A 71,294-nucleotide genomic window follows, 5' to 3' on the forward strand; every position below is an offset into this window, starting at 1 on the left:
CCCTGGGGTAGGGGACTCTGAGGGAAGTGGAGGCTTTCCCCACACTGTGCCCTGGGGTAGGGGACTCTGAGGGAAGTGGAGGCTTTCCCCACACTGTGCCCTCACTCTCCTGCTCACTCATGTCCACAGTCACTTGCCGAGAGGAGAAAGGCATACGAAGAGCCAAGCAATTTCTTATAAATGGGCAAAAGAGAAAGCAGAGAAAAGTAGAAACTGGAAGTTGCCAAATTTGCTTTTAGAATTATTTATTCTTTTTTCAAATGGGCAAACCCAGCGACAGCAGAGAACAAAAGCAGGCACGCTGTTTTGAGTTAGTGGCAGTCTGAAGGTCCTATTCATCTGGGTGCAGTCTCCAGCCAGCTTTTTAGAAAATGCTTTCCAAACTTGCATACAGATCGCCTAAGGTCAAAATCAACTTCATCTAGTTTAAGAACACGAAAAAGGAAGAACATTGTTCACAAAACTGGGTCTTTTAGGGTAGGCGGCCAGTTCCAAAGAACCCCTTTTGTATTCTGTGTTCTGTCCCTAGCTCCACTTACCCCATTTTCTATAGCTCAGTAAAAGGCAAAGGTTCCAAGAGAGTAGGAAAAAACAGCTCGGAACTCTTAGGGAATGGGGCTCTGTGGAAAAGGCAGTGCCGCCCACCCTCCACCCTTACTAGAGAGACCTTCATGGGAGGAGCAGGGCCCTCGCTCTGCTCATTGGTGCAAAGGAGTTTTCAGGGAAAGCCACATTAGGATGGCCTGGCAATCCTGGGACTGCTGGGAATCCTGCTCTTCTCCCTCGGAGCAGCCAGACATCCTGTGAAACTCACCGCTGGATGCCGAGCCCTGGGTACCATATGGAAAAGGAGTCAGGGCTCTTGAGTGCCGAATCCTGAGTCTATACCCCATCTGAATGAAGTTCAAGCACTCTTCCTTGGAACATAATTCTTGTTAATCGGAGTGTGGACTTCTTAAACTTCAGATCAACTACAACTCTTCAGAAGGAACTCCTTCACAATGCTCACCATGGCCCAGGAAGCCATGTATCTAAGTACTTTAGGTTCGCCTAGGAAATGCAGTCACACTGTTGACTAAAGTGTCCTGCAGGGATCTGGGGAAGACTTCTTTTGCAGGATTGAATATAAAAAGGCAACTAAGCAATAAAACAGCAAACAGAAGTGAGGTAACTTTTTTTGGTTTGGTTGCTTGGTATGGGAGGGGAGATGGTACAGACATTACTGTTATGTGTTGTCTCAAAATCTATAAACCACACAACAGGAACAAGTGCTTTTCTGTGTTCCACAACAAAGGGACAGAATTGAAAAGAAAACCTCACCCAGAGCTGCCTGCAAGATGGCAGAAACGTCCCCTACAGGCTACTCTAAGAGTAACAGGTATTCCTTCAAAGACGCTGGCAGTGGGAGACCCTTCACTGCATCGGGCAGATACTGGAGACCCAGGCTGCGGCGCACAGCGTAGCGGGCGAGGGTTTTAAGAGTTCCTGGTGCCGAGCACAACACAGTCAGTTTTTCACACAGCTGCTGGTCTTTGGTCACTTCTCGTGGCATGATGCCATTTTTTCTTAATTCAAACTGTCCAACAGCTCTATGGAGGAGCTCAAAGCAGGAGTCTTCTTTCTCTGTTCCCAGTCCTCTCACCAGCAGAGCCACCAGGCGGGAGATGGGTGTCTGGCCTTTTAGGTTGATGACTCTGACCTCAGCGCCATAGTCAAGAAGGATGCTGACACTCTCAAGATTTCCCTTCATGGCAGCCCAGCTGAGTGGAGTATCATTGTTGTAATCCAGGGCATTGACAGAGGCCCCGCTCTCCAGCAGGGCCCGCACACACTCGGCATTGTTCTTAAAGGCTGCCCAGTGAAGCGGGGTATCTCTGTTGCCATCCAGTGCATTGGGATTTGCCCCATATTCCAACAGGACCTCCACGCAAGCCTCATCTTTCTCTGCTGCATAGTGGAGGGCTGTTCGGTTGTAGCCATCCAGGGCGTTGACCTGCAGAGAGGAAGGAACTACTTTACACTGGGCAGGTTACTGGGGAGAAGATGCTGGCAAAGAGTACTGTACTCATTTTCCCACTGCCTTTGTCATGCAGTCCTCTCAACAATACATCCATTGCTGTGACGAGAAACCATGACCAAGGAAACTCTTATAAAGGAAACATTTAATTGGGGCTGGCTTACAGTGTCAGAGGTTCAGTCTATTATGGTGGAAGAATGTCAATGTCCAATCAGACATGGTGCTGGAAGGAGCCGTGAGCTCTACATCTTGATCCAGAGGCAGCAGAAAGAGACTACTATGTTTTATACTAAACATAGTTTGAACATATGTGGAACCTCAAAGCCCACCCACACAGAGATGATCTTCCTCCGATAAGGGCACACATCCTAATAATACCATTCTCTATGGGCCAAGCATTCAAATACATGAGTCTATGGGGGCCAAAACTATTCAAACCACCACATTCCACTCCCTGGTCCCCATAAGCTGTGTTCATAATATAATGCGAAATGTATTTACTTCAATTACTGACGTCCCCATAGTCTATCGCAGTCTCCGCAATGTTTAAAAAATTAAAAGTAGGGGTTGGGGATTTAGCTCAGTGGTAGAGCTGGGTTCGGTCCCCAGCTCCAAGAAAAAGAAAAGGAAAAAAAAAAAATTAAAAGTACAAAGTTCACAGTATGCTCTGAGATTCATGCAATGAACAACTGTAATCCTCTATAATATCAAAATCAAAAAGCAGATCACATACTTCCGACATCACAGGAGATACATTACCACTCCGAAATGTCATAATGAGGAAATACGAAGCCAAAGCAAGACCAAAATCTGGCTGGGCAAACTCAAAACTCTGCATCTCCATCGTCTTTCAGCTTTGTTGACTGCAACGTAACTCTTTCTCCTGGGCTGGCCCACGCCCTGTTGGCAGCTTTCCTCAGCAGGTATCCCACAGCTCTGGTATCTGATATCTTGGGGTCTCCAAGGCAACTTCAACTTTACAGCTTCTTGTTCCAATGTCTGGAATCCACACATGGTCTTCTGGGCTCCTCCAAAGGGCTGTCATCACTTCTCCAGCTCTGTCCTCTGTACCATTCTAGGCTCAGGTTGATCCACTCCACTGCCGCTGCTGTTCTTGGTGGTCACCCCATGGTCCTGGCATCTCCAATACACTGGGGTCTTCTGCTGCAACTAGGCTTCACCAATAGCCTCTCTCAGGCTCTCTTCATGGTGCCAAGTCTCAACTCCTTTGCATGACCCCTTCAGTCCTGGGCCATCAACTGCAACTGAGGCTGCACCTTCACCAACGGCCTTCCATGGCCTCTCACAGTGCCCAGCCTCAGCTGCTCTTCGTGACTCTTTCATGCCCTCAAAACCAGTACCACCTGGGTGACTCTCACACATCACCAAGTCCAGCTGCAGCATGAGGTGCAACCTTGGCCATCTCTGGAACACAGCTCCTTTGTGCTCTCACATAGCACTTCCTAGGTTTCACCTCAGTGATGTTGGTCTCTTTTAATCACAGCTAATTTCTTACTTCCAGTTAGCCAACATCAGATGTCCCAGTAGTCCCTTCTACTCTTGACTGTAAAGCTAGAACCACATGGCCGAAGCTGCCAAGTTCTGTTGCTTTGCCGGGAGGCTGGAACACGACCCCCTTTTTCTATTATGTTATCACCAGGCTTTCTCTTTTTCAACTCCTTCAGCTCGGCTGTCCTGGAACTCGCTCTGTAGATTGACCTTGAACTCAGAGACCTGCCAGCCTCTGTCTCCTGAGTGCTGGGATTAGAGGCGTGCAGCATTGCACCTAAACCTAAGCTTGTCTGTGAGTCCTTCCACAGGACGGAAGCTTAGCTGCACCTAAACCTAAGCCTGTCTGTGAGTCCTTCCACAGGATGGAAGCTTAGCTAGGTGGGGTCTTGGCTCAAGGTCACCACTCCCTTAATCCCATTTAATATCTTTAACCTATTAATCTCCTTGGATGGATTTAGCTCCATTGCACTCTGGTGTCCTTTTAATCCTCTAACTATGCATTTTCTATTTTTCCTTTCTAAACTTGCTACCTGTCATCGAAATGTTCCTCAAAGGACTGAGCCGCGTGCTTTCATGTGAGATTAGGCTGCTTTGCGATTTCACTTGCTAATTCGATTAATTTACATAAATTTCTTCATTTTACTGTCAAGCAGATTCTTATGGACAAGGGCAAAAAGCAGCCACATTCTTCACCAAATTATTTCAAGAAAGATTTCTGGACAACATATTAAAATTCTTCTCCTCTGAAATCTCTTGAGCCAGGCTCTCATAGTTCAAATCGCCCTCAGTACAACGGTTTTCCTTGTTCTTACTAGTGGCTCATTGAGCTACAATTACGGTGTTCATCTGCCTCTCTGTTCCACAGTACCAAAATCCACATCCTTCCAAACAAAAGCACGGTCAGGCCTATCCCAGCAGTACCCCAGTGCCTGGTACCAGCTGCTGTGTTAGTGTGGGTTCCCACTGCTGTGAAGAGACACCATGAGCAGTGAAGCTCTGATAAAGGACAATATTTAATTGGGCTTGTAATTGCAGAGGTTTAGTCCACTATCACGGCGCATGAAAGCATCACAGCGTGCAGGCAGACACGGTGCTGGGGAAGGAGCGGACAGCTCCACATCCGGACCCCAGGCAGCAGAAGGAGACAGCTGTGTTTTATACTAAGCTTGAACATATGAGACCTCAAAGCCCTCCTACACAGAGACATATTTCCTCCAACAAGGCCACACCTCTGAATAATGTCACTCCCCATGGGCCAAGCATTCAAACACAAGGGTCTATGGGGGCCATCCCTATCAAAGCCACATCATACAATGCAATAAACCAAATCAAACCACTTAATGGGGTTAACCGCTTTATGTTTTACTCCTCACCTTCTCTGCTCACTGGCATTAATCACTCGGTGTAACCAGGTTTTTCACTTCAGGATCACTTAAATTACAAACAGGCCAATCACAATATTACAGACTGGCTTTTTCTGTAGCTAGTTTGTTTAATCACAAACTTATAGACAGAACACCATGGCTGTATGGAGATGCTATGGTGGGCCTGGATTGTTTGACGTACTGTCCAGTGCGTTTGGGACTTCACACTGGCTTGATGGCTTGTCATCTCAGCATATGCCACCTTCAGGGCTGCTCACCTACAAAGCTGTGGCATTAACTTGTCATGTATTTACTTAGCAGCATCTGCAAGCCAGCAATCTAAACACTTTCAACCTTATTACACACCCTTTTCATAGATGGGGAGGCTGAGGCAAAGGGAGGGTTTAAGGAATCCATTCAAGGTCACACAACTGCAAGCACTGTGTCAGAATTGGAATCCATGAAATCTGGTTCCAAAGTCCTTTTGGGGATGAGGGATGGTCAGCCTCAGATGAAATCTTGTTATATAGTCAAGCTGGTGTCCGCCTTGCAGCCCGCCTGACTCAGCCCTCCCAGTGCTAGGATTACAGGGAATCCTTAACCACCACCTGGTTCAGAAGCTAGTCTTTTAATCATTGTGCGGCTTCATGCCAATACCAAGAGTCTACTTTGAAAAATTAATTTTAGATTTTTATCTTAATACATTACAAAGACAGTAAGACCAAGTTATGCTAAAATAGCTAGCGGGGAAATAAAAGCACAAGTGCTCAGGTCTTGAGGATGGACAATAGTCCACAGACTCTCCCATGTCTAAGGCTGTCTTGCAGGGCTTGACATCACCCAGAGTTGAGAGGCCTCTGTCCTTAGGTAACAGGAGAGTCAGCAGGAGAGGACACAGTGGGAACACAACCAGCCCAGGAGGTAACAGAGACAGGAAGAAACAAACTCCTTCTTGGAGCCATGAACAACTTAAGTGAAGGGAAACAAGACAGGCAAAGGGCTAAGATCCTTCGAGTCGTCTTGGAGTCACACAATTCATGGTTACACCTTGCTTTAGGAACACAATGCTAATGCCACCATGAATTACGAAGTGAGCTGGAAGGTGTAGAGAGAGAGTCTAAGGAAAGGGTCAGGTGCTTACAGCTCGTGAGTGCAGAGGCATTGAAAGGTCACCCACCTCTGCTCCCTTCTCCAGGAGCAACTCCACGCAGTCAGCGTCGGACACCATGCAGGCGCAGTGCAGGGGCTTCAGGGTGCCATGCGTGCAGTTCACGTCTGCTCCCTGTGGGAAGGAATTCAGAAGACACAGAACTGACTGACTGGAGAAGGGACCCCCAAGCCTGATCACACCTGAACCACAAGCACCTATTACTCTAGTAATGAGGCCAATGCTTAACCCGAAGGAATACGGAAGGAGAAGAAAAGGAAGTTAGTTCCCCAGAGCAGTGGCTGGAGAGCTGGCTCAGTGGTTAGGAGCACTTGTTCTTGTGAAGGACCCAGGTTCGATTCCTAGCACCACTTCCTTGGTACCAGGCATGCACACGGTGCACAGTTCCCCAGATTAAGCTATTAAGTCTCTCTACAACACGGCCTACCAAAATGGCTACCTGGACACCTCTGAGGACATGACCTTAAATGAACCAACTACCCACTGTCTATGGTCACCGTGCTCTGAGCATCATAAAAATGAGTTTGTCAGACAGAGGCCAGAAGGAACCATCAGGCTCTTTTTGCAACTCAACAAATGACCCTCCTCGACGTAAGGCCGTCTTATTGTTCTGTTTGCAGAATCTTCCAGGCAGCCGTCGCAGCACTGCTTAGTCTGATAAGGAAGATTCATTCAAACTGAAGCCCAGTGGCTCAGCAGCGGTGCTGGAATCAGAGGTGCTGGAATCAGAACGCGGTGCACGAGTTCCCACTGCTGAGTCTTCTGAGGCCTCTCTGCTGGGAAGGAGCTGTCCACACACCCTCGGATGGCAAGGGTGCGGCTCTGAGGCACTGACAGAGAAGATCCTCCAGTTGTTTTAAACCATGAATTGCAGAGTAAGTGTGTGGTTACATTTTCTAAAACCTGATTGGGTTACTTCTCTTCAAAGGGGGAAGGGCCTCAAAACTTTCTAGGCTGCCTGTCATGGGACAGAACTAGAAAGAGCTGTGTTCAGAGAACGGAGAATGTGTTTCCTTTCTTTCTTTTTTTTTTTTTTTTAAAGAATTGTTTTAAGTCATGTGCATGTGTGCCTGTGTAAGCTTCTGCATGGCTTCCCATCCTTTGGCGCTCCCGTTACAGCCACTGTGAGCTGCCCACTCTGGGCTCACACTCAAATCGCTGAGCCACCGCTTCAGTCTCTGTCTGTAAGTGCCATACACGTCATGGTACAGGGTCTTTTGTGGAACTACAACCTATTGGTAGCTGTTATAATGAAGCGGGGAAGTGAAATCTCCCCATGCCACGTAACCACCATAACCCAGGTCTGAAGGAAACCTCCAAGGATTTAAAAGCTGACCCCAGCCCCACCCTCACCCCTTTGCTTGCCTCCTGCTACCTCTAGTAAAATGTGAAGAAGACCCTGAGCTGCACAGCACCACATCCCGGCAGATTTTACAAAACCAAACCAAACCCTGGGAGAAGAGTTGTCTAGAACATATTTTATGAATGAATAGTCAGTGAAAGGGAGGAAGCAGGTGAGGTGTACTTAGGGAGAACATGTTTTAATAACCAGGCTAAAACCACCGATGAGCACAGGGTATGTGCTAAACCGAGGGGGTCAGCAGCAGCAGCCCACTCACCCCTCTGATGAGGTCCTCTACGTTGTCATGTGGGAAGGAGCGGATGGCAGCGATTGTTCGAATCAGGCGTTCGGAGAGCGAGTATTTGCTCTGAATGCTCTGCATAATGTACCACATACTGGAGCTCATCAAGGCTCAGGGCATGCTCACATGCTCCAAACTGCCTGGAACAAATTAGACAGACAGCATCACTGTGCTCCCCTCTCCTTACGGCTAGGAATCTTTCTTTGAGGGCTCCCCAAGATAAAAAGATTCCAAGGACATCGGTGATTAATCGGTGCCACCTCCTGGGAGAATAAGGCAGTAGATTCAACTGCTAGGGTGTTAAGTAAACCCGGACACCCTGATCCTTGGGTCCCACTCTCTACTCTCTGATTCGACTAGGACAAGATCCCCCTAAAGGGTCTGGTTCTAAGATCCTCCTGGAGCACTGCCTGGCCTCCAAGGCTAGCAAGGCGTAAGAGCTCCTGAAGGCTAAAGAGAACAGGCCACTCTTCTCCTGCTCTGAATTCTTGCTTTTTATTACGGGCAGCGCCTTTAGGTTCTTAACATCCCTGTCTTACAATATACTTTTTTGCACATGTCATGGTTTCTGTCCTCTCTGCTCAGGAAAGACAACCACTGCATCCCACATGGTACAGATAGTTAACAAATACTGGTTGCCTGACGGACAGTGAGGAACTGTGAGGAACGGGAGGCAAAGCCCATCTTGATGATAAGGCATCAGTGAAATATTTTCAATCATTCAAAAGAGAAAAAACAAAACAAGAAAAAAGGTAGCATTTAAGGGGGAAAGTACATCCACTCTGGAATCAACATAAATCTTTAAAACTTCAAGCCAACAAAAAAATGCTTTCAGTTATGGGTAACAAGGAGATTTAAAATAAAGACATTTTAATAATTGGCTAGTGCATGAGAAATATGGTCATGCAGATGTGTTGAAACTATTATGGCAGAGAATTAATTTTAGGATGGGAGGCGAAAGGAAATAATTCAACATGCTTAGATTCAACTACGATAAAAGATTTAACTACGGAAGAGACGCGTTAAATGACACATTTTAAAATGACAGCTAACAAGTTGCTGTATTCTTATGAAAAAAAAAGAGAGAGGGATAAACCGGGAAAGGGGATAACATTTGAAATGTAAATTAAAAAAAAACAGAAAAAAAAAGCACCTATCAAAAGCTGGAGAGAAAGCACAGTAAACAGCTCTAACTCTCTGGAGTATCTGCTTAGGAATTGATGGGTTAGGTAAGTTGCTGTCAAGGTGTAACTCAGAAGCAAAAGCTCTTTTTTTTTCCTCCAGAGCTGAGAATAGAACCCAGGGCCTTGCGCTTGCTAGGCAAGCACTCTACCACTGAGCTAAATCCCCAACCCCGCAAAAGCTCTTACTTTTAGAACCTTTTTTTTTTTTTTTTTGTAATTACATATTCGGCTACTAAGAAGCACAAATCTGAGAAGTATTTTTTTTTTTTTTTTGGTTCTTTTTTTCGGAGCTGGGGACCGAACCCAGGGCCTTGCGAACCCAGGGCCTTGCGCTTCCTAGGTAAGCGCTCTACCACTGAGCTAAATCCCCAGCCCCGAGAAGTATTTTTGATAATTTGTAATACATATTTGCTTTTGTGATGGGGTACCCCTTTATTCATTCGATAATGCAGTATAAACTCTAGCAGGTTTTTTTTTTTTTTTTCCCAGAGCTGGGGACCGAACCCAGGGCCTTGCGCTTCCTAGGCAAGCGCTCTACCACTGAGCTAAATCCCCAACTCCTTCTAGGCAGTTTCTTTTTGCTAACCAGTCGCCATTTACAGCTGTCTGAAAGGTAAACGAGGCTGTGGGTATGGAGTGGCGGCTTAGAATTTGGCAAATCCTTTTTTTTTTCTTAAACTTTGTAACAAAGGGGACAAAAAAGCATGGGGAGGTGGGGTGGGCACAAAGGTATAGTCTGGGTTTTAGCAATGGTGTTGGACAGAGGGGACAAAACCCAGGTTATCTAAAGCGGAAGGTTTGGCCTAATGTGGTTACGTTTTTGTACATTAAGCAGATGACACTAACCCTTGCACTCATTTTACGGGTGTCCCTGGAGTCCAGGCTGAGAACTCTAAACTACCCTGAAGCTCCAGGTGAAACTGTGTGCCTTCAGCGAGCGCAGCATCTGCTGTCAGGATGGATCAAGATAATCTACCTCCCCGTGGCCCCGTGGCCCCGTGGCCCCGCGGCCAGCAACCCTGCAGTCTGACCCAGGTGAGTCCTTTCCTCAGCTCTGACTCATCTGCCCCATGCCCTGCTTTTTTCCCCTTTGGAATGTACAGAAAGCTTTTTTTTTTTCTTCTTTTTTTAAGCAATGCACAAAGGCACTCAATAGACCCTGCTCTGGGCCGGCCCAGGCCTCGCCCCCACCGAGACCCTTGGCCTAGTCCGAGGCTCCCAACGGGGCGACGCGGACAGCTGGTGGCTTGCAGCTGCCGAGTCCGGACGAACGGAGAGGGGCGGGGACTAGGGCAGTAAATGTCAGGACAATGGCGTCCCTTGCCGCAGGGACCCCCGGACGCTCATAGCAATCTGGGCGAGTCCCGGGAGCCTCAGCCTGCACCCTGGGGCGCCGACCAGCTCCCGCCCCCACCACTAGCAAAGACCCGGCAGTGGCCCGGTCGGGAGGCACGCAGCTCAGGCGGGCGGCTAAGGGGCGTTAACAGGCTGTGGAGCGCCGGCTGCGGTGCCTGGCTTCACACTGTCCCGCACCCACGGCCGCACTCACCGAACCGCGGGGCAGATCGGTCCGGGAAGCCGCTGTCAAGGCGTGACCCGGAAGCAGAAGCGGCCCGCAGCAGCCTCGGGTTTACAGCGCAAGACGGCCGAGTGCGTGGGCGCCTGAGCGCTGGCCAATGTGAGCACGCCGAGTGCGCCTGCGCAGATTCTGGACGGCGAAGGTTCTTCAACTTTATTAAATCGTCCGCTTTCCCTTTGGATCGCTGCCTCGCCCCTAACCTCTGGCCTCGCGTTCTGGTCCAATGGTGAAGGAAAATCCCGAATTTCAAGCCCATTCTTTAAGTCTGTGTCTGTGTGGACCATGACTTCCCACTAGTCTGCTTCCCAGAGTCTGTATCTGTAAACAGTCCTGACACCTCATCCCCTACAGTCTTCTGCTTAGCTCCATCCACTTCGAAGTAGTCACATAACTGACTGAGCAAGTGGCTGGTGACTGTCTCTCTTGATCTGATGAAGCCCAGCTTATTTGAACCTCTGCTCTCTCTGAGATTCACCCGCTACATAACAAAAGCAGGTCTGCCCCTGTACACAGTAGAGGGTCAAAGGATCTAGCAAGACGACATACTATTTAACCTGGAGGGTGGCAGCCATGTCTTCGGAGGTTCTGGGCCCCGTTAGCTCTGGTTCAATGACCCAGCACAGAAGGAAGAGTTGAGATTCCTGTATTTCGCTCAGTTTCTCCAAGCATCAAGTTTTTTTGAACGTTAGCTGTAATAATACTTAAATATCCTATTTCTAGAAATTTTGATTTTAAGTGCAAAACAAAGTCTTGCTTCCAAAATACATTCTCAGTTGCCCAAATTCAAACAGCTACATAGTTGTCGTGATGGTACTGTACTGCAAATTGGAACCTGGGAGCACCTCATTATAAAATGGCAAAGCCTACAGTATCTGTTCTATTCTTTCTTCCTCTGGTGCCTCCTTCCTGAAGACAGATAAAGACAACAATGATTCTCAATTTAAAATTTTAATATTACTTTTGTTATAAAAGTATTCAAACGTACAGAACAATTAGAATAGCAACATGAAATCTTTATACCTATTCATAAAACGTTGACTTTTTTGTCACATTTAAGATCCATTATTGCTTTTAAAATCCATTTTTAAGGGGTTGGGGATTTAGCTCAGTGGTAGAGCGCTTGCCTAGGAAGCGCAAGGCCCTGGGTTTGGTCCCCAGCCCCGAAAAAAAGAACCAAAAAAAAAAAAAAAATCCAGTTTTAATTTTAGCTTGTTCTTGACTTTCTTCTTTTTTCAGACAAACTATTCAAAAAATGTCTATAATTCCTGCTGCCCTGGGGAATTTTTTTTTCTGAGAAGACAATTATTTAGGTTATGAGAAAAAAAATCAGTATTTTATAAATGTATGAGTGATTTTGCTTTGCCAGTGGCGATAAAATAGACTATACCCGTCCAGATTGTTCTGAGGTGTCTTGGAGACTTTGCATTAGATTTGCCGGGACATTTGCTGAGCATTTACTTCCTGGGGTCTCAGCTTTTCAGGGGACAGAGATGAAGTGTGCTTCCTTTTCCTTAAGGATTGGAAGAAAAGGATGGTCATGTCAACAAGGCTTTTACGGATAAAGTCCATGTTGAAGAATAGCTCTACCCAAAATGAAACCAGGAGCACATAGGAGGGAGACCTGTGAAGAGCTTCAAAGGGGAAACTTGTGCTGTTTGACTCCCGCCTGACCTTACAGTCGAATATTTCTTTCTTCTCAAGCAAACCAGGTTCTATGGCACCGGAGAGTTTGAAAGGTGTTCCCTGATGTTGTGAGGTCATCGTTTCTGCCTGTAAGTGGGAGAGGGCTGCAGCTCCACAGAGTGCACATATCACCATTCCCTCGGACCAAATGTGGCCCATGTGACAGACAGACAACATGGAGTTGCCTCCCGCCTGAAGAGCAGTCTAGAAGCATGCGGGGAACCAGAAGGCTGAAGTTAGGGACAGACAAAGGGAGCCTAAAATCTACAGTTTGTTGTAGAACAGCACTTCCAGGTCTCTCTAAGAGAAATGCTCTGGTAATGGGGACTCTCCAAAGAATAGTTAAAGACCTCAGGGGGGAGGGGAGGGATCAGCTTTTCCCATCTGTTGACCTTCCAAACAGCGGCATCCTGGATGCCTGCCTCCTCCTGCTTTTACATAAGCAGATGGAATGGCAGCAGGCTAATGGGGAGGAGAGCTTTGGTGCCATGGGTGAGGGAGATGGCGTAATCCACGAGAAAGCGCAAGACTGGTAGCCACCAGCAGTAGGCTCCACTGAGGGGAGAGCAGTCTTGGGCTGATTAATACCTTAGCGTGAAGATTTGAGGATATGACTGACATTCCCATAAGACTTTTAGGTCTTTCCATGCTACATTAATTCCAATTCTGCCCTTAAGAAGGGCCCAGTCGATGGTGTTAACTGGAAACCCAGTGTTTCTATTTTCAGAGCTGGGCATAAACTTGAGCTGGAAACTTGATAATGCTGTTATGGTTGTACCCACTGCTGCTAGCGGTGACCAGCACAGATTATTAGTACCCAGACCATGTAGAGGCCACGGGAGTGATCCAGAGTACAGATCTGATGTCTCGCCCTTCAAGCCACGTGTGTAAATCCTTTTTGGGAGTGAAACAAACCGTCCATCTTCTCGTCTTCAACTATTTGCCTGGTTTTATGCGGATCCTCTGGAGGGACAGGAAGCTGGAATTCTGCGTTGCAAGCTTCTAAGTGACAGCAGAATGCTTTTCACAGCAGCTTTCTGGGCTCTGGCCAAACTCGTCAAAAAACACCCCTGCCTCAGACCGCCCTCTACAGGATCACATGTCTGAGGCTGATGGCAGTTTTCCCCATGTCCTTCCTAGAGACAGGCGACTTAAGTACAAGGAGGGACTTTTTCCAAGAGATACTCTTAAACATGAGAGAGAGAAGGGATGGGGCAACACTAACAGGATAGAGTGAGAAATTAGGATCCACATGCCACCTGCTGTCTAGCCAGTTGGGGAAATTACTTTCCCCCAATAACACATCAGCATGGTTTACCTTTCTCTCAACCTCTTTAATGTTTAGAGTTGTCACTTAATGTAAATTTTTTTTGAGACAGGGTTTCTCTGTGTAGCCCTGACTGACCTGGAACTCATTTTGTAGGCCAGACCAGCCTTGAACTCACAGAGATCCTTCCGCCTTTGCCTCCTGAGTGCTAATATAATTCTTTTTATTTAGACATAACACAACGTCACATAAGCACAGTAGGAACCAACATTCCAATTCTGAGCAAGTTGCATTCTGGATCTTAGCTTCAGTTTACTGACCCATACAATGGGATCAGAGAACACCTAATCCAAGGATTAGGGCCACAAAATTTAGGCCATATTTGTGAAGAGAAGTTTTATGTGCTATATAAAGCGGTTATCTAGTTTATACGGGAATTGTCTGAGAGGGGGAAACTCGACTGAGAAAACGCCTCCAGAAAGTCAGGCTGTAGCAAGCCTGTAGGACATTTTCTTAATTAGAGATTGAGACATAGCACCACCCACCTCTAGGCTGGTGGTCCTGGGAGATGTAAGAAAGCAAACCCCAACATCTCTCCCCACCAAATGAAACTTCCAGTGCTGGGAATGGATTCATCTTACTGAGTTGTTGTTCAAAGGGACTGTCTTAGTCAGGGTTTCTATTCCTGCACAAACATCACGACCAAGAAGCAAGTTGGGGAGGAAAGGGTTTATTCAGCTCACACTTCCACATTGCTGTTCACTGCCAAAGGAAGTCAGGACAGGAACTCACACAGGTCAGGAACCTGGAGGCAGGAGCTGACGCAGAGGCCATGGAGGGAGGCTGCTTACTGGATTGCTTCCCCTGCCTTGCTCAGGGATGGTACCACCCACCAGGGGCCCTCCCCCTTGATCACTAGTTGAGAAAATGCCTTACAGCTGGAGCTCATGGAGGCATTTCCTCAAGGGAGGCTCCTTTCTCTGTGATAACTCCAGCTTGTGTCAAGTTGGCACAAAAAAAAAAAAAAAAAAAACAAAAAAAAAAAACAGCCAGTACAGGGGCTCCATGGAAACCCCAGACAACCCGGCCTATAGCCAAACCTATCGGTCCTTCTCTACAAACTGACCGCAACCCTGTATTGCTGAAGACACATAACAGAAGTCCAGCTGCTGCTCACCCAGAGGCTTCACCCTGCTGACTAGTGTTCATGGTTCTGGAAGGTCCTCTGCACACCAGCAAAGGAGAACAGTAAACACCAACCCGGCTACAAACCCTTTCACCTACAACGGTGGATGCAGGGAGTGGTTCTGATGTTAAGGTTCTGTTCCCTAATTGGTTCTTGATCAATCAATAAAGATGCCAGGGGCGAATTGTTGGGTGGAAGGAACAAGGTGGGACTTCCGGGTCCTGGAAGGCAGGCAGGCTAAGAGATGCAGGGGGGGGGGGGGGGGGAAAGGAAGATTTTTCTCCATGCTTTGGAGGGAGAAAAGGGACCAGTCGTGTGAGATCTTGGGCGGAGAGGCCATAGGCTGCTTCCCCAGACAGGAGATTAGAAACACAACTAAGCAGAGGGCAGTTTTGAGTTGCTGAACAAGGAGAAGGTAACTCAAGTTGAGGGCAGATTTAGGATGCTGAACTAAGAGTATTGGGAAGGGCATGCTAGCCAGGGGAGATTAGAAGTGCCCAGCAACTGAGCCAATAAGGCAGGTTGAAAATAAGCTAGTGTGTGTGTGGGTATGTGTATGAGTGTGTGTGTGTGTGTGTGTGTGTGTGTGCGCGCGCGCGCACATGCGCGTGTGTGTTCCACAGATCTGCGGGAACCTGGGCGGGGCTTGTAGCCAGGTCCACCCTGAGCTTAAACAAGGGTAGCAAAAGCTTCACCCTACACTACAGGTAAGACATGTTGGTGCGACAATAACACAAATGTTGTGGAAACGGCCAACAAATATCTGGTTGGATTTAAGGGCCACTCCATGAGATGGAACCTATGCCCTATACCACCCCGATGGCCAAGAGCCTGAGGCTAGACATACCATGGACCTGAGAAAAACCTAATATATTGTTCCGCTAACGGAATGTTCTGCCACACATATATCAGTGTCTCGGCCATCATCAAAGAAGCTTCCTCCGATGGTAGGACAAATGTAGAGACTCACAACTGGACAATACGCCGCCGAGAAAGAGACCTTGGACCACTCAGTCCTAAATGGGATGTTTCCACTAAATCCCTCCCCTTCAGGGCTCAGGGAACTCTGCGGAAAAGAAGGCAGAAAGATTGTAAGAGTCAAGGGGGATGGAAGACATCAGGGAACAGAGGGCGTCTAGACACAGGATGATCGAGGCAATGCGATCTCAGTGGCCATGGAAGCATGAACTGAGCCTGCGCAGGGCAGTGACTGTGGCAGCATGAACTGAGCCTGCGCAGAGCTAAGTCAGTTGGGATTCCAGTGTTGGCAGGGGAAGTAGACACCAGTCACCACCCCTAACCTAGAAGCTATCTCGGGATATGATAACCACTTGGGAATGATAAATTAGTTTTCTGTAACAGAATCTCATTGGGTACAAATAACACTAAGGGCAAGCCCCGTGTCCCGCAGTAGACAACCAATACAAAATGAACGCAATGTACCTTGGGAAGGTTTTGTCAGAGTGCTCTGTCTCGGCTTTTTTTAACCTTACAGATCTTTTGCTTATATATTACGGTTTCCAGGGGTTGAGAATTTAGCTCAGTGGTAGAGCGCTTGCCTAGCAAGCGCAAGGCCCTGGGTTCGGTCCCCAGCTCCGAAAAAAAAAAAAAGAAAATCGCCAAGAGGTTGTAATTGGTCTACATGGATCTATTATGGTTTCCAATATATAGTATGGGTTTTTATGGGTTTTCAGTGTGTCTGAATATGCGTGTGTGTGTGTGTGTGTGTGTGTGTGTGTGTGTGTGTGTGCGCACGCGTGCGTGTATGTGTGCATCTCGGCCTCTCTATGTATTTCTTATGTTTTTTCTTGGGCTCTTTTTTTTTTTCTGTTGTTTTTGTCCTATTCAGGTTTGTTCTTTGTAATCATATTTTTTATTGTTATTATTCATTATTACATATTTCAGTTTGTTCTCTGAGACAGTTGGGTGGTTGACAGGATCTGGGAGAAGTTGGGAGAGGGGAAACTAAAATACATTGTATGAAAAAAATCTATTCTCCAGGAATAAAAGTAAACACGAGCTTACAATATGGCCACGTGGGAAGACAAAACAAAAGCGGGCTAAGCTGGCCATCAGGTGCAGTAAGCAGCACCCTCCACGGCCCTGCGGCAGGTCCGGCTTCCTGTCAGGCTTGGCTTCCCTCACAGGATATTTAAGGGAAGCAAACCTTCCGCAGGTAGCTAGTGGCTACAAGGTCCATTAGCAATAGCAACCGCAACTAAGACATCAGGAATAGGTCAAACGCCAGGTAATCTGAACTACGGAGAAATGACCTCCCAAAGGCAGGGGTAGGAGACAGTCTTCTCTGAACTGAGAAAGAAAGAGGCTCAGGGATCAAATCAGGGAAAAACGGAAAAGGAGATTTGGGAACAAGAATCAAGAGAAAGTTGGAAGGAGACAGGATGCGAGCTCAGGCTGAATTGCTCAACTGAGCAGAGCAGTATTGGCGTGAAGTTGGAGTGGCTCCCAAGACGCCTCAGGGTTGAACAAGGGCGCCTTTCAGAAATCGCCTGAGGCAAACACCCCCTCGACATTCAAATGCTTCAGCTTTTTGCTTTCCTTTTCATTTTCTCCAGGGCTCAGGAAAATTGATGAATTATTTTTTAAATGAAAACTGTCTTCATTTTGTCCTATAGAATCCCAATATTTCCCACTACCAGAAATAACTTAAGAACGCTTGGATCTTCATAGAGAAAGGATGCTTGAGGGATATTGAAAAAAATTACAGTAATAACTTAATTAACACTAATGCTAATATTGAAATAACAAAATATGCCACATTTTCCCAAGAACATAAGCACTGCAGTTTAATCATCTGGCAAAGTGGGTGAACTCTTGCAGGAAAAGTTTGCTTGTTTGGTTGGTTTGGGTTTTTTTGTTTGTTTGTTTTGTTTTGTTTTTCTTGCCTGTGGAAGAGAAAACAAGAGACTTGAAATGCCCACTTGCTGGTATGGTTGACTGCTTTACACCAGTGGTTCCTAATCTTCTAGCCCTTTATGTTGTGGTGACCTACCACAGTAAAATTACTTCATTGCTACGTCGTAGCTTGTAATTTTGCTACTGTTACAAATCATGATCTGTGTTCTCTGCTGGTCTTGGGTGACCCCCGTGGGGTCAAACCCCACAGATTGAGAACATCTGGTCGAGACTAACATGGAATGTCTTAGTAAAGAGACGGGATTGCCTGAAGCAGTTCTAGGAGCCTGAAAAGTAAATTAGGATCCATCTCAGAATTTTCTGCTCCAGCGCGGCCTTTGCCTCTTCTGATAGGTATAAGGCTCCCCCTGGAGGACAAAGAGAGCATTTGTTTTTTGTTCAGGCTCCTTCCCCAAAGTTCAGTAATTAATACATTCCTTGATTTTATTTTTATAGATTCATTCATTTAACCTCCCAACTTGTCTTTTTAAAAAAGATTTATTTATTTATTTAATATAAGCACACTGTAGCTGTCTTCAGACACACCCGACCCCATTACAGATGGTTTGTGAGCCACCAGGTAGGTGGTTGCTGGGATTTGAACTCAGGACCTCTGGAAGAGCAGTCGGTGCTCAACCTCTGAGCCATCTCTCCAGCCCTCAGCCCTTTCAGCATGTATTTATTAAATGCTATTACTATGTCTGTTAACTGTGAGAGGTACTTATGATTCTGCCAAGAACAGGATAAACATAGCCCCGACTCCAGGGAGATTACAATTCCACGTGAGAAACAAGTATTACAAAACCATCTGACTACCCGAAGAGTCACAATAGTGATGCACACCATACAGAAAAGGTACAGTGTGTACGTCTTCCCAAAATGTGTATGCTGAAGTCTTAGCCCTTAGCCCTTAGTGTAGGGAGATGAGCTTCTGGAAGGCGATTGCTTGTGAATGTGGCGAATGCCCTTATAAAAGAGACCCCAGGGAGATCCATTCTCCTTCTGTGAGGAAGGATGAAAGTAAAAGAATGGTGATCTATGAGAGACGGGCTCCCACCTCACATGTATCAGCATCTTGATCGTGACCTTCAAATGTCCATTACTGTGATAAATGAGCTTTGACTATTTATAAATAATTCATCAGGTTATATTTTGTTACATTGCATACTAAAATGAAACAAAGTTGAAGAAGAATAGGACTATTCAACAAGGACATCATTCAAGGCGGAAGGCCGAGTGTAAATGTAACTTTTATCCACCAGATGTAATTGTGTAAATGTAACTTTTATCCACCAGATGTAATTGTCGTCTCAGAGGCTCACTGCAGAATAAGTTCACCCTTTCTAGTTCTTTCTGGAGTCTGAATGTATGGTTCAATTCTGCTGTTCTGAGTCAAAGTTCTCTCCAAGTTGACTGGTTCTAACTGTCTGTTCTCAGCTTCTCGATGAATTGCCCTGCTTGGAAAAACTGCCTCTGAATTCTGCAAACTTAACTTCACTGACTACACGAACTGAATGAACTGAACCCAACTGCATTTAACTGAACTGCATCGAACCGCACTGAACTGAACTCAACTGAACTCCGCTGCATTGCCTGAACTGCACTGAGGGACACTCACTGAACCACCCTCCCCTCCTAACTCACTCTGTGTTGCTCTTAACTGGTCTCCCTTTCCTGTCTGTTCTCATGAAGCTGGGCATTTCCCATCTCTGACTCATTCTGTCAAATCTTTCTCTGATTTGCCACTTTATCTGTCACTCAATTAGTCATCACTTTCAAACATGGCTACTTCCTTAACAAACTTTACCTTCATTTGGGGGGTGGGGATCAAGGGTGAGAACTAAGGGTGTGTCTGGATTCCAGCCAGAGGGATTAAGGGTGTGTATTCCAGCCGGAGCACACAGATCTCAGTCTTTGGATATACCACCTTTAAAGAGTAGCCATGTTGCTGGATTAAAATTCTTCTCCACTCATGAAACAGTTCCCTGAGTGCAGATCTGGAAGATGGGTGGGAAAACTGATTAAAGGTGAGGACAAGGTTCAAGAACTGATGCTGAAGCTCGTAGAGCACCAGAGAGCACAAAGGCTTTGAGAGGCAAAAGGCATAGCAAGTTAGAAGACAGAGAGGCCAGAATGGATAGTAGATGACTTGAAAGGAGGCCAAAAACATCGGGGAGGGGCTGGGGATTTAGCTCAGTGGTAGAGCGCTTACCTAGGAAGCGCAAGGCCCTGGGTTCGGGCCCCAGCTCCGAAAAAAAGAACCCCCCCCCCCAAAAAAAAACATCGGGGAGACTCCAGACCATGTGGAGGCTTGGGGGACACGTTAGAGTTTCCAAACTCTGCAAAGAATAGGAGTCCACTACAGGGTTTTAGGCAAATGAATCACCATACAAAAGTTTTTAATGGAAACCCTGGTTTCCTGAGGAAGAATCATTTGCATGTATAGCAGAGCAAGGATCAAAGGGATGAGAACAGTAGTGTAAGTTGATGTCATTACGCAGGTGAAGGCAGACAAGATCAAACGAGGCCTGTCATTGGACGAGAAGGAAGGAGGGGGCGGGAACAAAGTCCGAGAAGCAGGAGAGAAGGAGTTGGACAGGGGAGAGGAGAGGAGCTGGGAGAACATGGCGGCAGATGTTAAGAGTTCCTGTGCATAGATACAGGTTGTTATGACTGTTATGAAAGTCAGGAGATAGGCGGTCTCTGTATGAAAATGGCGTGGCATCGACCCTCCTTGGGAACTAGATGTGTAGAGAGATTGCTGCAGGGCTCAGAGAGTAGTCGTGGGCAGTGTGAGATGGGATGGAGCTTAGGTGGTGAGCCACTTTGCTGACTGAGATGAAAATATCCCACAGATGCCGTGTGGCCCTATGTATGGTGCCGGTACTATCGCGGGATAAAAGAAATCCTTTTTTATTTTTTTCCGCAACACAGTAGCCTAAGTAATCCAGACAATAATGATGGGACTGGAGGTGGCTGCTGCAGAAATGTGGGGGAATTCGATATATTTTAATGCCAGAATTAGTAGGGGTTGGTAGTGATCGTAAGCAATGTGGCTCCTTCTCCTCCCAGGCCCTTGTGTGTTCATGCATAGACCAAGGAGCCACTTACAAAGCTACGGCAGGAGGAAGATGAGTTGAGACCAGCACTATGGGTTGAGACAAATCTGTTTCAAGGTGGATTCATCAACCTCTTATTGAAGCTCCTACTATGTGCGGAGCACACTGCTTGGCACTAGACACTGACGGTGAACAAGTGAAGGCAGTCTAGGGTTCTTATCATCTAGACACCGGCCTCCTAGAGGCTGTGATGCCATTAACGTGTTATTTAATGAAATGGAGCTGCACAGGAATGAACCCTGTTCAGCCGACACCTGGGAAAGGTCTTGGCATCATGCGGGGGAGCCCAGTGAAGACTTTTCAGGAGCGATAATCAGTAAGCAAAGTTTTGAAAGATTACAGGAGTCCATTTTAAAAGGTGGGAGCTTTTTCTTCTCCCTTGGGAAAAATCAAAATAAATTAAGAGCTAAATAGACCTCTGTTGGGTGCGTGGGTGTGTGTGAAACAGGGTGTCTCTGGCTGTCAAGGAACTCACTGAGACCTGCCTGCCTCTGCTTCCCAAATGCTGGCACTAAAGGCGTACACCACCATGCTTTGCTGAGTGCTCTCATTTTAATGAAGCAATTAAAACACTGTGTAGTGAGAAGGCTAGGCTGACTCTATGACAGGGTTCAAATGGGCAGTTCAGGAGACTAGGCCTAAAAACTGGGCAAGCCCAGGTAAGCCCAGGCAAGTCAGTTACAGACCCCCGCCCAAAAAAAAAAAAAAAAACCAAACAAACACACAAACAAAAACAAACAAACCCAGGCTTCAGGCAGCCAGTCAGAAACTGCCCAGACATCAGAAGCTGCCCCACCACCTGGCCTGAAGCAAGGGCAATGGGTCAGCAACAGTTTCCAGCCTCCCCCAGCAACAGTTTCCAGCCTCCCCCAGCAACAGTTTCCAGCCCCCATCCCCCAGTAATGGTTCTGGAATGTCCTGAGAGATGAAGCACCGACCCCAGAATTCCCCTAATGTGCTTTAAATTGGGCCTGTGAGCTCACTAGACTGTCTCCATCTTGGAATGAGAGACCCCAGCATGCTGGGCTTCTGCAGAATAAAACACTTTTCGATTTTTCATTTTGTTTGGGGTATCATTCTTCAGCAAATAATGAACCCTTACAATACTATACATGACTTTTTAAAATCTTTGTAAAAGTAACCAAAATGGTTCAAAATGGAACTTGAAAACTTTTGATCCCAACCCCATTTCAAAGCGAAGGAAAGGAAAACCTCAACGTTTCCAACTAAATATAAATGTTACATTGCCACACAAGATAATAAAGGTGCAGAGAAACTGCAGAGAGGTGGGGACCCTAAATGTTAGGGAATAAAATCAAAGCACAAAATGTGATCATTGTTTTGGGGATACAAAGATAGATTAACGTTAGGAAATTCATTAATAGAATCAAGTATTGTATATAGAAAGAAAAGTCTTGATATATTTTCTCCACGGATGCTGGAGAAGCATCTGAAAACTCCGAAACAAGTTCCTACTGAAATAATGCTCCAAAGAAGAATACAAGCATATATTCACAACGTCACAGTTCGTCTCGTTCACATGCATACTGCTGTAATCATATGAAAACACTGGAGGCTCTTCTAATGTCTAAGGGAAGACAAAGACGCCAATCAACTGCACAACAGTTAACATACTTTCAGAGGTACTTGCCAAAGTATTTATGTACTTAGTAACTTTTGTAGACAAGGTCTTGCTGTCTACTGCCAGGTGGCCTGGAACAGCTGGCCTCAAACTTGTAACAGGCCACTTGATTCTAGAATTACAGAGGAGCACCACCAGAGGAGCACCGCGGGAGGAGTACCACCGGAGGAGCACCACTGGAGGAGCACCACCACACTTTACTTGCCAATGTATTTTTACAAAAGAAACCATTAGGCTTGTAAGAACTTTATTAGCTAGAAAAGGACAAGAAACCAATGAAAAAGTAATGTAGAAGACAAGATGGGCCAGTAAGGAGGTAGCCATGAAAGCCATAAATGGGGTCAATGGGCTTCTTGTACAATGAGAACCTAGTCAGAAGACGATGTGGACGTGACCATCAAAAGACAGCTTTCAAAAGAAGCTGCGATGACAAAAATCCCTAGATGTGGTGTTAAAAGGAAACGTGTAAAATCTGTGAGACATATTTCTAATATTCTCTCAAGATATAAATGTGGATATAAATAAATGAAGAATGTAATGGTAGTAAAAATTAATTCTAGATCCAATAAGGTTTCTAGCAAGTGTGTTTGATTTTTGTCTTGACTTTTAGTTACACAAATTAATTCTTAAGTTTACGATAAAAAAAAAAATCCAAACCAAAACCAACCTAATAACCTAAAACAAAACAAAACCCAAGAGTATCCTGGAAAGCACCAGAATGAAAAGCAATGAGGAGGTCCCTGTCTTTTTTTTTTTTTTTTTTTTTTTTGGAGCTGAGGACCGAACCTAGGGCCTTGCTCTACCACTGAGCTAAATCCCAAACCCCAAGGAGGGGCCGGTCTTACCCAATATTTAAACTATATGAAGACTATATGAAACTATATTAAATGGGTATACAGTTATGTCATATGAAAAAAGTGCACTGACAGAGTAAAAGAAAAGGTTTAGATATCAGTTTAAAATATGCACAGATTCACTATGTAATAACAATATAAAACAGAAAACTTTTAAAATAAATTATTTTGGGATGTCTGAGTGCTATCTTTGTGCATGTGTGTGTGTGCGTGTGTGTGTGTGTGTGTGTGTGTGTGTGTGTGTGTGTGTGTGTACAAACACCAGGCTGATAGAACAAAGACCCATGATCCACATGAGACAAGAAGGAAATATGTTCAACATGAATTGGAGAACCGGTGCTGGTCTGATACCAGGCAGTTTATTATAAGCACATTTAAGTACAGTAGAATTTAGAAAAAAACGTTTCCTGGTGCACAACCTCCTGTGCACAAGGAGGAACGATTACACAGAAACTCTTCTCAGAGGACATGTCACTTCCTCCATAAAGATGAGTTCTAGAGATAGGCTGCGTGTGTCATCTTAAGGGCCCAGGGAAGGATCTGGTGTGGGCTCTGTCGTGCAGATAGCATAGAGGTCATCTGGGCTATTAACCACCTCTGGTCCTGGTTGTGGGAGCTTGGGGGAGCCCCTGGTCACACAGATAATGCAAAGGTCACCTAGACTATTAGTCATCACCGGTCCTGCTTGTGGGAGCTTGGTATGCCTGGCCCTGCAGATAGCACAGATCACCAGGTTATTAGCCACCTCCATTCCCAAACCTCTGGGTAGAAAAATAGATTATACATTTTTTTTTTTAAATTTACAGACAACTCTGTGAGTTTAACATTCCCGGTCTCCCTAGTGCTATCTGTGTGCCTTTGTCCTCCCAATAACTATTTGGGGTGGGGGAGGTAAAGTAGAACCCATAGTTACAACATATCCTAGAATAAACCCTGTCTAAGTCAGTTAGACAGTGTAGCAAGAATGGAAACCCTCCAGGTCCCAGAGAAAAATGTGGGTAGAACTCCCTAATTGATCCGCAGGGGTAGTGGGCAAACCATATCCATGACCCTAAATCCAAAATCAACAGAAGGCTGCTATGACATAATTTAAAATTTCCATGACCAGAGTATTTTTAGAAAGGTTAAAGGGAAAATGATCCATTGAACACCATGGGAAAAAGGAAACTCCTGGAACTCCTGGAAACAAAGAGACACAAATATAATTGACAAAGTAGCCTAAGACACAAATGATTTTAAAAGTCAACTATTTAGACCTTTAAACTGGTCTAAAAATTCATGCATTTTTATTGAGACAGGGTGTGTGTGTGTGTGTGTCTGTGTCTAGCTTTGACTATCCTGGAGCTCACTCTACAAACCAGGCTGGTCTCAAACTCAGAGATCCACTTGCCTCTGCCTTCTGAGTGCTGGGATTAGAGGTGTGTGCCACCCCTGCCCAGCCATGCTATCTGACTTTAAAACATGAAAACACACTCAATTCATTCAAAGCAAAAAGTGAAATTATATTACTTTGACTTGTAGTTTCTTTTGGTGTTGCCAAAACTGTGGGCATACACTCATGTAGCCAGTGCTTGATACTTTGTGGGTTCTTCTTTTCCACACCCTTTCCTGCTCTTTCAATCCTCTAACACTAGATAAGAGAGAGAGAGAGAGAGAGAGAGAGAGAGAGAGAGAGAGAGAGAGAGAGAGAGAAGGATGGAGAGGAAATTGGGCAATGCTATCCTTAGACTACATTGACTATGAGCATTGACTTCTTTAGCTAAGTCTGATCTTCACCTTCAGGTTATCTAATTTCTTCTTTCTTTTTTGTGCACGACTTCTTAATGACCCACAACCAACAGTAACCCACTAAGAACCAGTAACTCACTTCACTCTTAGGGGGCCCTAGCATTTACCTACCTTCTGGAAAATCCTAGAATTCCAAGTCACACACAGAAACAAACTATCGGCAACTGGCAAAATCACGCCCCTGCTGGAGCACGAGGCAAACCACAGTCAGCTGCTGTGGACAATCTGAAGCAGCCCCGTATTCCACCTCAGGGATTAAAACAAAAAACATTCTTATCTGTGTTTTTTTTTTTTTAAAGAAACCGAAATGTCAAGATTGTCAAGACACACTTACAACAACATTACTGGTGGAAGTAACAAGGGATGCGGCTTCTAAGTCAGGGGTTTGGGTACTATTTCACAAAATTACAAGTGAATGGATTAATTCTTTAACCCAGAAACTGCATATTCCGGAGGTCTCTACTGAAAGTCAAGTCTATGCTGAAAATATACCTGCGCAAATTTGAAAAATGTGTGCATGCAGGTGGTTCCTTGTGGCATTTCTTAATGGCAAGGAACATAAACACCTCAAATATCTATTAATCTGGGAGGAGCTGAGTAGTGTGAAATATACTGGAATATGCTGGAATATACTGGAATATACTGGAGTACTATGAAGCTCCAGACACAATGAGGATGTTTTTATGCTGCTAAGAGGATGACTTCCAGACTAGGGCGTGTGACTCCGAGTGCACGAGGGAGTATATATGGAAGCTATTTTTGTATAAACGAAGCACTTGAAAGGCTATTCCAGAAACTAACATGTGAGATATTGGGGATGGAGGAGGAGAGGGGTGGGGGAGGAGAGAGGAATGGGGGAAGGGCTACCGATGAAGAATGAGGAATGCAAGGGAGATACCTCTGAGCATGTATTGCAATGTATTTTTGACTCTACAATCATTTTATATATTCTGGAAGCAAATTAAAGAGTACTCTGAAACTAGAAATCAATGAGATAAATTTACCTAAATGTATATGAAATTGGTAACATAGCCAAACAGATTTATTTCAAGTGGCTTTTGAACCTAACACTTTGCCTTTAGTTGTTGGGAGCACAAAGGTCCTTCTTGCCTTCACAGATAAAGACCAGGAATGTTCGACTCAAAGCATTGTCTCTTCACGTATAACTTGTTTTTCCACTCAGAAGGCTGGCAAATGGAGGTGGCTAATAACCTGGTGATCTGTGCTATCTGCAGGGCCAGGCATACCAAGCTCCCACAAGCAGGACCGGTTATGACTAATAGTCTAGGTGACCTTTGCATTATCTGTGTGACCAGGGGCTCCCCCAAGCTCCCACAACCAGGACCAGAGGTGGTTAATAGCCCAGATGACCTCTATGCTATCTGCACGACAGAGCCCACACCAGATCCTTCCCTGGGCCCTTAAGATGACACACGCAGCCTATCTCTAGAACTCATCTTTATGGAGGAAGTGACATGTCCTCTGAGAAGAGTTTCTGTGTAATTGTCCCTCTTTTGTGCATAGGGGATTGCGCACCAGGAAACTTTTTTTTCCTCCAAATTCTACTGTACTTAAACGTGTTTACAATAAACTGCCTGGTATCAGGCTCTAGAAGTTTGAGCCAACACTGGCTACCTAGTGATGTTAAACCAGATTCCCCTCTTACCTGATGTACAGGAATGATTCTGATGCTTTGATTTAATTGGGAATATGCGAGCAGGGAGTACTGCTACTGAAGGTCCTTGACTCATCAATAAAGATGCCAGCAGCCAATGGCTTGGGAGGAAAGAAAGAGGCAGGACTTCCAGGTTCCCGCTGGAACAGACTCAGAGCTACAGAGGAGATCTTCCAAAATGTAGGCGGAAGAGGAAAGCAGCTCACCGAAGGGCAGCGGGAAAAGCATCTTGGGCTTGCAATTGTTCTTGGGCAAGACCAATGGGCTTCACAGAAGGTAACTGGGCGACTAAGCTGAGGGCAGATTTAGAGGTGTTGAGCTAGGAGTAAAGGGAAGGGTGTGTTAGCTGTGCAAGGCATAGAAGAGCCCAGCCACAGAGCCAATTAGGCAGGCTAAAAATGAGCTAAGGTGCCTGTGGCTTTCATCTGCAGTTCTGAGATAGCTCCTAGGTAGGTGGGCCTACCACTCTCTGGGAGCTCAAAGTGGAGTAGCAAAAACTACTGCTGCAGCCTCGGGTCAGAGATCCCCAACATTTCTTTTGTGGAAAGTGTTAGAAGAATGAAATAAGCTACAAAACCTCTGAAGCTGTATTTTGTTACTTTGTTACCAGAACTAAGATTAGTACTGCGAAGCCTGTTTAGAGTTTCACAGAAGAAAGCGAGAAAGTTTAATGTGAGCTGTGCTACAACCAAATGAACAACCAAATCAATGTAAAGGTCAGATGTTTAAACCGAGTCTTCAAGTTTCCAGGGCCCCAAAGATGCCATTTTAAAAAGAATAAAATTTTAACGTTTTATAGGAAAAATTGAGAGTAATTTACAAATCACAGAAAACAAAATCAGAGGACAGGCAGTGGTGGTGCACACCTTTAATCTCGGCACTCAGTAGGCAGAGGCAGGCAGATCTTTGAGTTAGAGGCCAGCCTGGTCTACAGAGCTAGTTCCAGGACAGCCCTGGCTACACAGAAAAATCCTGTCTGAAAAAAAACCCAACCAACCAACCAACCAACCAACCAACCAACCAACCAACCAAACTAACAAACAACTCAGAGAACCTAAAGACAGACAATTAAAAATGAAGGCATTAGAACAAAAGTGACCTTTGTAACTTTCAGAATCATGGTGGGCTGAAAAAGTATTTAAAGAAACTGTAACTAAAAATTCCACAAATTTGAAGTTCAGTTAAATGCAGGTAGGAACAAAACAAAACAAAATGAATCTCATCAAAGCACGTAATAATCAAACCAAAGAAAAAAATTATAAGCAGCCAGATAAGGACATTATTACATGGCCCAGAGCAGCCACTGACCAGCTGGGCCTGTGGGTCAAATCTCTATTGGCTGTCATTTCTGTTAATGAGGCTTTATTGAGACATGGCCACACATATCTATTTATGTATTTGCTAGACTGTGACATAATGGTCAAGCTGAGCAGTTGCCACAAAGACCATGTGGTTTGCAAAGCCTAAAGAATACACCTTAGTGCTTTGTGTAGAAAAGTTTGTCCCTCTTGATATAGAAGAATGTTTCAGAATCCATACAAGGCAAAGGCAAAGGCCAGTCCAGAAGTTCCTTTGTTTTTCCTAGCAAACAGTATCTTTCTTCCCTTCTTCTTCTTCTTCTTCTTCTTCTTCTTCTTCTTCTTCTTCTTCTTCTTCTTCTTCTTCTTCTTCTTCTTCTTCTTCGATTTATTCATTTATTATATATAAGTACACTGTAGCTATCTTCAGATACACCAGAAGAGGGCGTCGGATCTCTTTACAGATGGTTGTGAGCCACCATGTGGTTGCTGGGAATTGAACTCAGGACCTCTGGAAGAGTAGTCGGGTGCCCTTAACCGCTGAGCCATCTCTCCAGCCCTCTTCTTTTCTTCTTGTTTTGTTTGCTTGTCTGGTCGGTTGGTTGGTTTTGTTCTTTTGAGACAGGGTTTCTCTGTGTAACCCTGGCTGTCCTGGAACTTGCCCTAAAGGCCAGGCTGGCCTTGAACTCAAAGATCCCCCTGCCTTGACCTCTGGGGTGCTGGAATTAAAGGCATGCGCCACTACTACCCTTCACAAATGATAATCTTTCAAGGAAAGTGACATACTTTGAAAGATGGGAGGAGGCCTGTCGGAGTCCTTTAGGCAAAGAAAATTTATGGAGTGTAGAAATTTGAATCAGCATAAAGGGAGAAAGGTGATACATTTTGATGAAGTACAAAAATATTTTTACTTTTTAATCTCCTGAAAAGATAATAACTATTTAAAATAGAAATAAGCTGGGTGTGGTGGCACACGCCTGTAGTCCCAGCACTTGAGAGACAGAGGCAGGTGGATCTCTGAGTTTGAGGCCATCCTGGTCTATAGAGTGAGTTCTAGGACAGCCAGGGCTACATAGTGAGACTTAATTGGAATTTTAGAGCACACAAATGAAATGCATATGATAACAACATCGCAAAGGTTATAGGAAGCACTAAAAGCACACTGTCACTGTCATGGGGTTCTTACGCGGTGGGGAAGTGAGAGAGAGCTATAGGGCGAGGTGTGAACTGTGCAGCTGTAGCGTCCAGTGTGCTACAGGGTGAGGTGTGAACTGTGCGGCTGTAGCGTCCAGTGTGCCACAGGGTGAGGTGCGAACTGTGCAGCTGTAGCGTCCAGTGTCCCACAGGGTGAGGTGTGAACTGTGCAGCTGTAGCATCCAGTGTGCTACAGGGTGAGGTGTGAACTGTGTGACTGTAGCGTCCAGTGTGCTGGCCTCTTGCCAGGTGTGGCTTCCTAGCTAAGAGTTGGATGCTTTTACTGTAAGAACATTTGCAAACTCAGACCCATTTCACACTTCAAGTTTCAGAGCAAACAGTGCTAGTGACTAAAATGAATGAAACCTGACTAGAATCCTCCACTCTTATGATGCTCGGTTGTGCCATATGTGTTCGCCATGGCTGGCTGTCAATCATCCGGCTTGTGAATTTTCTGTACTCAGAACGCATGCATGGCTGATTCGAGACAAAGAGAAGCAAATACTCAGTTTCCTCATCATGGGCAGTCACACTTCAGTCATCCAGCAGCCGTGTGCGGCTGGTAGCCACCACAGTGGACGATGCAGGTAAAAAGGTCCACTGTTGCAAGGAATTGTGGGAAAGGACATCTCAGGAATAGCAAACGATGTCCGAACAAACAGAAAAGAAGAACTGAGGAGCAAACGGTGGAGTTGGAAAGAACCGTCTTAAAATTCACTTAATCTAAACACAGGGAGGAAAGTAAGCAGAAGTCAACAAACACGGACAAATGGAATTAATAGAGAACAAATAGCAATATGACCAGAGTTTAATCTTATCAATGATTGAAATAAATCCCGTGGTCTATAATGCCATTATAATTAGAGGGCAGAGATGATCAAGGCAGACTGAAAAAAAAAGCAAGCACAAACTACACGTAGAAAACTAGCTTTTATTTTTATAAGTACAATGAAATAATGAGAATCATAATTTTATTATTTATTATAGTTCGTTGTTTACTTATATTGGAGACTGTGTCTCCCCATGTCACCCTAGATGTCCTGGAACTCACAGAGATATGCTTGCCTCTGCTGTCTAAATCCTGGGGTGAGCTATGAAACCCTCTTTATGCATAACAGATATGACAAACGGAAGAGGGAAAAAGATGTAGCCCAGAAACGACCCGTATTAATATCAGGCTAATAAACGCCAGCACAATGACTATTGTCAGGATTGTTTTTTTAAGTCTGTAAATCTATGTCAAAAAAATTAGCTTTATATTTTATCTTACGCATTTAGGTGTTTTGCCGGCGTGTATGTGTGGCGCCATGTGGGTGATTGGTATTCACAGAGGTCAGGAGAGGCCTTGGAGCCTCTGGAACTGGAGTCGTTCTTTCAGAGGACCCAGGTTTGGTTCCCAGAACTCACGTGGTGGCTCAGTTCTGGGTGCTCCGATACCCTCTTCCTACCCCTGAGCACACCAGGTACACACAGGGTACACGAATATAAAGGAAAAACATTCATACACGTAAAACTAAATAAATAAACATTTAATAAATCAATTTTATTAAATTAAATATTAATCATATGCACATTATTCCAGAACATACAAGGCTGGGCTCACAAAATTAGTGGAGTAAGAGAGTAACAATTCTTGCCATATAAGGAAAAGACATAGGACATTTTACAAATAATGTGCATTTGTTTTTTTTTTTTTTTTTGTTTTTTTTTGTTTTTGGTTTTTCTTTTTTTTTAAAGATTTATTTATTTATTTTATGTATGTGAGTACACTGTAGCTGTCTTCAGACACACCAGAAGAGGGCATCAGATCTCATTACAGATGGTTGGGAGCCACCATGTGGTTGCTAGGATTTGAACTCAGGACCTCTGGAAGAACAGTCAGTGCTCTTAACCACTGAGCCACCTCACCAGCCCCTGTGCATGTGTTAAAAACTAGACTGAATAGATACATCTAGAGAGCACGGTTGTTTTTTTTGTTTGTTTTTGTGCCCTGTGCAATAGTAATAGGCAACAGCTTGCTTTTTGGGTGTTAACAGACTGTAAAAGGTGAGAACTACATAAGGAGCATTCTTCAGTCGCAATGGAATTAAGCTCTTCATTAGGAACAAAAAGACAAAATTCTTCTGCTTGAAAATTAAGAAGCATTTAACACTACTCAGTATTTAATATATACCACTATGCTACAAGGATTGTTCCGAGAAACTGGAATTTCACAGAAAGCAAATCAATAACTAAAAGTCTGACGATACAAAGTGTTGGAAAGAATGTGAGGAGGATGCCGGCTCGTTTCAAGTCAACTTGACACAAGCTAGAGTCATCGGAGAGGAGGGACCCTCAGTTAAGAAAATGCCTCCGTAAGGTCCAGCTGTAGGCAAGCCTATAACCTACAGGCTTAACTGGTGATTGATGGGGAAGGCCTAGCCCATTGTGGAAGGTACCATCTCTTGGCTAGTTAGTGGTCCTGGGTTCTATAAGAAAGCAGGCTGAGAAAGCTTAGAGGAACAAGCCAGTAAGCAGCATCCCTTCACGGCCTCTGCATCAGCTCCTGCCTCTAGGTTCCTGCCCTGTTTGAGATCCTTTGATGATTGAATGGGATATGGGAGTGTAAGCTGAATAAACCCTTTCCTCTCTGAGTTGCTTTGGTCATAGTGATTCAGTGAAGTAAAACCATAGCTAAGACAATGGGCTGTGGATACTTTTACTCTGTTGGTTGACTGTAAGATAATTTACTGCACAGAACTGAAGTCTGTGATTCAGCAAATCCAGCCATGCATAAAGTTTAGAGAAACCTGTGTTGTAAACACCAGGATATTCACATCAGGACTGTTAGTGACAGTGTGACCTGGTCAGAAGGATTCCCTGACCGTAGAATGTGGATAAACTACGATGTGGGAGGAGGCTCACAAGGCCTCAGCCCTACACATAAAACAACAGGCAACTTAGAAATGGGCGAGAGGAGGATAAATCGTCTCTCTCTCACCCGCCTCTGTCCTGCCTCCATCCCACCCCACCCTGCTGCCCCACCAACATACCAATTGGTTATCTGATACCAAAAGGTCAGCCCTGAAAACATACAGATGAGTAACGTTATACAGACTGAGCTGGTCATACTTATGTATATAGGAATGCACACACACATACACACACACACATACACACACACACATACACACACACACGCACGCACACACACACTCACACTCAACAATTAAAAAGGGGGAGGGGCCAGGAATTTAAAAGAGAGCCAGGAGGCATGACATATATGGGAGGGTTTGGAGGGAGAAAAGGGAAGGGAGAAAGGATGTGATTACAATCTCAGAAATAGAAGAAATAATTTAAAAACATTCGTGTGACAGAACACAACAGAACAGTGAGACACACAAACCTCAGGCCCTGATGACCCTGGTGACCCTGGTGACCCTGGTGACCAAGAATGCTGTGCAAAAGAAGCAAGATTTAGAAACTATCACGATTCCATTCCCATGAAATGGAAAAAGAGTCAGGGCTGTGGGAAGTCTTCAGAACTGGCTAAGAGGCTCAGGGTGTGTTGTTTTAGAAGACTTTTGTTATAAAGACGGGAGGTGTAGGGGGACTGCCTGGAGTGGGGGTGGGGAGAGAGGGTGGTATGAAAGGGAAAGCACCAGGCAAGAAATGAGGTATTGTCTGTGGACCTTGGAAGGAGAGAGAAGGGTTGGGGATCGGCTGGGTCTTCTACCCTCTCCCAGTGAACGCACAGTAGCTTCAGGATTACCCAGCAGGAAGTCAGGATCTGCTTACATCCCAGAGCTGAACTCAGACTTAAGCCAGTGTTTAAAGATTTCTTTCCTTGCAGAACTCAGGCACAAATCTGGCCCCCCGAGGGGGAATTATTACTTCTTCCTTCCAACTCTTCTCAACATCTTTAAAATCTTGCCTACAATCCGGGGAGGCAGAGGCAGACAGATCTCTGAGAGTTGGAGGCCAGCCTGGTAAGTTTCACTATGAGAAACATAGTTTCAGGCCAGCCAGCCCTATTTAGAGAAAGCCTGCCTCAGAGCAAACAAAGAAACTAGCACAGAAACCCTGTCTAAGGGCTTGCATCTTGCAAGAGGAAGAGAGAATAGCTTGCTTCCGAGTTCAAAATTCACTGAGAAGTTTTTCTCTCTTGCATCTCTGTTATTTCCTGTCTTCCTGATCTTGGGTCTCAGATTATGACTTTAGGTTTCACTATCTCCCCACTCCGTCTGTATTTCTTGGAACATTTCTACATAGTCTTTTTCTACGAAAGAGAATGTCCCCTGAACAGGTCACAAATGTGGAAGGGGGTGGGGACGTGATGTCCCACAGACCTTACTGAAACTTAAACCTCAGAAATTTCAGTGTTAATTATGTGAAATTGTGAACAGTTTTTTTAGCCCTACGACAACCGGAAGCATCGTGCCTAATAGCCTGATCAGCTGAGCAGTGCCTCTGGTAAAGGAAGGGTTGATTTTAATGATGCAAGCACCTGGAGGTGGGCGCGCAATAATGGCGGATGGGCTGGATGAATCCTTGGGCTGGATGACCCTCTGAGGAGAATCCGGTCCCAGTTTAATTCACTCGATCCAGACAGTCACCAGCAAATTTCATTTAAAGTTTGCCTCTGCTGCTCGGAGACCTGGATAAGTCTGTGGAAAGCGAGAGGCTTTATTGAGATTGGCCACCTTGGGCTATTTCAGGACTAACGCCAGTCCCCAGAAAGTTGCTTTTATAACCCATGTTTGGTGCTTGATTAGATCCAGTGCTGCGGTCCGGGGGAGGCATAGCTTTTTTTATCCTCTGATATCTACTGGGTCATCTCGGAGAGCTCTTGTTTGGTTTTATTTTAGAACAGACAGGAAGAGATGTGAGCAAGGGACACAGAGGCCTCCGTTTTATCATGGGCCACCGGCCCCATGTGTGAAGGCTGCTGCTGCTAAGCCTGAAGACCTGAGGTTGAAGGAGAGAGCCGGCTCCTGCAAATTGTCTTTTGGCCTTAAACAAAGACTTTTGGGCTTGTGTGCAACCCCCTAGTAAGACAAACAAACAAACAAACACATAACCACCTAGCTAGCTAACTAACTAACTAGGATATTTTACTATTAGGTCCAGTAGTGCACATTTGCAATCCCAGAACCCAAGGGAGTTGAACTCTGAGGCAAGAAGAGTTCAAGACCATCCTGGGGTACATAATGAGCCAGTTTTGTTTGTTTTCGTTTGTTTGTTTTTTAAATGTATCTTCCCAGGAACGCAAAGACGTCCTTAGACTAGGACGAGTGAGAAGGGAAGTTTTTTGGTGCACATTGCCATGTTACAGAGGAACGAGCATAATTCCTTTCCAATCAGGCTGAAACTGAGAGAAGTAATTTGTTTAAAAAAAGTTGCCCCCAAAGAAATAGAGCTTATTCTTCTGTGGGATGATCTGGAGGAAATAACACACCCTCAGCCAGAAATATTCCTCCTCCTCAACGAAGCTGATCTCTTATTAACCACAGCCGATTCTTCAGCCCCAGCCAGCCAGCCTCGGTTATCCTGGTAAAGCAAAGGTTTCCCTTGCCCAGATGATGAACCCCAAATATCACACAGTCATCCCAGACAGTCTTTGCTTCCCGCCTGGAACTCCCCAAGCCAGGCCTCCGTCAACTGCATGCAGTGTCTTAGCAGCGTCTTCCAGACTCCCACAGAACAGCTCACCAAGCTTTAAACACTCAATCACTTCACAGCCCCAAGTTTCAAATGCTTCCACGGTCCTCTCCGGAAAGCTTGTTTCGGGCCATCACAGCGTTTCCTCAGTCGCACGGCTCACTTGTCTCACCATACCCAACACCTGGTAATAATTTCTCTCCTAGTTTTCTTCTCTATTGACCAAAGTCAACCTGGGGATTGGGGGAAGGTTTATTTGGCTTATAGGTTATACTCCATTCTTTCAGGAAGCCAGGGAAGGAACTGAAGACAGGAACATGGCAGGAACTGAAGAGGAGCTGAGGAGGACTGCTTGCTGGCTTGCTTCCACGTTCCGATTCAGCTACCTGTCTTTTACAACCCGGAACCACCTGCCAAGGGTGACACCACCCACCGTGGGCTAGGCATCAATTAGCAACCAAGAAAATGTCTCAGAGACATGTCCATAGGCCAGTCTGGGGGCAACCATACCTTCATCGAAGTTCTGCCTTTCCAGGTGTCCTTAGTTTGTGTCAGGCTGGCAAAAAGACCAATGGGTACAGTCTTATACTGAGATAGTCAACACAGCCTCATAAGTTAAATCTGGGGATTATTGCTTGGGGATTTTAGACTAACAAGTAGCAGCTAGACTTCCCATTGGCTTAGTGTATTCTTCTACACCCAAGTCCAGAAGCAGCTGTATCAGACTTATTGTGCGGAAGTGTAAGACAGAGACGTAAGGAAGAACAGGAAAACAGCAGGGTCTTCCCAGAATTGCAGTTTTCATAAGAATGTGATGCTTAGGACTGGGTACACATAACGGAGATGACCTTTACAGTATGGGGTCTCTCCTCCCGACAAGCTAATCAGAGTGAGATAAAAGAACCCCACAGCTACAGTGATACTCAGAGACTAAGGCCCCACGATGAGAAGTCTCTCTGAATAGTTTAGTAGTACAGCTGGGGTACTCAGCCACAAGGCCTGGCATCCCAGTGACCCAACCTTATAACCCAACCAGCTAACGAAGGCTTCCTTCCCTGTATACACCACCCTTAATTTCCCGAGACTATGTATTCTCCCAATTCTCATTTTCATGCAGAATTTATGAAATGATCTTTTTTCCTTTTTAGTCGAACACAACCAATGTTTCCTCCCTATATTTTTGAGCCCTACTCTCCGAGGTCCCACATTCTCCACTCTCTCTCGAAGTTTCTACACACCCTCCTCTAAGTTCCCACCCTCCCACACCCCAAGTTCCCACCCCCACTCCCCAAGATCCCACCCCACTCCCCACGTTCCCACCTACCCTCTCAAATGTCTGACCTGGTACTAGACTGGATCGGCCACACTCCTGGACCTATGCACCTGCTTCCCATGATCTTTGGCGCTTCTCCAGGAACTTCCCCTCCCTCTTGGCCCAGACCCCTGGTGCTGTCTGTGTGCGGCATGGTCAGAGCTCTGAGCAACATGATATTCTGATGCTAAAAGCCCTGACACCCACAGTACGACAACAATGGTGGCAAAAGGCCTTGTGTGATGGCATAACCCAGCTCCTACTGAGTGGGGCTCAGTCTGACATAAGCTTATCTGGCAACAGACATGGGAAGCATTACGCTGGGGACCAGATTGGTCTTCTCCGGTAGAAGGCAGGGAGCACACCCAAAGAGAACCATCAGGATAGAATCCTTCATTCGAGGTGCCACAGAAGAGACGGGAAGGAATGGGCCATGGCCCGAGAACATGCCAAACTCTTCCTCTCGTGGGAGGGAGGACAGCAGGACCGATCCTGCAAAGCTCTGAGAGCCTTTGCTACAGGGTAGCCAGAAGTCATTCTGGGTAAGTTTAGCTGCGTCTTGCCTCCGTTTCTAGTGTTCCTGTGCGTTCAGAAACAAAACAAACTGCAGACACAAGCACATGAGCACACACAGGTGATGGTGAAGCTCTGAATGTGCTGAGGGATACCAAGAAAAAACATGCTGCTGTTTCCTGAGCCGGTTTAGGGCTCATCTAAAGCGTATTAGCCGTGTTTGGTGGGAATGGCAGAGGCAAGAGCAATAATAAATTTGTTGAAGGATCAAGGAAACAAGATTGATGGCTGGTTTTCAGAAAAGACAATATTGCATGGAGTGTGGGCTAATTTTTGGTTTTGGGAAATCAATTCTCTTATCTGTCCAATATATATCTTAAGTTATTTATTTAAACATTCTGACCCCGGGGTACTTTAAGATAGTTTAATTTGGTTTTATTTTAACAGCAGCAGTAAGACCGGCATAGATGAAACAGTTCTTTGGTGCCATGAAAATTTCCCTGGCTAGACACTCTTCACCACCAAGACATACAACCAGGGGAACCCAAGAACACACTTGCAGTTACTGAACTACTAGTGACCAATAACCCTCACCCACCCTTAGTTTTTTCTATAGTTAGATGGCACTGTTAATAAGTTTCTCCTTCCCAGATTCTTATAAACTCAGTAGTTTTGATCACTTGCCTTCTGGCTTCTTTTTATCAAAGTGATATTAGCATGTTATAGCCTACAAGTTGACTACATTCCCAGTCTATGTAATCTCTAAATCTATTATAACCAATTTTTCTTCTTCCTCCTTCTCTCCTCTACCCTCTGAGTAAGGGAAGGGGTTTTCACAAAGGACAGGGGTGTTTAGTGGGTATCTAAACATGGGTACTAGGGGCACTGACCCTACAGCCGTTAATAATTCACTCAATTGCGCGGCTGTGCAGTGTTAACTCAGATTTAGAAACACTACAGTTCGGTCCATCAAGAAAATGATTCAGCTGAGGTCTCCGAATCACTAAGGAATGAAACGAAATTGTATTCAGGTCTTTTGAAGTCCACTGTGCGTGGGCTGGAGATTTCTGGAGAATCCTGGAGAAGAGAATGGTACTTGGTGGCTCTTTTTTAAGTATCCATTCCACAGATACATTATGCATCCGCTTTCTGCGTCTCGGACGCTATTTTAAGCGCCGGGGATCCTGTGATGGAGGGCGCAGAAGAGGGGAATCTGTTGGTATGGAGTTTTCATTCTCAGAATTCACTTAGCTTCATCATTCTCGTAAACTCTCAGCAACCTGGATAGAAACAGCTGGGTCCCGTAAGGGACTGAATCTCACCCTGAGCTTTCTGGAGGGAGGGAAAATTGGTTATGCTGCAGAAGGGAGAGGCAGATCGGTCGTGCCTCCGCCTCCCTCTGCACCGCCAGGCCTGGTGCGTCCAGCTCGCCTGGGATTATTAACAATCGCTACCCAGTCCTGCGGCCCGGAAGGATCTGGCTCTCGCTCGGTCCTCCGAGGAAGGAATGCGGAGAGCGGGTGAACCCCTCCGCCCACCCCTTCCCCAAAAGCAGACGGTCCCTCTCCGGCTTGGGGGTGGGGGTCGTGCAGCAAACTGCTTTCTCATGCTGTCCTATTAAACATTGCAGCCACATGCTCTTTGCAGCTTCTCTGAGGCTACTGCAGCGTCCCTGCCCCGCCCGTCAGCCCATACAACAGTGCTCCACTGCAGCTTCGGAACCCTGTTCTTTTTCTTCTTCACTTCCTCGTTGCCATGGAGACATACGTCATTTACGTGCCGTGCGTCGCCTTGGAAACGGGGGAGCATCCGCGGCGCCGCCGGGAGACCCGCCCCTGCCGCTCCAGCCGCACTCGCGGGCACTGCTGGTGGATGGCCGAGGGGAGTCCCGAGACCGACACGCTGCGGGTCCCCGTCTGGACCCCGAGCCCCTCTGCATGCGCCTCTGTGACCTGGGGGACACTCTTTGCTGATGATTACCGGGAGGGCGGCAGGGACATAGGTACCACACTGGAAGCGAGCGGGCAAGCCACTTTTGCCCCTGGGAAAGCCTGAAGACGCTCGTCCCGGGACCCTAGACGGGTCTTCGTCCTGTCGACTCTTCTCAGCCCTCCTTGATCCTGTCCGCGCCCTTTGCCTGGTGCAGCTCTCTTCACGTCGGCTCCCCGCCCCTCTAGGGAGCCTAGGTGTCACTGGGCTCCACCCCGTCCCTCCCGGGACCTCTCCCCCTCCACACCCTTCCCCCCACCCTGGAGGCCCGGCTGGACACGACCCAGAGCTGCCATCGCCCGCTTCTGCCACTCAATGGAGGACAGTCTGCTGGAGATCATGACCAAGGACGGCGGCGACATGCCGGCTCCTCTGGAGGTGTCCACGGTGCCAGCCGTGGGGGACGTGATCTCTGGGGAGTATAACGGCGGTATGAAGGAACTGATGGAGCACCTGAAGGCCCAGCTGCAGGCCCTGTTTGAGGACGTGAGGGCCATGCGAGGGGCACTGGACGAGCAGGCCTCGCACATCCAGGTTCTGTCGGACGACGTGTGCGCCAACCAGCGGGCCATAGTCTCCATGTGCCAGATTATGACCACTGCGCCCCGCCAGGGAGGCTTGGGCGTGGCCGGCGGAAAGGGGAGCTTCCCCAGTGTTCCCCATGAGCCAGAAACACCTTCGCCTGGGATTGGGGACAGCGGCTTGCTGGGTCGAGATCCTGATGAAGAGGACGAGGAGGAAGAGGAGGAGAAAGAGACGGCTAGCCCCGCCACACCCACCAGTCACTGCGAGCGCTCTGAGAGCCCGGGTCTCCTTGGGGAGAATGGGCCACTTGTGGAGCCCCTCGACCTGCCTGACATTACCCTTCTGCAGCTGGAGGGCGAGGCCTCTCTGTGAGGGGGACCCCACCGGGGAAACAACTACCCGGGCTGGCTTTGGGTTTCCAAGTGCTTAACCCGAGGGGACTGAACAGTGCGGTGCAGAGTTCTTCTCTCCAAAACGTACGTGGTTCTTATAGGTCAGGGAGAGAGACTCCCTCAAAGAAGGATTTGTAGGGTGAAGGACTTTGGAAGCATCGCGAATTCCACCAACCAGGCATCATAACAAACTACAGAAAGGTGAGGAAAGGAAGTGCCCATCTCTGGACTCCCATCCATTCCCTTACCTTGCCCTCCGCCTCTTCCTAGGAAACAGGAGGACCATTGAATTATGTAAATAAAATTCTGCCTTTTCTATTCTGAAAAAGGAGTCATCTAGGACTTTGGCAAATAATCTCTATTTACCTAGAAATTAAGGAGTTGGGGTATTCTATTCTGGCAACAGGAAATTTTACCCTTTTGCTGACATCCAAGCTGTACAGTGCTCTGTGGAAAGCTCTCCCCCTTACAGATCTCTGCAGCTGCCGACTGGTAAAGGAAGCTTGAGGAGGGAACTGCAGCCCCAGGAATCTGGGGACGTGGGTTCCCAGGGCCCCAGGGCTGGGAGGAGCAGGCTATGAATGTGCCTGAAGACAGCTGGAGCTCTGGCCTTGAGCATGCAGAGCAGAACCTGCCTGTCATGTCACTGACTTCACCTGGGATTGCTTTGCCACTCACCTGGGCCTAGAGAACCAAGTGCTCTGGTCACAGGCAGAGACTTGGGACTGCTCAGCAGCAGTCCAGATTTAGGGGACGGTTGAGGAACTCTTGGGGGGAGGGGGTGGCGCTGTAGCCCCCGAACTGTCTTTTCTGGCTATACCTGCTTAACCTTGGTTCCTTCTTCTGTCAATATGTCAGTGCCCTCTGCTTCTTGGTGTCGCCTCCATAATGTCTTGTGTCACGTGTGTGCCCACCTGTGTAGTAGTGTGTGAGCCCTCAGGGCCAGGGCTTGTGGCTCTAGCATTAGGTTCAGGGGGCTTCAGACCCGTCTGGGAGCCCCAGGCAATCATGGCATTTTCTGCTCCTTTCCCCTTTGCCCCACTCCTCAACCAGGGCATGGAGCATGTGGCTGTCCTGAGGTTCCTTAACTTGATGTGCCTCCCTCCTACCTTCTGAAGTGGTGACTGTGTGCGCCCTTCCCCCCTCCTCTGTGTATCCTTTCTCAGTGCTTTGCTTGGTGTCAACCTTAATAAAAAGGCATCATCTCCCCTCTTGCTGACTGGTACTAAGCGGGTTTAAGGCTGGGGCTTCTAGGTCTGCCATGTGGAGCAGGGCTTAGAAAAATTTAGGGAGCATGCCTTCCCTCCTCTCTCTTTGCCCCCAGTCCCAAAGAGTTAACTGACCTTGTCCTGATTGGGACAAGATTGCCAGCTCTGTCTGCTCTCCCTTCTGCCCTGGTCCCTGATCCAGAGGACCTGGAAATGCAGTGGGAATGCCCAGTTCACAAGGGCTCGGGTGGCCAGCACTCCACACCTGCAAGAGCTTTCTTTTTAGTGAGGCAAGCCCCACGGGTGTGTGTGTGTGTGTGTGTGTGACTTCTGAATGAGAGCCCTGGTACAGCAGGCATGCCACCTGTTTTAGGGATGGAGTGGGAGTCACTGTTCTGGAGAGGTTGCCCAGGGTTCTGGAGTGGAGTGACACATCACTAAGGAAACCACAGTAACTGCCTCCGGCCTCCAGTGAAAGATGCGGGCAAGGAACTCCCCGGAGAGTCAACACTGACATCATCTCTAGGCAGCTCCCTCGGGTGATGGAGATTTCCCGAGGCTGCCCCAGAACAAAGGGTGGGAGTTGACTAGGCCTCGTGTGTGTGTGTGTGTGTGTGTGTGTGTGTGTGTGTGTGTGTGTGTGTGTGTGTTGTGTGTGTGTTGTGGTGTGTGTGTATGTGTGAGTGTGAGTGGGTGTGAGAGTGAGTGTGTGGTGTGTGTGTGAGTGAGTGTGAGTGTGTGTGTGCATTGTGGTGTGTGTGTGGTGTGGTGTGTGTTTGTGTAGTGAGTGTGTGAGTGTTGTGTGTGTGTGAGTGTTGTGTGTGTGTGTGTTGTGTGTGTGTTGTGGTGTGTGTGTATGTGTGAGTGTGAGTGGGTGTGAGAGTGAGTGTGTGGTGTGTGTGTGAGAGTGAGTGTGAGTGTGTGTGTGCATTGTGGTGTGTGTGTGGTGTGGTGTGTGTTTGTGTAGTGAGTGTGAGTGTTGTGTGTGTGTGAGTGTTGTGTGTGTTTGTGTAGTGTGTGTGCATTGTGTTGTGTGTGTTGTGTGTGTTGTGGTGTGTGTTTGTGTAGTGAGTGTGTGTGTTGTGTGTGTGAGTGTTGTGGTGTGTGTTTGTGTAGTGTGTGTGGTGTGTGTGTGTTGTGTGTGTGAGTGTTGTGGTGTGTGTTTGTGTAGTGTGTGTGGTGTGTGTGTGAGAGTGAGTGTGTTTGTGTGTGTGCATTGTGGTGTGTGTGTGGTGTATGTGTGTTTGTGTGTGTGTGTGGGGGGGTGGTGTATATGTGATAATTCCAACACTGAGTTGACTGCCCGAGACTTGCTCTGCACAATCCATATGATAAGAATAAAAAATATAGGATTCTGAGGATGTCTGGTGCAAAGGCTAGTTTCCTTATAGTTCTCCTGGGGATGCAGGATGGGGATGAGTCCTCCAGCAAAGCAGAACCAGGGTGGGTCTTAGATACAACCCCCTGCCCCAGTTTTAAAGGTTTATTATTGGTGTACGCGTGCATTTGTGCCTCTGCATTTGCACATATACGTATGGAGCCACAGAAAAGCCAGAAGAGAGCGTCAGAGTCCCAGGAGCTGGGGCTCTGTGCACTGATTGACGTGGGTGCTGGGGACCACTCACGTCCCCTGGAAGGACAGCACATGTTAGTAGTCAAGACATTTCTCCAGCTCTTATTTTACAGGTCAGCTTTGTGTCACCCTTCCTTTCTTACTCCCTTTCTTTTCCCCTTCCCCCTTTTCCCTCTTTTTCTTCTTTTTTTTTTGGTTCTTTTTTTCGGAGCTGGGGACCGAACCCAGGGCCTTGCGCTTCCTAGGTAAGCGCTCTACCACTGAGCTAAATCCCCAGCCCCCTCTTTTTCTTCTTGAGACAGGGTCTCACCATCTAGTGCCTCATGGCTTGGAACTTACTACGTAGAGCAGGCTGGCCTCGGACATGGAGTGTCATCTGCTTTCGCCTCCTGAGCACACTCTTTGAATATAATCTTTTCCTATGTAAAGAACCCTTGTCCTTGAGGACAGAACTAAGGAAAAGGGCATGGTTAGCTCCTCGAGAGAGTGGGGAGAGCTCGTCTTAGGTAGAGATGAGCCAAAAAGGCTGGAGGACTAGCCCTGAAATTCAGAATATGCCAGAGGAAGCCTTGAGGTGTACAGTCCTTGGGTAATGAATGCTGGGCCCCTCAGGAGAACAGCTAAGAGTATATAGCTGAGGTCACGGACTTAGGTTTTTGCTAAAAATTTCAACGTTCAGCATTGATTACCATGGCAATGATCGGTTCTTGAGCTCCGATTTTTATCTCCCAGAGATTCTATGAGGTAGAAACCCTTGTTACTTTTACATAACAGCTCAGAAAGAGATTTAAGACTTCAAGGTCACAGACTGGAATCTGGCAAAGCCAGGAACTAACACCGAGACGGTTTGATTTAAAGGAGCCTGAGATAGAAACCGTCTCCCTGATTGCTCTTTTATTTGGCTCTTCACAGAGCTCGGGAGAATCCTGAAAAAGAAATCAACCACATTTGGGCAGTCTTCAGCTTCTCAGTTTGAAGAGATTGCAGTCAGGCCTTGGTTTGAGACCTTTCTCAGCATTGGGTGGGTGAGAATTTACGAACTGCACAGCTTGGACCTGCTGTTAGAGAGGAAACCTCCAATGCTTGCAGGCATCCCCGTCAGTTTCTTCAGTAGGTGTGCTCTTTGTGTTCCCTATAGGTCAGATTCTCTGCCATTTGACCGGTATCCCAAAGGCAGCACGCACAGCCCATTTAGACTCCATAGAAAGTTCTGGTTGAGTCCTTCAGTGTTCCTATGCACACTGCTCTCCGTGTGCCCTCAGCCCCTAACTTATAACCTGCAACCCTGCAAGTCCAGATAGAAACCTTCCCACAGAGAACAATTGTTCTGCCCCCCTCTTATCTGCGCCAAGAGATTTTGCACAGGTTACCCCCTCACCCCTGTTTCTTCCTTCTCTGTTTCCCTCTGGCCTCTGAGGCTGCTTCAACTTGCTGGTGAAGAAGTTTGAGCTGGAGTTGAGGGAGCAACAAACACTGGACGTTAGATACAAACGCCTGCAAATACATATTCTCTCTAGAGATAAAGGGTCATTGTTTTGACTTGGTCCTCAAGAGTAAGAACCTGGCTTTTGTGAAGTGGTGAGAGTCATTGAGTAAAGTGTAACGAGATGTTTCAACTCAGAAAGCACCAAGGAAGAAACCACCGTGAGCTGGGCCCTTCCGGCATCCATGCCTCCTGAGCCTCCAGAGGATTTCCTGCCTGGAATTGGAATAGCATCTCCATCTAATTACTCAACACTTTCTTGATGAATTTTAATTACATCAGCATCTATCGGGTGCTGCAGTCCTGGGTCCCATCACTTCCAAACCTCTAACAGTAGAGGTTTGTCAAAGTGAGGCTAAGAAATGTCTGAGTTCCCCTGGGAACGCACAAGCACATCCCCATTCACCCCAGATAAGACACCAGAGACAAGTCGATGAACCATTTCACCCAAGTCTAGGTTGGAGAACGAGTGAGTTCATTGGGTTGTTTAGTAGAGGGGTTGGGACTGAAAGGAGTATTATTTACAGTTAGCCTGGCTAAGTCCAAGGCATCGCAAACAGCCCACCCCAGCCTGCGTGGCTGCTCCCAAGAGTTGCGTCCATGGAACTCCCTAGCCTACTGGCAGGCAGCTCTCTCTAACACCCATAAGTCCTATTTCTTACCCAACCTTTCAAAGGTGGCTCTCCCGAAGTATGTAACTTTCAGAGCTCCCCCTCCCTTCTGGAAGGCACATTTTAACTAAGAAAATAATTTCATATCAACCTCCATGGCTTCAAGCTAAACTTTCAGTTTGGGGCCAAATCCAATCCCACACACAACTCATCACTACTTCTCTACTTTGACCTGTCCCTGTCATTTAGTTCATGTTTCTGGAACTGTCGTTTCTAGCCTGACCAAAGTGCCTCTCGAAGAGGTCTGTTCTTAATCTCAGAGACAAAGCACATACAGTGTCACAGAAATAAGCTACAACTTTAACCTGGTACAGCCAAACTCTGCTCTTGGAGAATGGCTTGCTTCCCTGTGGTATAAACTGGCCGTCCCCACAGCACTCAGACTTACGGGCTCACAGTGGTGCTGCAGATTATGCTTTCTGCTTGACGTCTGCAGTGGAAAATTTCCTAGGACCACGCTACACCTCGAACATATGTCTATATTTCTCAAACGTCTTGCTTTGAAAGGCAGCTTTTCATAAACTTCTTCCTTCTTAAAATGCTTAACATAGAAACTGTACTCAAGGCACTACTGTAGTGGGAATACTGAAACACATAACGGTTGTTCATCAGTCTTTTATACTAGCTATCACCCACCCCACCCCTACCACACACATTCTACATTGTCCTGGGAAGGTGAGTTCCCACTGGAAAAAACAAAAACAAAAACAAAAACGGCTTCTCTGCTTGGAAGCACTGTGTTTAGAGAAAGAATCCGGCCCTGCAAATATTGCTGTAATAGCGCCACCTGTCGCGGAATAGAGGCATTACAAGAGGAACCTCAAAGTGGATTTACGTCTTTTCTCTTCGGGACTGGCAAATGCCTATAAAAGCTTGGCTTCCTGCCATGCGGTGGGTAGTGAGACAGGAAAACTGAGTAAGTAGAATGGATCTGAAGAATATAAAAAGCAACTGCAATAAACTAGGTTCGCTCCTCCCGCAGTTACCTACTGCAGAAATTAATCTTCCTAAACCAGAGTTCTGAATAGTTTATCCTCCTCAACAATCTGTGACATCTCCCCAGTGCTCCCCATATTAAATATAAAATACGGCATGCCCCCGCCCCCATATATTTCTTTCCCTAGCTACTAATGGGTAAAGTCGAAAGGAATAGTGAACCTGTGGCCAAAGGGTCCTGCTCCTCATTCTCGGGAGATGCCTCTGCGTCCCAGCACTTGGTAAATCTGACGTCTCTACTTTGACCTGTCCCTGTCGTTTAGATAAAATCCTCTCCATTCTTCAAAGCTCTTCAGCGCTTCCACTTAAGACGTGGAGAAATGTGTCTGACGTTTCTTTGCGTTTGGCGGCTGCAGCAGCAGCGGGAGGGATGGGGGCGGGGTTCGGGGGGAGGCGTGAGGATATGACAACAACCTTACTGTCTTTTTGCCTGCTTGTGTTCAGCCCTGGGCACACTGTCCAACGCTTTCCAGACTTATGGGAACCTCGAGAGCTGCAACTGTCTGTTCATGCCTATAGCCTCTGAGATGTCTACCGGGACTTAACGGTACTGTTGATTGAGTGGCACCTCATTGAAGGAGCCCCAAAGAAAGGGAAGAATGCTGCCAATCACAATCATTGTTTTCTTATCACCTGGGGTCTTAAAGTTCCATTCTTATTTAAATATCGTTTACTTCTCATTTTCAAAAGGAACTTAAAAATATCACTACTACATACACAGCTACAACTAAAAGTCAATACACAATTATAATTTCTTTCAGAGTATGGCACTTCTGAATCACTTTTGGCGTTGTCTGTATTTTTCCACACATTTCTATGATGGGCCATAACGAGTTTTAGGAGAGCAGAGTTTCTTAGGAAGAAATTGTTGCCTCTGGGAGTTCCCTCCGGGGCCCTATTCTTAATCTCCAATGCAGCACTTCCTTTGATCTTGCCAGAGAGAGTTTAAGGTAAGTGTTTGAACAACACCCAGCACCAGTATTTCTTCAGGGTGTCCTTAGAGGACCCTTAGAGGGTTGGTGAACTGAAGGTTTCCAGTCACTTTGAATGGCTTGTGCAGTGTGATCTTTGTGTCATGACTTCCGGGAGCTGACAGGAATTGGAAGCTACCATCGGTTGTATAGGGCATTCCATTTGAAAGATGTGTAGATGTGCGAGAGAAAACAGGTGTCACTGGAATTACATTACTGTTACTGTTTTTCTGAGAAAAGAGCTCACTCAGTAGAGCAGTCGGCCTCGAACTCACAGAGATCCACCTGCCTTTGCCTTGAGAGTGCTGGGATTAAATATGTACCCCATCACACCAAGCAAAATTTACATGATTATACAGGACCATCTTGATTATAGTCCAAAAAAGTGTTCAGTTGAACAACAAAAGGAAAAAAGGAGCAATTGAGAAGCAGAGGCCAGGATGGAACTGAAACATTGTCACCTCTCAGAATCCCTAAATGTTTTTTTTTTTTTTTTCTGAAAGAAACTTTGTTGATGTTTGCCCAGCTGTTTCATATATAAGCTAGATGTCTGAAGGGACTTCCCAGTTCTACTAGATCTGATTGAATTTGACACAAATTCCAGTTCCTAAGCCTGGGAAGTCTGCAGAATCCCAGACAGCTCCTGCAGTGTCTGGTGGGAACTACTCAGTGCCCACACCCAGACTTCATGCAGGCAGTCTCAGTGTGACTCGTCAGGAACCCTAAGACACACAAAGCATAGCCCCTTTTCAGCAGTATATCAGGAAATAGAATTCTACTCGACGTTTTAAGCCTTTCCTTGTAGACAACTAGAAAAGTGGGATGGGTGAGAGAGCGGTGAAGAGCAACCATGGGGAGTCCCACTGAGGAGCCTATGCCTTTTGCAGACTTCTACCCCACCTCTCCACTTTCTTATGGTGCTCACCATATCCTGATAAGGCAATGCTATGTTCTTGAGTAGGGGCACTGTGGGTGCTTCTCAGAAGACAGAAGGAAAAGCCTCTGCTCTGTGAGTATCGATGACTAAATTGGGAATATTTCAATGTATAAATGACATGTTGTATGGGTGGCCTTGGTGAGGACAGCAGAACAAGGTTCCTGCCCCTTGGGGTATTAGGCTTCTTTGTATAATAAGGTATTTTCATATCCCTCTGAGGAATGTCCTCCCTATTAATGTTAATGACTGCATGATAATCAGACAGCAGAAGGTGAAGGTGTGGCTAATGTCTCAGCAGAATGGTAATGACTGGGACCTTCAGGACAGCCCTTAAGGCTGTGGGAAAGAAAATATATACTTAGCCAACTATACAAAAACTAAGGATGCACTAGGAATTATATGAGGGGCTTCGTGAATCTAAAGGAACAGAGGCAGCTGCATTAATGGGCCAGCTTGTCAGAAAGATACAAAGGCAAGCAGATTCCTGAGTTCAAAGTCAGCGTGGGACACAGCTAGTCCAGGCGCGAAGGGGAAAAGATGGTAATTTCAGTAGGGGTCCCACCCAGCTAGTTTATCTTCTGTGCTTAACCGAGGCAGGCAGGCAGGCAGGCAGGCAGATTTCTGAATTCTTTTGCAATGTTAAAAGGAAATATGTGCTTCCTGTCTCTTAAGAATTAAGGGGTTGGGAACTTAGGATGCTGATTCATAGGATAATCAAAGGGAACCTGGAGTGAATCACTGAATTGATATGTAAAATAAAAAACCATTGGTCTATAGGGGATGAGCTAGCAGAGAGTGACAGCAATTCTTCCTTAGAATTTTCTCTAGAGACATCTCTGGAGGTGTCTGGAGAATGAAAAACAGGGTTTCTGACTTGGTCAGACTTGGTCAGAAATCCCAAGAATTGCTCAGAGAGCTGATGCAGCTCTTTTAGAATGTTTTCTAGCAGCTATCCGGAGAAGGCTGTCTGAAGAGAGAACATAGCTCTGGTAGAAATCTTTCTGATTTTCTGATTTTAGTCAGAAAACCCATGAGCTATCCAGAGAGCTTTTACAGTTTTTACTAGGAGAGAGAGCTGTCTCAACTAGAGTTTTTAGAATAGAAAAAAAAAGCTGTCGAGAACAGAGCAGAACACACACACACACACACACACACACACACACACACACACACACACACACACACACAGGGGACGGGGAGGAGGTCTGGAAAGCAGAACCTAGGCTGCCAACTTGGATCCACAATTTGACTTTGAGTTATTTTTTTTCGACATTTCCAGACACCCCTTCTCTCAGGAAGCCCACTCCAAGCCGAGGCTGGTCCTTGGCATACAGGGAAAGTAGGTGTGTATGCAGGCAGGACAAGGTACAATAGAAATGAAGTATTATAAAGATTTACAGTACAGAGAATATGTAATATAACATTGGAAGCAAAACAGCAGCTGGTGTGGCATTGGACTCTGGGAAAGGGAAGTAGAGTGGTCTTGGCCAAACTTCCAACAAAATTTCCCTAAATGAACTGCATATTGTCACCAATAAACAAAGTATATTGTGTAAAATAGTTCTTGTATTTTACACACAGAGACAAAGTATCACAAGCAAAAGAGAAACAATTAGACCGGAACTCCTGACTGAAACATGGCACTGAAAAAGAGCCAGTTCCTTGTTCCAAAGAAACAGAGCTAAGTTCTGGTGTGGAAGAAGGGCTTGCACACTACACACAGGTCACAGACTGTGTGTTCTTGTTCTCCTGGGACAGAAGCAGCTCATTGTAATCCACAGAACATTGGCCTTGCATTTGCAAACTTTAGGAAGAAGAGGTTAGGGAGAGGATGACAAAGCCAGGTAGGTGCAGGCCATAAAATCACACTCAAAGGGAGAAAGAAAGGCAGAGCATAATTTCACATTACAAAGGCAGCGCTCTGTACTGAACTCCCACATCCTAGAGTGGGACTCAAAAAGGAGTCACTTCCGTAAATAGGAGAAGGAAGAAGTACCTTTGTAAAAACGTGTCAGAGGCTAAGAAAACAGACAAATAGGTAGGATTACGCTCAAGAACAAACAAGGGCATGAAGCCAGGTTCCAGAAAGAAGGGGAAAGTTAATTTAATGAAAATGTTATGAGGCTGGAGAGATGGCTCAGTGGTTTAGAGCACTGACTGCTCTTCCAGAGGTCCTGAGTTCAAATCCCAGCAACCATATAGTGGCTCACAACCATCTGATATGAGATCTGATGCTCTGTTCTGGTGTGTGTGAAGACAGCTATAGTGTACTCATATAAATGAAATAAATCTTAAGCCAAAAAAACAAAACAAAACAAAACAAAAAAACACCTTAGCCCTTAGAACAGTGGTTCTCAACCTGTGGGTCGTGACCCCCTTTCACAGTGCTCATACATCAGATATCCTGCATACCAGATATCTGTATTACGATTCATGACAGTAGGAAAATCTGAATTAGCAACAGTTGGAAGTCGCTGTAACTTGAGAACTTGTGTTAAAGGGTCAGAGATAGCAAGGTTGAGGACCACTGTTATAGAAGGAGGGGCAGCAGAAGTTGCTACTGTGGGTCTAATTGTTCCTCAGGAAAGTCTTGAAGGTAACCATGTGGATGAGTTCCTTATACCCAGGAGATCAGGTGAAATAGAAAACAAGCAAGCAAACCTCACTGCAAACGCTTAGATCATAGCCTTTTTGTAGTTGGAAAGTCTATGGGAATAAAGGTTCAGGGGCTGGGGATTTAGCTCAGTGGTAGAGCGCTTACCTAGGAAGCGCAAGGTCCTGGGTTCCGTCCCCAGCTCCGAAAAAAAAAAAAAAAAAAAAAAAAAAAAAAAAAAAAAAAAAGAAAAAAATCTAAAAAATAATAAATACAATTTAAAAAAAAAAAAGGTTCAAAGGCGACACCTAGTCGATAGAACGGCCTTAGAGGAGTGTATGCCATGGCTGGTGGGAGCCCACCTAAAGAACATGCAGAATATCGACTTAACTGAGAGAGTGGTACCCACACACCAGTGCTTTCAAAAGCACCACAAGGACGCTGCTCACAAATTTTAAAATGTCTGAGATTAATAATAAAAAGGTAACTGTGGCCAGAGAAACGGTTTGGCAGTTAGCACTTGCTGCTCTTTTAGAGTTGCTGAACTCAGGTCCCAGAACCCACTTTGGTTGGCCCATAACCGCCTGTAATTCCAGCTTCTGGTATTTGCCGCCCTCTTCTGGCCCCAGGGGCACTGCATGCTTGTTCCTCAAAGGCTCGCTCGCGCACAGGGTCTTGTTCTCATCCCACCATCTTTGGAAAGTCATTCCGCCTTTCTTACACATGTGAAATAGAGCTGTAACTAGTGGCTTTACACAATAGAAGATACATCTTTTTACAGTCCCAGAATGGACTAAGCAAGGATGCCCGATGTACTTATAACCTTGTGAGCAGAGCTGAAGGGTGACATCGGCGTCTGCCACTGTAGAGTGGGCCAGGAGAGGCAGAATAAATGTCAGCATCTGGCAAAGTGCATGGAGCTGGACAGCCATGCTCAGTGAATCAAGAAAGCATAGGACAGGGCATGTCTGTCAGCAGCTTTGGAGAACTAGAAAAACGAGTGACTAGGAAGGGGGTTTGGCTCACTCATGCCGAGCATGAGCAAGGCCCTGGGTTCAATCCCCAGCAGAAAGAAAAAAAAAATCCACAAATATACACAGTAGAAAATTATTAACCTATCATAAAAGCAGAAAGATGAGAGTAGAGACAAAAGATATGACTCAAACAAGAGAGATTTTACTTGCAGATACTAATAGTGGTGCATGCCATGAGCCTGGGGATGGCTAACTTGATCTCTCGGGCAGCAAATAGAACATAGTGACGATCTCTCAGAACGATGTCCGGAAGAGGAAGGGCCGGAATGAGAAAATCTTGCAGAAGAAAGTTCCCCAACTCTGACAGCAAAATGAACTTGTTTTTCCAAGTAAGTACAGAGAAGAGATTCGTGGAAGTCAGGGCCCTCAGGGCATTGCTAATAGTTGTTAGTGTTGGTGGTAACATTTCCCGAGCCTTCTATAAGGCTGTAAGGTTGTTCCACAAATCAAGGTGCAAAATGTTAGACTGACACAAAGTGTGTGTGTGTGTGTGTGTGTGTGTGTGTGTGTGGGGGCATTATCTTAGGTTCTTTCCTTGGAGACATGGCCTTTTATTTCTGTTCTCCCCACCCCCAACTTCAACAGACTCTCTCTGCGCACCAATTTTTTTTTTTTTTTTGTCAGTCAGGTGCTCCATAGCTCGAGGCTATAGGGTCAGCTGTAGTGATGGTGGGTGGATGCGATACAGAATTCCTTGGTGGCAACTGTTATTCCAAATAAGTACAGAGAAGAGATGTGTGGTACCCCTGTGGGGGAAGAGTTCTTGAAAGGTAGGCTGTGCAGCGTAACAGACGCACTCCAAAGTATCTATGCCTCATAGGTTCGCCAAGTGAGCGTCATGTTCAGATTCGCCTATCTCCGGGGACCCCGTCATCCCTTTCAGATGTTCCTATGTGAGGTGATGGTTTCTGCTCCCCAGTAAGGGAGGCCGGTCTTGTATTAGGGTAGGATAATTTGAATAGAATTTAATGAGGAGTTATTTTTCAAGACCCAGGTGTGGGTGGGCTGTAGAAAAATCACACAAAAAATATCTAGAAGCAGAGAGCTCTGTTCCAAATAGTGGAGACAGAACCTGGAGGAGATAGTAAAAATAGGGACCCCCCCCTAAAAAGAAAGCGGATAAGGTAGGGTGGGGTGGGGTGGGGTGGGATGGGGGGGACTAGATATCCAACCTCGGGCTCCACCTTGCCATTCTTGGATCGAACCGGATGGAAGAACGAGAGCAGTTTATGCAGGTCAGTCTTCCATGCCCTGAGATGGATAGCAAGGACGAGGAGTTGATGAGTCAGACAGAAGACATCTAGGTCTTTAGATTTAGTGATACAAATTTTTAGAGTTAGCGTTTAATTTTCGTGACCCGCATACGCTCTATTTCCGTATGCTAAACTGTTTCACAAGACTCGGGGACTTGTGGGGTGAGGACTCTATAAATACTCCCTCTCCTGTCCTGTTGGAGAAGCTTTGCTTTTTTTTTTTTTTTTTTTTTTTTTGCTTGATTTTGCAAGGAATACCATCACAACACGTACGGTCAAAGCACTCGCGCCAAGGGTTGAACATATACTAGTTGGGTAAAGAGAAAAGTAAATCACTCAAAAATAACGAGGGCGTACAGAGATAAGACACACATCGTGGGAACTCAGAGGTCCCAGGGACTCCACGTACGTGGCAAGAGGGTCTTCTCGAGTTGTTAACTGAAAGGGAGCGATAAGGCGGCTGAGGACACTGCAGTTGTTTACGGGCGGGAAGAGCAGCCCAGCATTACACAATTCGCTAAAAATGGAGCTATCGCTTGGAGAGATTCAGGCTCCGCATCCTCAGACTGGACTGGCAGCTACCGAGCCTTAACGTGATTGGTAGAGGGCTCTCCGGCTATGCTCCGCCCACACCCCAGCCTCCGCCAAAGGGGAGGGTACGCGGTTGGATGGGTATCCCACGCCCTGAGCTCCTGGGCTGCATCCTGCAGCTGCCCACCAAGGCCGCTGCAGTCATCCCGAAATAGACCTGTTTCTCAGAGGTGGACAAATCTGGATCCGGCGCGGGAGGGTTGGCCAAGGAGACGCCTCTCATTGGTTGCACAGGGCGCGCCGAGAGGCTGAGGAAGGCTGATTGGTGGCAGGTTCCGCCTGGTTCTAATCAGGTCAAGGCGTGCTGCATCCTCGGGTGCTGCCACCAGGTGGAGCTGTGCAGGGAGATGTGAGGACCTCGGGGAAGAACCTCAGAACTTCTGGGTTCCCTTCCTGTTTCTAGCGGGCTGAGCTAACTCTAATGCAGTGGTTCTCAACCTTCCGAATGCTGCGACCCTTTAATACAGTTCCTAATGTTTGGTGAAGCCGCCAACCATAAAATCATTTTTGTTGCTACTTCATAACAAGTTTTGCTACTGTTATAAATAGTAATGTAAATATCTGATATGCAGGATATCTGATAAGAAACCCAAAGGAGTCGAGACCCACAAGTTAAGAGCCGCTGCTTCAGGCCCACCTAGTCATCTTGTCTTCTTGAATCCAGTCAGACCCCAGCCTCTCCAGAGCCCTTCTTAAGTAGTTGTCTGGCTTTTTGTGAACCCTGCAGCTCTTCCCTTCCGGGAAGATCTGGCGCCGGCAGTAGTTTTCCTTGTGAGCCTTTCTTGTGACCTGTTCCTCTTGGGAGGCTTGACAGTTCCAGGTCACCCCAGGTCAGATTTCTTAGTAATTCCTGGCCCCAACTCACCTTCTGACATGCTCGTTGAACGCAAATCTGCAAGAAATCAACTGGGGGGGGGGTGTTGGAATTTTAGTCCTAATAGCCAGTATCCCTTCCCGATCTGCACCTAACCGCTTCTCCGTATTCTTCATGGTTTAGCTAACATCACCTCCTTGGCATTCTTCCGGACCTCCAGAGGTGAGCTAAGGACAGTAACAAAGTTCCACCCCAGTGTAGCTGGTGAACCAATGAGTTTATTTGACGTCAGTCTCAGGGGTACTGACTACCCAGGGGCAGGTATGCTGTTAAAGAAAATATTGCTCTCCTTGAAATCCTTGACCCTGGATATCCCCAGTTCTGCTCCCTCTATTAACTAGCTAGGTGTCTTTAGGAAGAGGAGAAGTCTCATAAGTCCCTCCCCTTCCCCTTCAGTGACTAGTCAATGGTGTGCTCAATCACCTTTAGGTAATCACAGCTGCGGAGGAAGAGGTCCAGAGGATAATAACAGGGTCATCCCAGAGGAGGAGGGGCCTAAGTTGTGGGGACAGGGCACCTGAGTGAGAACGGTAGCTACGCCCTTTAAATGCTGTGTAATTTGAAAAGAAAAACAACTTCTAGAAACTTCTGCTTTTGATATCAAATAGTGCACGATAGTATCCCATAATGATCCTACTATCGTGGAATTCAACTGTAAAGGTTTTAGGACCAAAGTACTTAATAACCTTGAGCTGCTGTTATCTGTGCTCCAATGGTGTTTTTTTTCCAGACCTTTTAATAATGCAGCCTTTGCTGACCTGCCCTGTTCACCGCGCCCATTGTCTACAAGTGCGCAGAACTGCCAGGGAGCGGTTCTCAACCTGTGGGTCATGACCCTTTCACAGGGGTCACCCAAGCCCATCAGAAAACATTACGATTCATAATAGTAGCAGAATTACAGTTATGAAGTAGCAACAAAAAGAAGCTTATGGCTGGGGGTCACCACAGCATGAGGAAAGGTATTAAGGGGTCTCAGCGTCAGGATGGTAGAGAAGCACTGTTGCACAGCTATGATGTAATTCTCAAAAAAAAAAAAAAAAGCCTCACAAGCACACTGTTTCCTTTCTCTGCCTGAACTTTACCGGCTTGCTTTTCCTTTTCAAAGGCTTTTTGCAGATTGGGATTTCAAACTTAGGGAAGCCAGGACTACAGACAGGAAGACAAGGTTTCTTTTCCTCCGTGGTGATCTGGAAGGCCTAGACCTTCCCCCGAGTTTGACAACTTTAGACATGGTTCTTCTGGGTTGCAAGTCACTCCTCTCTCTTTTTTCTTTTTTCTCTTTTTTCTTACTTCAGCATACTTGCAACGGCTAATTTTCTCTGGGCCTTTGATATATATAAATAAATCTTGGAAATTTACTGACAGTTTTGGGACCTAAAGAAGGTCTTCTCAGGACCTGAGCTATTGAAGGTGCCAGCCTTGAGGAAGATGGTGTCCTCTCTCCCTGAGGATGCGTTAGGAACCCGACTCCACGTGGGTAAACGAATAGTCTTAAAGACACAGGACAAGTTTACTTTCCCTTAGGTAAGACTGATTAGCGGTTCAGGGGCCTGTTTCACTTCTAGCAACCCTCCCTTCCTGGGAGTTGGTTTTGTCAGTATGACTTCCAGGAGTTGCTTACCTTTTACTTGAGGAGCCACCTCCCCACCTCTCTCTCCCCCTCCCTCCCTCCCTCCCTCCTTCTCTCTCCCCCCTTCTACTGTTTTGTTTGAAACAGGGTCTCAATATATAGCACTGGCTATCGAGCATCCCTTTTAAAAATATTTTTATTTAGCTTACAGAGTAGCAAGATCTACAAAGTGGATCAGGAAGCCTTTTCCCACCTTTTTGCATTTCCGTTAGTCCTCCCGACCCTTTTTCTTCCCGTATTCATCCTGCTTGGATCTCCCCTATACGCTCACACCGAATGTGTCCCGCTCCTCTTCCCTCACTTGAGGCCCTTCCCTTACACAGCCCTCGGCCCCCTTTCTAGCTTTCTGGTCCCTACAGGCCTTCCAAGTCAACGACACAAATCCCCAACTTTGACTCTAAGATCTGAGAACATGCATCGTTCATCGGTTACCGTGGCGCGATGTTCCCCAGTTCATTCCATTTTCCTACGGGTTTCACGTTTTAATGATGAATGAAACCGCACTGCGTGCAGGCGCCGCATTTTCGTTATCCGTTCTTCAGGCAACGGGCAGCTAGGCTGGTACGCTTTTCTAGTTATTACGAATCGAGCCTCTGGTTCAGGATACGGAGCCCTCTGGGTATAATGCCGTACGTGTGATAGCTGGCTCTTATGTTAGCTCTATTCTCAGCGTTTCCAGAACCTCTGTAGGGATTTCCTTAGAGGGGGCACCAGTCTACGGTCCCACAGCGATCAAGGGACCCACTTTCTCTACAGCCTCCCCAGCATTTGAAGATGGAGGCTGATTGCATTCTTTGTTTCGATTCTTCAAACATTTATTTTGTGTGTGTGTGTGTGTGTGTGTGTGTGTGTGTGTGTGTGTGTGTGCATTTGCAAGCACCTACAAACCACAGTGCCTATATGGAAGGCAGAGGCCAGAGTCTATGTGGAAAGCAGAGAACAGCTTGTGGAGTTGGTTATCTCCTTCTAGCAGTGTGACTTCCAGGGGTTGCTTACCTCAAGCTCCTTCGCTTGACGAGGAGCCCTCTCATCTCCCTGACCCAGTCATTTCATTTCCTTTTTGCTTTTGGAGACAGGGTCTCACTATATAGCCCTGGCTGTGCTGGAACTCACAAGGTAGACCAAGCTGGCCTCGAACTCACTGCCACCACACTCGGCTGTCACTTGTTTTCTTGATGACAGCCATGAGACAGAATCTCGAAGTAGTTTTAATTTGCATTTGCCTAATGAATTGGCAAATGACATTGGACATTTAAAAAAACACATTGAGTTGTTTTCTTCATGTTTAGCTTTTTTTTAAAAAAAAGTTCTTCATATATTCTAGACATTAACCCTCTGTTCATTGTATAAATAAGAAAGATTTTCTTGCAATTTATAGATTGCCTCTTCACTTGCCTGACAGTTTTTTTTTTTCTTTTTCTTTTTCGACACAAGGATTCTCTGTGTAGCCCTGGTTGTCCTGGAACTCACTCTGTAGACCAGGCTGGACTTGAACTCGCAGAGATCCCCTTGCCTCTGTCTATCAAGTGCTGGGATTAAAGGCAAGTGCCACCACTGCCCAGCAGTTTATTTTGCTGCACAGATTCCTTTTAACCACACAAGGTCCCGTTTGTTGGTTGTTGTCTGGCGTTCTACTCAAAAAAGCCTGTACCTTGAAGTATAACCCCACATCTTCCCCTAGCAGCTACCTTCAGAGTGTCATGTCTCACGTTGGGGTTCTTGATATGTTTGGAGTTCGTTTTTGGATATCTACAAGTAGACACCCAGTTTCCCCAGAACCGTCTGCTGAAGAGGCTACCCTTCTGCAAAGAGTAGTTTGACCATCTATCTTCATTTCTTTTTCTCTTGCTGGGGAAAATACCCCAGCAAGAGCAACCACAACAACAAAAAAGGAATTAATTGCAGGAATTAATTACACCTGAAGAACATAGAGTCCATTCAGACCAGAGAGATAAGGTGGCAGGAGCTTGAAGCAGCCGTTCACGTTGTATCCACACTCAGAGAGCAGTGTGAAAAGCAACCTTCTACTCCCCATTGGGGAAACTTCTCTACATGCCCTCTTTCTGGGCAGATGCTGCCTAAGCCAGTCTGCCTCTCCCAAAAGCCCTCCCCATGGCGCCCTTCATTTCCTTGTTGCGGAAGCTGTAGATGACTGGGTTGCACATGGGCATGATGATGGTGTAGAGGAGGGAGAAAGGCTTGTCTTTGTCAGGTCCATGTGTACTTCGGGGATTCATGTAAGAGAACATGGCTGAGGTGTACAAAAAGATGACCACGGTCAGGTGGGAGGCACAAGTGGAGAATGTCTTCCCCCTACCTGAGGAGGAGGAGGCCCTGTGGAGGATGGAGGCCAGGATTCGGGCATAGGAGGTGACGATGAGCACCATGGGGCTGAGTAACACCACAATGGCATCAACAAAGATCAACTTCATGCTGAACTTGAGGTCCCCACAGGAGAGGGCGATCACTATGGGAGCCTCACAGAAGAAGTTTTCTATGTGGTTGCCTTTGCAGAAGGGATTCCTGAAAGACATGTACTCAAGAAAGATGCCATTGACCATCCCAAAGACCCAGGAAGTCACCACCAGCCTGACACACACCTTGTGGCTCATGATCTGGGCATAGTTCAGTGGGTGGCAGATGGCAACGTAACGGTCATAGGCCATGAAAGCCAAGAGGATGCACTCGGCCACACCCACTAGAAAGACTAAGTACATCTGGGTCATGCAAGAGACAAAGGAGACCGTGTGGTTCTTGGTCACCAGGTGGACCAACATCTGTGGGATGGTGGTGGTGATGAAGCAGATGTCCAGGAAAGACAGGTGTCCGAGGAAGAAGTACATGGGGCTGTTGAGCCTGGGGTCAGTCCATGTGATGAGGATGATGAGGCCGTTCATGGCCATGGCGAGGCTGTAGAGAGCCAGGAAGAGGGTGAAGAGCAGTGCCCGGGTGGAAGGGGAGCTGTGCTCAAAGCCCACGAGGATGAACTCAGTCACTGTGCTGCCGTTCCTCAGGTCTGCTGTCTGGGGCCTGTGTGAGGATGGGGGCAGGGAAATCACAAAGGAGGCCGTTGTGTGGAAGTCAGATGGTCACCTGGACCACACCCAGCAAGAGGCTTTCCCTGGGTGATGGTAAAAGCTTTAGAACTTAGCAAGCTCTGGACAACCTGTGTAGTGAGGACATAGTAATGACAGATGCCAGGGTCACCACGGGCTCTATGCATAAATTCTAAATCTAGAGTCAAGGGTGGTTCCCCTTGACTGTGGACTCACCGGATGCCCTGTGGCCTGTGTGTGCTCCCTTTGTCCACTTCCTCTTATTTCTCGCCCCATGAAGTACTAGCTTCCCTGTACCCCGATGTCAGTGCCTGGCAGTCATTTCAGTCATTCATGCTTTCCCAGCCAGACTTCCCTAGAAGTGCTCAACAGCCATGCTGTACACAAATTAAGGGGGCATGGCTGGAGGAGACCCTTCAATACATGGCACGTTTCCTTTCCAATCTGTCTTACATATATATATCATCCAGCAGAAAGGATGTTGGGGAGAAGGGAGGTCAGCAACAGCTGCGAGGAGTGGAAGGAGAAACTGCTTGGGATGTCTTGTTTGTGAGAATAATCTATTTTCAATTAAACATAAAACCCAACCACATCTTTGAGAACGGGGCATGGATGAGCAAGGCTCACAGATGCCAGCCTTTCTGGGTCTGGGCCTGCAGAGAACACTGAGTGTGTGCGTACTTGAGTCCTGTGAGTCCAGAGTGTTTATTTTTACATCTTTGGAGACTTACTATGCTCTTTTCTCATTACGGTAACATTTAGGGAGTTCAGATTATGTTCAAATTAAATCCCTTGTACGTTCATCACGTTTGGAGCTAAGATGCCCCCCCTCCCGCTGCAGGTGCTTTAGATGCCAGGCTGTGCCTGCTGAAGCCAGTTCTTCTGCTTTTTCATCTTCTCTTTTTGCATCATTTATACCCCCCAACTCCTGCTAATTCTCACTGTTGTCTTCTCCCCCGGCTTTCCCATCTTTCCTGGTTACCACACAGCTATCGAAGTTGAATTGAAGGCTCTAACCTTCCAAGGTCTCATCCTCCCTTCTTGCCTCATGGAGGCTACCTACTCTGTTATGGCCACCCCTTACAGGACTAGATTCCCTCCATGTGGGATTTTTTTGGTTGACCAAGGCATCAGCAGGGCCTGTTCCTGTCATCTCCCCATGGGAGAGTTCTGCTAACTAGGGATATTCTTGTGGTCTGGAAAAAGAAGGAAAGTTGAGGGGAGGCAAAGGAAGGGGAGGAGAACGAAGGGAAGGTAGAGGACATAGTTTAATACGGGCCCACAATCCTTCACTTGGCAGACATGTTGACACTAAGATAATGATTGGGCAATGTATGTCACCAGTGAGCCACAATCCACAGAGTTCTTGGACTTGGCCAAGAAGACGTTGGAATTTAACTCAAGGACTCACTGAGCCCCACTAAAGGTCAATGCTTGCCCATAGTTCACTGAGTAGAAATAATCTGTGCCTGCCAGCATCTTGTGCCTTGTTAGGTACCTTAGGGCTGGCCAGTCAGGCACCTGTGTCCACTCACGGGATTTTGTGACTCGAGCCACGCCTACCTCATCTCGTGACTCTGCTGCTCTTGCTGTCACTGAATCGCTGTCCCCAGAAACAGAGGTGGCATGCTGTTTGAGGAAGAGCTGCTCCAGGGAGGATGGTCTGAGCTGGTGGGCCAGTCTGGAAGACAGTGGTACCTGGTGAGCTGTCCAGTTCTTTGGCATCTGTGATGCCACAGAGGGAAGCCATCTTAAGCACGTCACCACAGTGCGTGTGCAGGGCAGCTTCTGGTGTAGGCGAGAGCTGTCTGCCTCCTTCTGCCGTTTGCCGACTCACGCTTTTCCTCTACCTGTATTTCAGGCTGTGTACTTTGGTCTTTAGTTTTTCTGTCCATGCCTGACTTAAAAATCCCATCCTCTAGCTGGGTGGTGGTGGCACACGCCTTTGATCCCAGCACTTGACAGATAAAGGCCAATGGGAGACTGGGAGTTCGAGGACAGCCTGGTCTACAGAGTGAGTTCCAGGGCAGCTAGGGCTATGGAGAGAAACCCTGTCTCAAAACAAAATGAAGAACAAAACAAAACCCCACGCTCTTCTGTTATTTTAAGAAATTCAATAAAAAGAAAACTGTAATTCTGTTGCAAGCTCCAACTGAAATATCCTCACTCTCAAAAAATATTACTTCTGAAAAGAATGTCTTAAAAAAGAACCCAGGTTCAGAGCACTTTCTGCTCTTCAGAGAGCCCAAGTTTGGTTCCTAGTACTCACATCTGGGTATCACGACCGTCTATAACTTCAGCTCCAGTAGGTCCGGACCCTGTGGCCTCTGTGTGTCCTTGCTCTCATATGCATACACCCACATGTAGACAGACACACAGCTGCACATACTTAAAAACAATTAAAATGGGGGCTGGAGAGAGATGGCTCAGTGGTTAAGGGCACTGACTGCTTTTCCAGAGATCTTGAGTTCAAATCCCAGCAACCACATGGTGGCTCACAACCATCTGTAATGAGATCTGATGCCTTCTTCTGGTGTGTCTGAGGACAGCTACAGTGTATTCATATATAATAAATAAATAACTCTAAATAAATTAAAACAAAATGGTAACCAAACTAAAATAAATGTTAAACAAATAAAATAAATTTAGAATATAATAAGTAGAAATAAGAACTAAGTGGTAGAAACTGTTTATGCCCCGAGCAACCGACATTAAGCGCTGACATGTGTTCAGAATGGTCTTTTTTTTTTTTTTTGGTTCTTTTTTTCGGAGCTGGGGACCAAACCCAGGGCCTTGTGCTTCCTAGGTAAGCGCTCTACCACTGAGCTAAATCCCCAGCCCCCAGAATGGTCTTAAGTAATAGTAGTGGTGATATGAATGTGTTTATCTTTCCAAATGACATATCTGTGTACACTGACACATACACTGGAGGGAATCCTTGTCAAATCAGAAGAGTATCGAAACTGCCCTCTGCAGACTTGAAAAAGCACTATTTACAGTTATACTGATTCCCTATTCAAAAGCTGGACCATCCGAGGTCTCTTAAATGAGCAGCAATTGTCAAAGCAGTTCAAAAGCCTGGTGATGTTCCAGGCTGTATTTTGTTGCTGTCCTTTCATGAGGCAGTTTAATCTCATTGAGGACTTGCTAATACATTGCATCGATGGCGACGCTGACCGTGGCTTGGCCATAGAAAAGAAGAGTGCGGATTTTCCCTGGGTCTAGTGCTGTCACAGCTGTTAATGTGACCCATTGTTATGATCATTTCAGAACCATCTGTAAGTGAAAGAGGGAGTTCCAAAATGTCCAACATCTCAGAAGAGGAGTGACTAGTCCTGTGGGGTCTCCCGTGGACAGGGGGGTGGCGAAGCCTGCCAACCACAGACATAACAAGGTCGGTGGATAAACTGAAGGTCTCTGAATAAAATGGTAGACACTGTTCAGTGTGGAAAGAGAAGAGGAAGAGAGACACTGCTCTTCCGTTTCTGCTGCTTTTTTCCACATGAAGGGGAATCATCTGAATTCCTTTACACCATCACAGAGGTCAGCAAGTGGCTACCCGAGTGGTCTTTTTTTTTTTTCTTAAAGGGAAAGCTATCACTTCTGTTTTCCAAGGCGGGCGTTGCTGTCTGGTGCTACCAGTGGCTGGGGAATGAGTCTAAGTGCACACAGAAGTCCACGTAGATATTGTTAATAAGGCTAATGTATTGACCACTCCATTTGTCGACTCTCTCCCCAGTTTCTTCAGTTTATTCGATAGCGGATAAAAGAGCAGTAAGTACTTACCGGCCCCCTCAGAGCCCCAAGTGGTTATTTAATGCTAATGGTAGCCCATATATAAAGATACGCTACGAGCAAAGGAATATGATAGAGCTGAGGCTGCACTGAAAAGCAGCTCTGAGCTAATCACAATCTGTGGCGGATCCTGAAAGGGAGAGCATTCTGCAGCCTTCCATACTCTGAACTATGAAAGCACACCACGGGTGAGCTAAGGTGAGCTCTCCACCCGTGACGACAGGAGCACACAGAATGGAAGGCGATACCTGAGGGAACGGTCTCGTGCCTGCATGAAGCTGGGATTCTTGCCATATCTACTGAAGTCAAGGAGAGACCGGAAGATCTCTGAGCTTACTGGAGCCCTGGCTCAATCAATGCGCTCACAGTCAGTGAGGCACTCGGTCTCGAAAGGTAAAGACAGAGAGCAAGTGGAGAAGACACCAGACACAGGTCTTTGGTCTCCATATGTGTGCACACACATATGTATTTGTACATGAGCACACATGGTATTGCATACACACAGACAAAGAAAGCAAGTTAATCGTATCAGAAACATGTGAAGGACTTGAAAATACATTTTTTTCCATGGAAGAAAGATGTAAAGATATATAGTCAACATGCAAAGGAAGACATAAAATTCAACATTAGTGATGGTCAGGGAAGAGAACCCTCACTCCAGTGACATGTGACTTCCATCAGCCGCTGTGGTAAGGTAAACAGAGGCAGAAGAGGGGCTGGAGTGGTGCTCAGTGTCAAGAGTAGGAACTGCCTTTGCAATGGACTGGTTCAGTTCCCAGCACCCATGTAGTAGGGAGCACAAGCACCTGTAACCCAGCTCCAGGGGACCTGACATCTTTTTCTGGTCTCTGTGGGCACTAGACTGATGGGCACAGCCTCTTACACATATACTCATCGTTAAATATACTCATAATTAACTATAACAATGCAATCAGGACAATGGAGATGGCTAAGCAGTTTAGGAATGGGCACTGCCTTTCAGGGGGACAATTGGTTCCCTGCACCTCTGTCTGTCAGCACACAGTTGCCTATAACCCCAGCTGCAGGGGATCTGATGCCCTCTTCTGGGTTCCAAGGCTCTATGTTCACATGTATGAGCATATACATTTGCACACACGCAAACACAATTAAAAGTAAAAATTTTTTACAGATAAAATAATAAATAAAATTATTATATATTACTTAATATTAATCAATATTAATATTAATTAATGTGAATTAATATTAAATTGACATTATATGTTATTATTATAGATATGGAAGATAAGTGTTAGCCAGGATGTAATGGAAAAGGACCCTTTTTGTACACTGCTGGAGGGACTTTGAGTTCAGCCGTTATATTAAACATTATGGGCCTTCCAAAACAAACTCAAAATGTACTTATCATTGGATAAAGTATGTTTGAAGGAAATTAAACTAGCATGTTGGAGACACGTCTTTGCTGCAGTGTTCACTGGAGTGTAGCTTACAACTGTTAAGATGTAGATTTAATGGTCATATCCATCCATAAATGCCACACATTTTAAAAATGTGGTGTTTAATAGCGAAATATAATTTAATCTTAAAAAATTAGGAGATCCTTTCATTTTGGATAATATGAATTAAACTAAAAGAGTATCATCATGTGTAAAATCAATACGGAAACTATTTCATTAATACCGTATGACGTCACTAATATATATGGAATCTAAGACTCCACTTCAAAGACACAGAGAGTAGGGAGGTGGTCGTCAGAGGTGGAGTGGAGGCTGGGATTGGTCTAAGGACATACACCCTGAGTCAGCCATGAGAAATAAATTTGTGAAATCTGTTCTACGACGTGGTGACTATGTTTAATAATTATGTGTTATACACTTGAAATTGTTGAGTCAACGTTTTCTTTTTAACACTTCTCGCCTCCAACAGGTGACTTTATGAGGTGATCAATATGTCGATGGGATTAGTTTTTTTTGTTTTTTTGTTTTTGGTTCTTTTTTTCGGAGCTGGGGACCGAACCCAGGGCCTTGCGCTTCCTAGGCAAGCGCTCTACCACTGAGCTAAATCCCCAACCCAATGGGATTAATTTTTACAACATTTGCATATATAAAGACATCAGTGGCGCACTGAGGCACTGAGGACGTAACTCAGTAGGAGGGAACTTGCCCACTAGGGGCAAAGCCCTGGTTTCAATCTTTCTGAAGCTCAAGAACTTCAGAAAACAGGCAAATAAGGGAAGGAACCCCTCTCCCCTGTGTTTGTCTGAGGCTCTCAGCTGTCCTGTAACTCACTGTGTAGACCAGGCTGCTCTAGAACTCGAGAAGCTCCACCTGCCTCTGCCTCCCGGTTAAAGGTGTGTGCCACCATACCAGGCCAAGAAATACCGCATCTTATACCACACATAAATGGAACATTTACTTGTAAATGAAAAAAAATGATGTACAAAGTGAAATGACATCATTAATTCAAGCTAAGCGTCTTATAGGACAGTTATTTCCCTTGAAATTTTAATCTTCCCCCATACAGAACCATCTAAAATTGATCATTAAAGCCAATGTGCACGTTTAACACACACTGTTAATAAATTAATGTTCAGTATTAAAAACAAACACATCCCACTTTTAGCTCTGTCCCCAGTAGACGCAGGGGGACTTTGGTTTGGGTTAGGCGGGCCTGAAATTCAACTCTAGGCATAAGTTGACAGGCAGTGAGGATTAGCTCCAATCATGGTTTTGATTCGGTTTCCTCTCATCTTCCTATGACTTCAATTCACATCTCCGAGGACAGCTTCAAGGCTGTCTAGCCTGTGACTCAGAGCCCTAGTTGTTGCAGAAATCCAGAGAAGGGAGAGCCTCACACACCCTTTCCAGTCTCCCCTGATTCTTCCTGCTTCTTATCCACAGGGAGTTCTATACACTTAACTTAAAAAAATGTTCCATAACTTATATGTCCTTTCCTCTTATCTGACTCCTGTAGACATTGCAAACTCAAGCCCCCTATCCTATGCTCAGAAAATTCCCAGAAAAATGTGGAAAGTGTGTTTTTTATCATAGTTTCTGAAAGAGGACCATCCACAGGACACTTCCTAACTTCCGTTTCTACAGAGAAGGAGGAAGAGAAGGAGGAAGAAGAGGAGGAGGAGGAGGAGGAGGAGGGGAGGAGGAGGAAGGAGAAGAAGAAGAAGAAGAGGAGGAGGAGGAGGAGGAGGAGGAGGGGAGGAGGAGAAAGAAGAAGAAGAAGAAGAAGAAGAAGAAGAAGAAGAAGAAGAAGAAGAAGAAGAAGAAGAAGAAGAAGAAGAAGAAGAAGAAGAGGAGGAGGAGGAGGAGGAGGAGGAGGAGGAGGAGGAGGAAGAGGAGGAGGAGGAAGAGGAGGAGGAGGAAGAGGAGGAGGAGGAGATCAAATAAGTAGAAAATACCAAGATGTACAAACACAATTTTTCCTTAGAAAAATCAAAAACTAAAGAAAAAGAAAGTAATCAGAGTAGAAGGAAAGGCATAGAAAACCAAGGGATTCAACTGACCAAAATATAATAACCCACAAGAAGTGTGGAAATGAACAGGTCAGGACAGAAAATGACTGCAGGTGGGATTCCAGGAGCCCCACCTACAGAGGAGAGGTAAGCAAGACAAACCCAGCATGGAGGGTCAGGAGGGCTGGCAAAAGGCTGTGCCTGCTTGGCTGCATAAAGAGTCAGCACTGGGGAATCTGGTTCTCCGAGTTCTAACAAGAAATATTGATCTGGGTCTTCTTCCTTCTGGGTGTCCAAAGTAAGACTGAGCAAGAGAGGGGAGCTCTCCCTGTCATGTCTAAGTTATGTGTGCCCCAGCCAGGAGGGCAGGTGAGTAGATTGAGAGCTTGAAGTCATTATGGAGAGAAGACATGGAGGAAGAAGGGACCAGTTAAAGATTCAGGACAGCAGAGACTCTGGTAGGCTCCAGAGAGGGAGAAAGCGAGCAAGGGAAAGGTTAACAGAGTCAAAGCTGTGACCCCTCCCTCTCACAGCCGCTGTGTGGTGTGAATGCAGAGAGTCTCTGAGAAACCCAGAGTATGCTTGGCTCTGGTGACAAGGTCAGAGACAACGTCAGCTTCATAGCAGGAGAGAGTTCATTCACTGACCTTGACCGTGGGGTTTAGGACACGCCGAGGAGGGCATTGTGTTGGTCTTGGATGCAGAAGAGGGATCCAGCAGTTCAGAGTGAGGGTGCAGGGCGTTTGCTGCAGACTAGCCGCGCACTTATAGGGCTGTGGACTTGGGTTCCTCTCCTCCCTGCTCTCCTTCCTATCTCTCAGGTGTGCTTGCCTGAGCAGGTGAACCCTTCTCCCTTCCTCAGGCCAATGGGAGCTTCCAGTTGGTTACTATGGCAGCCAACTGAATTAAGGCCAAGAATTTGTTCTCGAGGCCTGACCATTCCAAGTGTGCCCCTGGGGAGGGCGTGGTTTTACTTGGTCCTGTTCAAGGCTCCCTTGTGAGGCCATGCTCATGGCAAGTGGCCTAGAGGGCCCAACACACACTCCTAGGTTTTCTTGAATAATTTGTGTTCTACTATAGATAGCAAGTATGATGGGTGCAGATTCATATACAGGCTAAGAAGTCCTCTGCATGTGTGTGCGTGCATGCATGTGTGTGTGTATGTGTGTGTGCATGTGTGTGCGCGCGTGCATGTGTCTCTGTGTGTGTGCATGTGTGTGCGTGTGTGTGCATGCATGTGCGTGTGTGCGTGCGTGCATGTGTCTATGTGTGTGTGCATGTGTGCATGTGTGCGCGTGTGTGTGCGTGCATGTGCGTGTGTGCATATGTGTGTGTGTGTGTTGCATCCATACAGTGTAACTTGTGTCTCTGTTTTCAGGGCTCACCATTTGTCACTGGATAACCAGTTGCTGTGCTCTTTCCTGGGGAGAGCCACCTCTCCCCGCTCCTAGCTTTCCTCAGTTGCCTATCGGTGTTGTATAGGGTTGAGTCCTCACGGGCTTTTCCATATCCACCTTGGTATGTCCATCGGTGCCATCCTTGTTCGGGTCACATTTGACCGTCATGCTGGTGGGACCTCATGGGTGTAGCTTCTGCTGTTGCTAAGAACACACAGTCTCACAGAAGAGTCACGGGCCCTCTGGCCCTTCCAATCTTCCTGCTTCCATCTGCAATGTTTCCTGAGTGTGGGAGTGTTTCGTAGATGTATCCACTGGGACGGGGATCCGGTGTATTGATTGGTGGTTTGCTCTAGTGGTCTCTATCTGATGCAAAGAGCCGTTTTCTTGGTGAGAGGTGAAGACTGCCTTTAACTGTGGATAAGGACAACTCTATAGATTGTTGTTAGGAATTATGGCGGGTTGGTAACTTAGTACTTGTAGATTCTCCCCCAATAGCCATGACTTTGCTAGTACTGAGTAGTTAGCCAGGTGTCCAATACCAGGCCTGGTCTTTTTCTTGTTGAATGAATAGACAGCGGTTGGTACGACCCTGGCATGCCTGCCACTACAGCACCCCTGGGGTTATGAAGCTGTTCATATGTCCATATGTTGATGTGGTTCATAAATGTCATGGCTATTAGGGCTGTTAACTGTTTCCTTCCTTTGGAAGTTTGTACAGCACCTTCTGGTACCATGAAGGCTAGTCCTCTGGGAGGAGACATTCAGGTCAGTTCCAGTCCAGGGTGTACTGGCTGGTATTGTGTGTCAACTTGACACAAGCTGGAGTTATCACAAAGAAAGGAGCCTCCCTTGAGGAAATGCCTCCATGAGACCCAGCTGTAAGGTATTTTCTAAATTAGTGATCAAGGGTGGGAGGGCCCATGGTGGGTGGTGCCATTCCTGGGCTGGTGGTCTTGGGTTCTATAAGAAAGCAAGCTGAGCAAGCTAGGGGAAGCAAACCAGTAAGCAGCATCCCTCCATGGCCTCTGCATCAGCTCCTGCCTCCAGGTTCTTGCCCTGTGGGAGTTCCAGTCCTGACTTCCTTTGGTGATGAAGGGCAATGTGGAAGTGTAAGCTGAGTAAACCCTTTCCTCCCCAGCTTGCTTCTTGGTTGTGATGTTTTGTGCAGGAATAGAAACCCTGACCAAGACACAGGGCCCTCCGGGGCCCTGAAGTGTGTCATGTCTTCAGCAGTAAAGACTAACCTTCCCCCTCAGGGGACAACCAAGAGCACTAGCAATAGGCTGCATGTTCTTGGGAGACTCTTAGACATTTTTGGCTGACAACTTAAAATCTCACCACATCTGGTACTGGGGCTTTTGTTAGGTGGTCTTTGGCTCTTAGAGAGAGTGCCAACAGCTCACATGAGAAAAGTTCAGTAACTATACATACATATATGTCTATGTCTATGTGTATGTGTATGTATATGTGTATGCATATGTATTTATATGTACATGTGTGTGTATGTGTATGTCTATGTATATGTGTTTGTCTATGTGTATGTGTATGTATATGCCTATGTCTATATCTGTCTATGTCTATGTCTATATCTGTCTATGTGTATGTATATGTATATGTATATGTGTATGTATATGCTTATGTGTATGTGTATGCTTATGTGTATGTATATGTATATATATGCATATGTGTATGTATATGTCTATGTATGTGTATTTATACACTGAATCACATACTTTATAGGAGTTTTTTTTTTTTTTTCGGAGCTGGGGACCGAGCCCAGGGCCTTGCACTTGCTAGGCAAGCGCTCTACCACTGAGCTAAATCCCCAACCCCACTTTATAGGAGTTTTAAAGGTGATTTCTTGTGGCTTTTTAGGCATCCAAGTTGCCATTTATTTATTTATTTATTTATTTATTTATTTATTTATTTATTTATTTATTTTGCTTCCCTCCACCCTTATTTACCTTCCTTCCCCCAGGGAGTCTCCTCTTTTTTCTATTTCCCATCGGCTCAGTTGTTGTACCCCAGCTCTTCCCCTGTATTCCCACCTCCTTCAGCCTCTGCCCTTCCCCTGTACTCCCACCTCCTTCAGCCTTTGCCCTCCCCCCTCAGGAGCCCTCCTTCCCATTTCCCTGATCAGTTGTATCCTTCTATCCCCTCTGTGTTCTCCCAATTCCCCAAATCCTGGCCTTGATACCATGCTACTTTCCTGGTTTCTATAGTCACTGCAGCCTGTGTGCTCACATCTGAAGATTTGGAGCTAGGAGCCGCCAAGAGAGAACGTGTGACATTTGTCTTTGGGGGCCTGGGTTTCATCACTCAATATGACCTTTCCTAGTTCCATCCATGGACCGGCAAAGTTCATGACTTCATCTTTTCTTTACAGCTGAATAGTATTCCACAGAGTACATGCACCACACTTTCATTAGCTACTCAGTGGTTGTAGGGTACTATGTCATTTCCATTCCCTGTCTGTGGCTGACCTTTGCCACTTTTTGGGTTCTGCTTTCCCCCAACCCTTTACTCACCAAGCTTCAACTCTAGAAAGAAGAATAGACAGACAGACAGACAGACAGACAGACAGACAGACACACACACACACACACACAGAGACACGCTGGAATCTCTGAATCTAATTTCTTTGTTCTCGTTTCTTTGTCTGTAGCTGGATTTTGCTACCTTGTGGGTTCTTTTTTCCACCCTTCATGCCCCTGGTTTCACCCCTAACACTAGAAAGAGAAAGAAGGAAGGGAGATAGAGATCTCTGAAACTAAATTATTTCTTGTCGTTCCTTCTTTGACCATGACTACTAACAAACCATATCCAATCCCCCCTGACACCAATACCCACCCACTCTGCTCTCGGGGCCCTAGCATTTATTACACCCTCTGAAGAGTTCCCTGAATTCCAAACGTCACACAATTGCAGAAACTATCAGCAGCTGGAAAAACCACGCCTGTGCTAGAGCATGAGGCAAATCATAGTCAGCTGCTGTGTACAGTCTGAAGCAGCCCCACATCCCACACCTGGGATTAAAACAAAAACATATCCTTATATTTCTGTGTTTTTAAAAGAAAGCTAAATCCCACAATGTCTCGACATCTATTTATTCTGAATAGAGCTGCAGAGAATGTGGCTAGGAGGCATCTGAGGAGTTATGTCAAGTCCTTCGGGCACATGCCAAGGAGAGGTAGAGCTGGGTAATGTCCTAGATTTGTTTTTAGCCTTCGGAGAATTCTCCACACTGACTTCCAGAGTGGCAGCACCATTCTGCAATCCCATCAACAATGGATGAGGGGTTCCCCCCAACCCCTCATTCTCTCCAGCATCTGTTGTCAGTTGTTTTGTTGATTTTTGCCACCCTGACTGGAGTAAGATGAAATCTCAGAGCTGTTTTGATTTGCATGTCCATAATTTCGAGGGATGATGGGGAGTTTTTGAGCCATTTCTTAGTGATTTTTCTTCCTTGAGGACTCTCTATTCAGGCACCAGGCCCATTCTTTAAATGAGTCTTGTTTGTTTGCTTGTTTTACTTTGTTTATTTATATCCCAAATGTTGCCCCTCTTAATCTCCCCTCGAAGATTTCTCCCCAACCCCTCCCCTTCGCCTCTGAGAGGACAATCCTACTCCCACCCCAGGTATTGCCCTATCCCGGTGCATCAAGTCTCTGCAGAATTTGGCACATCCTCTCCTATGGAGGCCAGATATGGCAGCCTCTGCTGCATATGTGCTGGGGCTGTGTAAGCTCTTTGGTTGGTGGCTCAGGCTCTGGGAGCCCCTGAGGACCAGTTTCGTTGACACTGTTGGTCTTCTGTTGAGTTGCCATCCCCTTGGGGGCCTTCAGTCCTTCCTGTAACTCTTCCATAGGGGTGGGTCCTAGAGCTCTTGTTTGTCTGTGGGTGTCTGTCTTAGTTAGGGTCTTACTGCTGTGAACAGACACCACGACCAATAGTTTTATAAAGGACAACATTTCATTGGGGCTGGCTTACAGGTTCAGAGGTTCAGTCCATTATCATCAAGGCAGGAGCATGGCAGCATCCAGGCAGGCATGGTGCAGGAGGAGCTGAGTTCTACATCTTCACCCAAAGGAAGCCAGGAGCAGACTGAGCATCCTCAGGCAGCTAGGAGGAGGGTCTCCAAGACCACCCCATGTGCCAAAACAAGGCCACACCTTCTAATAGTGCCACTCCCTGGGCCAAACCATCACAGTATGTGACTCTGTGTTTGCTTGTTTGTTCGATTTGACTCTCTGCTTTTCATCTCTTTGTATACTGGATACCAGTGCCCCGGCAAATGAATATCTGAGAAGATTCTCTCCCATTC

At 46.3% G+C, this 71,294-nt stretch overlaps 2 protein-coding genes, 1 long non-coding RNA gene and 1 pseudogene across 9 annotated transcripts; 2 read left to right on the forward strand and 2 right to left on the reverse strand.

Moving 5' to 3' along the window:
- Window positions 1-228: 228 nt before the first annotated feature.
- On the reverse strand, window positions 229-36,195 carry Asb8 (ankyrin repeat and SOCS box-containing 8). Of its 7 annotated transcripts, none has more exons than XM_087557580.1 (4): window positions 36,054-36,195; window positions 35,240-35,285; window positions 6,071-6,175; window positions 229-1,993 (listed from the first exon to the last, which is right to left on the reverse strand). In XM_087557580.1, exons 2-4 carry the CDS (start codon window positions 35,243-35,245, stop codon window positions 1,361-1,363), a joined length of 744 nt encoding a protein of 247 aa, XP_087413706.1. In that variant the 5' UTR covers window positions 35,246-35,285; window positions 36,054-36,195; the 3' UTR covers window positions 229-1,360.
- LOC120093732 (uncharacterized) lies at window positions 9,741-19,497 on the forward strand. Its single transcript, XR_015625997.1, has 2 exons — window positions 9,741-9,923; window positions 18,957-19,497. It is a non-coding gene; the product is annotated as an uncharacterized LOC120093732 (long non-coding RNA).
- A 2,188-nt stretch (window positions 36,196-38,383) lies between the features above and the next one.
- On the forward strand, window positions 38,384-39,788 carry Ccdc184 (coiled-coil domain containing 184). Its single transcript, NM_001024909.1, has one exon. The coding sequence runs from the start codon at window positions 38,859-38,861 to the stop codon at window positions 39,438-39,440; it is 582 nt and encodes a 193-aa protein (NP_001020080.1). The 5' UTR covers window positions 38,384-38,858; the 3' UTR covers window positions 39,441-39,788.
- Or10ad1 (olfactory receptor family 10 subfamily AD member 1) lies at window positions 57,353-58,177 on the reverse strand (annotated as a pseudogene).

Source organism: Rattus norvegicus, chromosome 7, assembly GCF_021556685.1.
Source record: "Rattus norvegicus strain SHRSP/BbbUtx chromosome 7, alternate assembly SHRSP_T2T, whole genome shotgun sequence".
Lineage (NCBI taxonomy): Eukaryota > Metazoa > Chordata > Mammalia > Rodentia > Muridae > Rattus > Rattus norvegicus.

Coding starts and splice junctions, on each gene's coding strand:
- Asb8 (XM_087557580.1), bottom strand. Junction 1,994..6,070: donor TCCTGGAGAAGGGAGCAGAG/GTGGGTGACCTT, acceptor TCCTCTCTGCAG/GTCAACGCCCTGGATGGCTA.
- Ccdc184 (NM_001024909.1), top strand. CDS start 38,859: ATGGAGGACAGTCTGCTGGAGATCATGACCAAGGACGGCGGCGACATG.